This window comes from Euprymna scolopes, chromosome 30 (genome assembly GCF_053919585.1).
Source record: "Euprymna scolopes isolate OS-2025 chromosome 30, ASM5391958v1, whole genome shotgun sequence".
In the NCBI taxonomy this organism is placed as follows: Eukaryota; Metazoa; Mollusca; class Cephalopoda; order Sepiida; family Sepiolidae; genus Euprymna; species Euprymna scolopes.
The window spans coordinates 102,549,580-102,601,907 of NC_136511.1; the positions used below are offsets into that span (position 1 = coordinate 102,549,580).

A 52,328-nucleotide genomic window follows, 5' to 3' on the forward strand; every position below is an offset into this window, starting at 1 on the left:
CCCTCCTCCTCCCCTGACCTGAACCCATTGGACTACTTCGTTTGGTCATATGTCAAGAACATCATCAACATGACCTCCCACAACACCAAAGCTAGCCTGATTGCTGCCATTCATCAAGTATTTACCAAGCTCCCGCCAGTGCTTGTGGAAAAGGCATGCTCCCAGTTCCGGACCCGTATCAAGGTGGTGATTGAAGCTGAAGGTGGCTACATTGAATAGATGTCAGCTCTACTACATAATAAAGTTACCTGAATTGATTTTTTCAATGAAAGTTTTAAAATAAAGCTGTAGTGTTGTTTCCTTTAGAGTGACACCTTTATAGTTCCACCCACCTAGCGACCGACAAAAAAAAAAAAAAAAATCCTTTCATAAAGAAAAAGTAAAGACAACAAGGATTAGGATAAAACAGTTTTTATCAACAAAAAACAAAAAATTTATAAAACAATGCAAGAAAAAATGTCTTTTGAGAAAAAGAAATATCTCGGCTTGCTGTTGTAAAAATGTTAATAGTCAGTTAAATATTATTTAAATTGATGAAACAAACGTCCCCTTTTTTAAATGTATTTAATGAGAGGACAGAATTTGATTTTGGAACAATTAATTTTAAAATGGATAAAGTCGGAATTATTTTATGTGGAATTCATTATTGTAATGAGTATTATTTATATTAATTTATTTATTGCGGACTATTATTCTCATCTTTATTGGTTGTTGTTTCACAATGTTTCGGCCAACTATTCCTCTGGCTTTCGTCAGGTGGTAACTGCGACGGATAGGAACTTCGAATCTCCTAACTGCATTCTCAGCAATCACTGCCATCCGTAGTTGTTGTCGTCTCACCACATTTTTGGCGAAGTAAGCCTCTGGATGACTTTGGGTAGGATTGAAACCACTATCTTCAGACAATCTTCATCGGGGCCCGTGGCGCAGTTGATAGAGATGTTGAATCTCTACAGTTCCAGATGATGATTGTCTGAAAATAGTGGTTTCAACCCTACCCAAAGTCATCCAGAGACTTACTTAGCCAAAAACGTGGTGAGACGACAACAACTACGGATGGCAGTGATTGCTGAGAATGCAGTTAGGAGATTCGAAGTTCCTATCCGTCGCGATTACCACCTGACGAAGGCCAGAGGGATAGTTGGCTGAAACGTTGTGAAACAACAACTAATAAAGATGAGAATAATAGTCCACAATAAATAAATTAAAGTCAGAATTGTTTCCCTAAACGTCATGAGATTCATCACCAATCAACATCTTTGCTGATCAAACAATTTCTTTTTTTTTTAAATGTGCGTGAAAGATGATAATGTATGTACGAATATGAAATAACTTCATATTTAAATTAGCAGGAAATTCCATGCTTGATAATTTGTATAATTTACTCTTAATCATGACTTACATTTAAAAAGCCCAAAATGATTGCTTTTTTTTTTTTTTCAAGAAAAAAAAAACATTTACCTTTAAAGATATGAAAGAAGCTTTCAACTCGGTTGAGTCTTTTTCAATTGATTTTTTCTTAGTAATCATTTGTGTTTGCCTCATATCTTCAAAACTAAATAAATATTTATTTTAAGGAAAAACAAAGCATATATTGTTTTTGAATTTCTTAAATTTCAAATTTTAATATTCATTTAATAACAATATTTTGAAAAAAAAAATACCATCCTACTTCTTAATTATAATTATAATATTTCTCTTTGATATGTCCAGGAAAAGGATATAGTTATTTAAAAAGTAGCTGAGTAGTTTTGGCTACTGTAATCAAGTAATACAATCTAGTAAGTTACCTTAATGAACGACTATTCATAGTCATAATTAATAATAGGCTTTAGGTTTTCAGCATATCTTTCAACGTCTCTCCCTGTACCCGTCTGTATTTATGGCTTACACCAACCAATCATATTCTTGTGAGAAGGAACCCAGATGTATTCGTATGTATTACATCACTCTTGAAATAATAACATAATAATATAATGAACACAGTCTTTCATAAAAATTATTATCAGAGCAATATTTTAAAAATAAAAACCTTTTAACTTTTTATTAACATTTATTGTAACAATGTGAATATTGTTAAATAAATAATCTCTTTCTTCTTACTGTAGTTGTCAGATAATAAATAAATAAAACTTTCTTAACTCATTTATGACTTGCTCAATAAGCCTGGTTGTCACACAAACCTTGAGCATGTGGTTTAATGGGGTAAAAAGTGGTTGGTTACTTTTGTTGTATCCAAAACCAAGCTTTTATCTTTCCACAATAAAAGCTTGCATCCCTACTTGGCCCCAATTGATATGCATGGCTCTCATCTAAAAGAAGCTCCCTGTTTTGACCAACTTCTGGGTCTGACCTTTATTCCCAACCTGAAATGGAAGACGTACTCTAAATGAACCGCCCCCTTAAGTAAACACTTCATCAAATCTCCACACAAACGTAATGTACTTGCAATAACCCTTATCCCTGAGCAGCTTTCGGGCCTTGATAAGTGGTGACCACTGTGTAAAAAAAAAAAAAAAAAATCAAATATGTTGCCATAGTCATCAGAAAAATGATTGCGTCATTTTACCTTTCCAGAAGGTATCTAACTCCCAATGCAGCCATCTATTTGTATAAAAGCCAGGTATATCCTAAAATGGAGTACTATTGCCATATCTAGATGGGAGCTGCTCAGAGCACTTAATTCTGCCTTGACAAACTTCAAAACCGGCTTCGAAACCTAGTCGGTGATGACATTTTTTCTTCCTTGCACAGAACAAACCTTGCAAGCCTCTCTCTGCTCTATTGTTATTTTCATGGCAAGTGCTTGCCTGAGCTTCAATCTATGGTTTCCCCCTTGTTATCTTTCACAACTCCCCCCCCCCAAAAAACGCTCGTCTAACTAAAACCACTATCAACAGTTTCCCTCACTCTCTATCTGTGACTAAATCCAAACACAAATTCTATGAACAAAGCATATTTCTTAGAACTACGTGCCTGTGGAACTGTTCCGCCGGCCTGCTTTCCAGCTGACTACAATATGGTCATCTTCAAGTCCAATGTAAACAAGTTCTTGTTCAGTCCCCCCCCATAATTCATTTCGACCATTAACTATGAATATGCTGTTGTCTCAATGATTACAGAACACTCATTAACACTTATCCTCGAATGGCCTTTGAGCCTTGATAAGTGGTGATTCCCACATAAAAAAATATTGTGAATTAACTTGGATTTACAAACACCTCTTCATTGCCATTATTCATCGAAATGCTTTCAGTCTGCCAAGCCAGTTGGACTTCCACTTAAAGGTCTTGATATTTGCACATTGGTTTTTAAAAAGGACATTTGGTTCTTATCCAGAATTCTTCCTATATTAAAAAAAAAATCAAAAATAAAGAAAAATCTATATGATGTACGTACCCGTGATGAAATCAAAATATCATATTCTAAAAGTCACATAAATTGATCAAGTAGTTTTATTTTTATAAATAAAATAATTTTTAAGCAATTAATAGGAATTCATAAAGCATTACAAGAAAAATCTTGCAAGTTTTAATTATTCTTGAATTATCTCCTTTTGTTTCTTGAGATTGTTTTCAAAATGGCGATGTGAGACAGTCACTCCTCTGATACTCATAAAATTTAATTTTCTTTATAAAAATAAAACTACTAGACCAATTTATGTGATTTTTGAAATATATTTTTATTTCATCATTGATACATATTTTTCTTTATTTTTGTTTTTTTGGACAAGAACGGAACATTTTATTAACAAAATATTATTTATTGTTATTTACTGAATGAGTAAAAATTTTACTTTTTATGCAAAAATGTAATAATTACATGTTTATTAAAATTACATCAAAATAAAAAAAAAAAAAGAATGAAAGAGTAGGTTTTGGAGCAATTCATTCATTCATTTTCAACTGCGTCATTTTTCAGCGTGATAACATATGTACGAACATGGAATGCCTTAACGTATTATTATTATTATTATAGATATTAGAAATGGCATTAATCCATGAATATTATACCACATAAACGCAGTGTGAAAGGTGATAACGTATGTTCGAACATGAAATGTCTCAGGGTATTATCAGGTTGATGCAAAAGATTCTGCCAATTCTAAATTTGTTTTATTTTACTTCAATCAAAGTGCTCAGAAATCAAGAGCATCCTTCATGGGCTAACACTTAATCTATATATGCGATACATAGATATTCGTGGGCTAACACTTAATCTATATATGCGATACATAGATATTCATGGGCTAACACTTAATCTATATATGTGATACATAGATATTCGTGGGCTAACACTTAATCTATATATGCGATACATAGATATTCATGGTATAACACTTAATCTATATATGTGATACATAGATATTCATGGGCTAACACTTAATCTATATATGCGATACATAGATATTCGTGGGCTAACACTTAATCTATATATGCGATACATAGATATTCATGGGCTAACACTTAATCTATATATGTGATACATAGATATTCGTGGGCTAACACTTAATCTATATATGTGATGCATAGATATTCGTGGGCTAACAATCTATATATGTGATACATAGATATTCGTGGGCTAACACTTAATCTATATATGTGATACATAGATATTCGTGGGCTAACACTTAATCTATATATGTGATACATAGATATTCATGGGCTAACACTTAATCTATATATGCGATACATAGATATTCGTGGGCTAACACTTAATCTATATATGTGATACATAGATATTCGTGGGCTAACACTTAATCTATATATGTGATACATAGATATTCGTGGGCTAACACTTAATCTATATATGTGATACATAGATATTCGTGGGCTAACACTTAATCTATATATGTGATACATAGATATTCGTGGGCTAACACTTAATCTATATATGTGATACATAGATATTCGTGGGCTAACACTTAATCTATATATGTGATACATAGATATTCATGGGCTAACACTTAATCTATATATGCGATACATAGATATTCATGGGCTAACACTTAATCTATATATGTGATACATAGATATTCATGGGCTAACACTTAATCTATATATGCGATACATAGATATTCGTGGGCTAACACTTAATCTATATATGCGATACATAGATATTCATGGGCTAACACTTAATCTATATATGTGATACATAGATATTCGTGGGCTAACACTTAATCTATATATGTGATACATAGATATTCGTGGGCTAACACTTAATCTATATATGTGATACATAGATATTCATGGGCTAACACTTAATCTATATATGTGATACATAGATATTCATGGGCTAACACTTAATCTATACATGTGATACATAGATATTCGTGGGCTAACACTTAATCTATATATGTGATACATAGATATTCGTGGGCTAACACTTAATCTATATATGTGATACATAGATATTCGTGGGCTAACACTTAATCTATATATGTGATGCATAGATATTCGTGGGCTAACAATCTATATATGCGATACATAGATATTCATGGGCTAACACTTAATCTATATATGTGATGCATAGATATTCGGGTGTTCTGTCAATTTTCCTTTACATTTACAAATGTTGAGTTAGTAAAGAAGTTAAGAACATCAATTTTCCTCTCACTAATTGATAAGTTTAATTTGTTATAGTATATCTTTCGTGGTCTTTTACTCTTATCGGATTTTGATAAGAATCCATCTAGTCTGGTAGAGTATCCAGCTTAGTTTTGTTATCATAGGCAAACATAACTTGGAGAAGGTGCACCATTCCTCATATAAGCTAGTATGAGGTAGCCATACCAAGGGGATCTTATTTGGGTTGTGAATAGGAAATGTGAGTTTGAGTATTTAACTATTGTGAATACTATGTGATTTATAATATTTAATCATCTATAATATAAATCCCACCTGTCTATTTAAATGTATGTATGTATGTTTATATATCTGCCTAAAACTTTTAGCAGAGGCAACAAATTTTCACGAGATCAGTATTGTTTTGAAGCTCGACCCTTTGGACGACAAATATCGAAAAATTGGTTAAAAACAGTAACTCTTTCACCCTCAACTGGGCACTTTTCTACAGGGAAGGGTGGCTTTTTTCGCCGATATTTTCGAAAGTAATCTCCTCTTTTCAATTGACTAGCTTTAATTTAATGCTTCACCACTTCCGGTTTGGCGATGGACGCAATGGCAAAGACGTCACTTTTTTTTCATGTTCTTTTCATCCTTCACAGTACAGGTTTGAGCCTGCCTGCTACCATTTTTTTTTTTTTTTTTGCTCAACACATACTGCAAAACACCTGGGCAATGCCGAACACCCGGGCTAGTTGCGAATGCAATGTGATTTTGAATATTTAGTTATTCTGAATGCGATGTGATTTTGAATATTTAGTTATTCTGAATGCGATGTGATTTTGAATATTTAGTTATTCTGAATGCGATGTGATTTTGAATATTTAGTTATTCTGAATGCAATGTGATTTTGAATATTTAGTTATTCTGAATGCAATGTGATTTTGAATATTTAGTTATTCTGAATGCAATGTGATTTTGAATATTTAGTTATTCTGAATGCAATGTGATTTTGAATATTTAGTTATTCTGAATGCAATGTGATTTTGAATATTTAGTTATTCTGAATGCAATGTGATTTTGAATATTTAGTTATTCTGAATGCAATGTGATTTTGAATATTTAGTTATTCTGAATGCAATGTGATTTTGAATATTTAGTTATTCTGAATGCAATGTGATTTTGAATATTTAGTTATTCTGAATGCGATGTAATTTTGAATATTCAGTTATTCTGAATGCGATGTAATTTTGAATATTTAGTTATTCTGAATGCGATGTGGTTTTGAATATTTAGTTATTCTGAATGCAATGTGATTTTGAATATTTAGTTATTCTGAATGCAATGTGATTTTGAATATTTAGTTATTCTGAATGCAATGTGATTTTGAATATTTAGTTATTCTGAATGCAATGTGATTTTGAATATTTAGTTATTCTGAATGCGATGTAATTTTGAATATTCAGTTATTCTGAATGCGATGTAATTTTGAATATTTAGTTATTCTGAATGCGATGTGGTTTTGAATATTTAGTTATTCTGAATGCAATGTGATTTTGAATATTTAGTTATTCTGAATGCAATGTGATTTTGAATATTTAGTTATTCTGAATGCAATGTGATTTTGAATATTTAGTTATTCTGAATGCAATGTGATTTTGAATATTTAGTTATTCTGAATGCGATGTAATTTTGAATATTCAGTTATTCTGAATGCGATGTAATTTTGAATATTTAGTTATTCTGAATGCGATGTGGTTTTGAATATTTAGTTATTCTGAATGCAATGTGATTTTGAATATTTAGTTATTCTGAATGCAATGTGATTTTGAATATTTAGTTATTCTGAATGCAATGTGATTTTGAATATTTAGTTATTCTGAATGCGATGTAATTTTGAATATTCAGTTATTCTGAATGCGATGTAATTTTGAATATTTAGTTATTCTGAATGCGATGTGGTTTTGAATATTTAGTCAGAATTTACTTATAAGGAAAAGTATCCTCATGCCAGTTTGTACAGAGAAACTTTAGACACTCGAGGGCAGTGTCTAGTAGGCATTCAAATTCATCTTGATAATGAAAATTGTGGTTTTGGAAAATCTTTATTCGTAACAGTAACAACATTTGCTCTTGATTTCATGTGTCAATGCCTTGCTTGTAAAATTCTTTACGTTTTGGTGTGAAATATGAATCTAACTCATATTCAATTTCTTCTCGTGATATTGGTGTAACACTATCTAAATAGGTTTGTAATCCTTGAAATAAGTGATAATGCGAGGGAGTTAGGTTAGGTAAATAGTCAGGATGGGGTAAGATTTCCCAACCTAGATCTTTGGTCAGTAATGCTGTGTGAGAACGAACGTTATCGTGATGGAAGATGACTCCCTTTTTGTTGAGGAAAGAAAGTCGTTTTTGAGTCAACGTGCATGAGAATATTGCAAAAAATATGAACAATGCTTTAATAATGTGAAAAAGGAAAAGTTATAAATTAATCATGATGATATGTTTATGTAATAATAATATGCATAAAATAAATTACAATGGTTTGAAATGACATTTCTAGAAACCAGCAAAAACCTTTGCACTAACCTGATATTATATAGGTATAAGAATGACATTAACTCATGAACATAGCATTATTCAATATAAATGTAGTATGAAAGGTGATAACGTATGTACAGATGCGAAATGCCTTAGCATATCATAATATACATAGACTAGATGTAATACCAGTTCACGCGTACAAGCAGTACCCCCAGCCCTATATTTTTTTTAATTCTGTCGTTCTTTTTTCAAATTTTCAGCAGATTATTATCAAAAGGACACTAATCTACCAGATTATACAAAAATATGAAAAATAAAGTCAATATTTAAATATTGATAGGGTGTGCTCAGTTTCTAATACAACATTCTAGTAAATTGATCACCCATTTTATAACCACTTGATTTTTAGGAGTATTCAGATCTGCATTCTGTATTGTTTTCACTGGTTGCCGTGCATTCAATTTTTGCACATCAAGTGGTTCCAATATGGGGGATTGATTTATTATATTAGAAACCATACACACACTTAAGTATACCAAAGAGTTTATCCATCCCTAGACATGTTTAATAGGTGAAAGAAATTCAGACCACAAAATCCTTCAAAATATATCAATATGGTGCAAACTGTGCAAAAATAAAGATTGCACAACTGAAGTTATGGGTTTCGAAAAAAAAAAAAAAAAAAATTATTTCTGCCACATGTCAGTTTTCTATGACCAGCAGTTTGGGTGTCCATAGGCTTCAGAAAAACGCACCGCCAGATAATAATTTATTAAATAGATGAAAAATACCAGAAAAGGAAAGCGGACAATGCTTTACTTACAAAGTCACATTAACAGTTAAAACTGATGGTCTTGTCTAATTTTTCACATGCATTATGGCGTTATGATTAACCTAAAAAAGAAAAAAAAAAGATACATAGAAAGGAGATTGTTCCAACAGATGACAGCTTTCTATGTCCAGCAGTTTGGGTTTTTGAAACATGCAGACAGATAAAAATCAAGTTTATCAAATAGAAAATTGGGTTATTTTAAATAAAACAATTTTTTTTTTCAACTTCTTCCTTCTGTTTAGCAGAAAGCCTTGCCAGTGTATAACAAAAGAAAAATTCCTTCTTACGTAAATTCCAGTTTAATTTTTAAACTCTGCTTGCAAAGAACTAATCTTTATTTTAAAGTAATTCCATTACCGAATGGTTTTATTTTTAATATAATACTAGCAGGCTGCCCGGCGTTGCCTAGTCATAAAATATGCTTAAATATATTTTAATTCATGCAGATTACATATTTATTATTATAGACAATTCTCTATAGATTATTATATTGAACCTAATATATAGTAGTGAGATCAAAACTAAAAATATATATATAAGTTGGGTGCCATTAACTAGAATTGAAACCAAAACATACGACTTTCTACCCTAATTCCTTAGTCTCTGAGCTACGCCCATATATATATATATATATATATATATATATATATATATATATATATATATATATATTCACCTTTCATCCCTTTTTTAAAAAATGGAATCACTGATCAAAGAAAAGATTCAAGCAAGCACGGCTGGAAGGTCCACAGAGTTTTCTAATTATATAGATGTTATAATCAAAATATATTTCTTTTAGTTTTGACATTGAAAAACTTTTCTGAGGATGGTTTTATATATAAAAAATATTTCAAAGTAAAAACTATTTTTATGTCAACTTTAAAGATATATATCTTTTATAATATAAAACCATTCTGAAAAAAAAAAAAAAATGAAAGTAAAGACTGAAAAATATATTTTGATTATAACATATTTTATTAAAAATAAAACCATTCCAAAAAAAGAATCATTTCAAAGTAAATACTATTTTTTTTTAATGTAGAGTTTTAAAATTAAACTGGAATTATGTTAAGTATTAATTTGTGAACATAGCATTATTCGATATAAATGCAGTGTGAAAGCTGGTAATGTATGTACAAACGTGAAATGCCTTAACATGTAATATCCATTCGAAATATATTTGTGTTAATCGAAAGGAATGCGTTCTCGTTATACATTGGCAAAACTTTTATTTAAAATAACTGAAAATTGTAATAAAGTGATATAGTTTGCTTAAAGCATTGCGTATATGTATACAGAGAGATCATAGATGACTATTACAACGCAAAAAGTGGAAATATGCCAAAGCTGAGATGGAGCACAAAAATGAAGTGATACTATTTTAAATTTGCAGTTAGGAGATTCGGAATTCCTATTCCATCATGGTTACTACCTGACGAAGGTCAGAAGAATAGTTAGCCAAAACGTTGTGAAACAACAACTAAGAAAGATGAGGATAATAGTCCGCAATAAATAAATTAATAAATAATACTCATCTCAATAATGAATTCTAATTAAATAATATTATTTTTTAATAAATCATATTTGATTTAACCTCATCTGTTCGATGATATTTCTAGGTAAGACCTCTTTGTCAAATAATAAGCATTGAAAATATCCTTAAAATCATGTGATCATAAGCACAGACATAGTATTTTCCTTTTACATTACAGCAACTAATAGCATAGATATCCCCTCCGCAGTAAATTAGGTCACACACACATTACATCACTGCGTAGACGTTAAGACTAAATCATATAAGATTTTTAAAAAAAAAGAAGAAAATCATACTGTTGTTGTCCTCCTTCTCAACACTGACATATTTTCACTTCTTACGTGATAGCCTTCTATGATCTCTCTCTATATATAGAAAATTATGTTTGGAATATAAAATTGTAATAAGATAATGTTGTTTGCTAGAAGCATTGAATATAATGTGTATAGAAAGAGGTCATAGAAGGCAAGAAGTAAAAATACACTGGTGTTGAGATGGAGGATAAAAATTAAATGATATTTTTTTAAATAGAAAATCTTATTTGATATAGGATTAACTGCTCAATGATATTTCTAGGTAAAAACTCTTCATCAAATCTCTTTAAATCCATGTGATCATAAGCACTAGATATATTGTTTTCCATTACCACATTCAATGACACAGATATCTCCTCTCCTCCCCCACAGTAAATTATGTTACATAAATCACTGTATAGAAATTAATACTAAACCATATAAGATTTACTAAAAAAGAAAATCACATTGTTGTTGTCCTCCTTCTAAACTCCGATATATTTCAACTTCTTGCATTATAATAACCTGTATATAAAAAAAAATGTGTTTTGAATTTCTCAAAACTTTTTTTTTTTTTTGAACTAGTATAATAATTTTTAGTTTTTATCATTTGAATTATTGTTTCATTATCAATTGATGAATTGCTCAGTAATAAAAAACAGAAAAGACTTTTGTAGTCTGTAATGAAAAAAAAAAATAGATTGGGTTTTTAATTTTTGTTTGCTAAGAGCATTAATAATTTATGCAAATCAAGAATGTAAATGACCAATGTCAAAAAAAAGTTGAAACGAATTTTCCCATCTGGGAGCCATGCCATCCCCACCATGTGCATGAATATATGTAATGAAAGATGGGCAGTGGAAAAATCAAATTTCGTTTTCCTAAGCAACTCCAATCAGTTTCAACTAAGAGTCATTGAATGTGCATGTGGGAGGAAGGGAAGGAGACAGGAAGTCATTCTTCGACGATGCAAAAGTCACCTCTTATCTCATCATCTTTCGAAGCCTTAGCCTACATGGTAAAATTAACATTTTCAGTTTTCACCGAGAACTATCATGAGAGAGGAAAGAAGGGGGGAAAGATGAAAAGAAGAAGAGAAAAGAAATAGGACAAGAGAATGAAAGATAAAGCGAGATAGAGAGAAAGAAAGAGGAATAAAATCCAGCCAAATAGCAACAAAAAATAAGCATGTAAGACTCTAGTGATTTGGCAGAAATCACAGTTTTCCTTACTAACCTGACAAAATGAAAAGGAGAAGAGGAAGAGAAAAAAGCTAGAGAAAGAGAGATAAAGCAAAATAGAGAAAGACAAAAAAATAAGCAGTTAAGGCTAAGCAATCTGTCAGAAATCACTTTTCCTACTTAAAAAAAATTGGATTTCAACGAAAAAATAGAGAACTCGCATTCACAAGAAGTAGGGATTCAAGTGGACTTAAAAAAAGGTGGGATACAGTAAAAAAAAAAACAAAAAAAAAAACAAAAAAAAAAACAGGATGATCCAAAATGATTTCTCCAATTTATTATCACAATCATGAAAATTAAACCAACTTTTTATTTTCCGGGTGAAACTGAACAAGCAGCAAGATATTCCGTCCAGGAGAAGATCAAAGTAAACTTTGCGACAAAAGCATCTCTCCAAACTTGACAATTCTGGAGGAACTTTCTGGAAAAAAAAACCCCACTCCAACCAGACTCATAATAAATGACTTCCCAATTTATTCAGGTAGATGGGAAGTATGCAGGATAACATTGAAGATTGCAGTGATCCGCCACGATCAGTCTGGACACAAAATAACATTGTGACTGAGACAACTTTTGGAGGGTCATTACAAACTTCAATGTGTGAGTAACCATAGTGATTCAGCACCAAGGAGTTTGAATCGAGCACATTAGAAACTAGTGAGTTGTAATGCACAAAATGATGGTACATGATGGAGAACTTATGCGACACAAAATTTACTTATCCATAAGAAAAGTCTATGGAACCGAAATTCCAAGTTTTTTTTTTGTTTTTTTTAAAGAATAAACAATAAATGCTATCAGAAATTGTTACATCATTTTGGACCACACTGTAATTTAAACTCAATTGTGACGAACCAACTAAAAAATAAAGATAGAGTAAGAGAGAGAGTGGGGGGGGGGTTAAGAGTAAGAGAGAAAGGAGAAGAAGAGATAGAGATAGGAAGAAAGAGGAGGGAGAGGGAAAGAGAAAGATATGTTATAATATATATATAACAAATACTGACCTAACTAGTATGGTGATAAAATTTAAGGAGGTGGCTACCATCTCAGGCATGGCACACAAGACAAGTGCACATGAAAAAAATATTATCCTGTATAAGCTACTCTTTCGTTCTCCGTTCAGTTTCTTTTCATCTTAATCTTAACCACAACCCTAACCCAAAAATTATATAATAATATATTTCTTTTTGTCTGTTTTTCTGTCCATTTCACTTTTTCTCAGAAACTACTAGGCCAATCTGCTGAAATTTTGTATGGACCTTTGCTATGATAAAGTGCAGCAGACTAAGTATTATAGTATCCATTCGACGCAGAGATCAATACATTTAATCTTGAGGTTTTCTCATAAACTACTGTATCGATCTGCCTAAAATTATGTATGAATCTTTAATATAATAAGGTGCCCCAAACTAAGTATTATGGTATCCATCTGATGTACAGTTAGGAATTAATAGGGATTAGTATTTAATGCAAAAATGAATATAAATTTAATCATATACAACCATTAATTTGGCATAAAATGTTTATTATTAGTCAATGGGTTATTACTTTTGCCCGTTTTCATGGTCAAAAAGTCTAGGTTTATTTATATTGTTTGAAAACTTGCTGAAGAAGTAGTGGAAAGGAAAGAGAATGACTTATGCAAGCTCATATCTTTTTTCTATATTCACCTGTCTTACATGTCATGCTTATGGTGACAACATAAGTCTCAAAACAGGTTTGTTTGGTTAACTGTATACGTCAATGTAGTAACTTTGCAAATTTAGCATAAATTAAAACAATAAAATTATTAAATAAACCTGTAATAATCTTATATCAAACTAATATTTTTAGTAAAGAATGATCCATTCGCAGTGCAATGTTATGTAACAATTATGTGATATAAATTGAGAAAACGATTTGGTTAAGCCATTAAAAAACGATTTGCTTAAGCCATTAAAAAATATTTAAAAGTATTAAAAAACATTTTTTTTAAATATTAAAAAATATCAAAATCATTTCAAAGCCCCCTTCACCCCAAATTTTAAATTTGAGATTTAAGTGAAAAAACAAAAAAACAAGCAGATCATGTTTCAACTGAAAAACAACAAAAACAACAAGAACAAACAAAAAAAAAAAAAAGATATCTGTCATATCTCGCCCGGATGTCTGACTCCGATCCCAATGCTGCGTTGGAGGAACCGATAGATTTCCCAAAAATGTTTCCGCTTGTAATGTTTCACGAGCGAGTTGTTGTTGTAAGTGACGGGAAAGGCACACTGCTGTAGTAACATCCATAACTGTTCACGCAGCTTCAGAGGAGCCTTCTTCAGGAGACCCACAAAGAAATGCTTCCCGAGAAGGATGTGTTCACATATAACCTGAAATATGCAAATGGTAAAGATACATTTTCATTTTTTGTTTATGACGGGTGGGGATAGACATTTTCTTTTTCATAACGATTTTATTATTTTAATTATTCAGATTACCCTTCTCATCTGGGGTGTTATTCTTACACTTTCAGCTGATGTAACCTTATTCAGGAGCATCTTTCTGTCGAACTAAAAAATCTGCATGGCATTTTGTGTAACAATGTCCGAGGATCAACACACATTGTGTGCAGTTTCAGTCACAAAAGAGACCAAGACAAAGAATAGGAAATAACTCCAACTCGCTTGTTCCTTTTAACAACAACATTTATTTCCTTGTTATTACAGTCGTGATGTCACCTACGTGATTTCCTTCTCGAGCATCTTTCACGCCTCGCACATGAATGCGAACATTATCTACGTCTCTCATAAGATCTTAATTGTTATCTCAGCTCTCATAAGAGCTTTGTTTTTCTCTTTTTATTATAGTTCTCTCCCCAACCCCCACCGGTGATGCCACTTTTCATACATTTGTATACACGCATCCATTCCATGGTTCATTTGAACAGAACCCTTTGTTTAATCCACGGAGATAGCTTGCTCTCATTCCATCAAACATGACTACGTAGAAGTTACTTAAGTACTTCAAGTATTCATACTATCGCCTGCACTGAGGATTAAACCATTAACCTTCAGAATGTATTATTATTTAGCATTTATATCCATTATGCCACAGGTTCTGGCAGACAATTCTAGTATGAATTGTTGGAGCCTTAAACAACCTATATTTATTGGAAATGTTTAGTTTTACTACTTATTTTGTGTGTGTGTGTATATATATATATATATATATATATATATATCCTATCAATTTACTATCATATAAAAGAAACTTTGTGTGTGTGTGTGTGTGTGTGTGTGTGTTCATTCCATGAACTTGAAAATGGTTGGACAGATTTTTATGAAATTACACAGGAAGGTACTTTACGTGCCTGGCTGTGTTCTTAGATGGGTTTTGCATGGGAATGTCTTCGATACGTATCAATAATCGATAATTGAAAAAATCTGATGAAAGAAGGAACAGGCGATTTTGACCAAAGTTAACACCTTACACAGCCTAACATCACAAATGCATCCCCCTCATCCTCCAACATAGATCCCTACTACCATGTCTCCTTCTCCAACTTCAGGGGTCTACGTTCCAACCTTCCAGAGTTTGAAACCCAATTACAGGAGATGAAACCGGACATATTCTTCCTAAGCGAAACTGGCATAGGGCCGACCACTTTCCTAGACGAGTTCATAACTAAACTAAAGGATACTCTAAAATAACATCTAAATCTGACCACAAGATCGCCATGGGCATGGAATATGTGCCTACATTAAAGATGGCTTTCCGTGTGATAGGGATATCTCCAGAAAAGACCCTAAATTACCTTATATGTGCTTCCGGGTTGCACTTGCTTACACCACCGTAATTATATTTGCCCTCTATCGCCCCCACAACAGCGAAGTTACTATCTTTAAAAGTATATCTGAGAAAATTGACCACATCCTGTCTGCTCATCCTTCGACTAACATCCACATTTGCGGTGACTTCAATGTCCACAATGTAGAATGGCTGACTCACTCGAACAAGACAGAGGTTCTGTCATGATTTCACCATTACCTATGACCTCACCTAGATTGTTCACAAACCCACCCGTGTGCCCGATACTTCCGGTCAGTACGCAAGCCTTCTAGACCTTTTTCTCACAACTTCCCCTGAACTATGTTCATGTTCCGTTCTATCTCCTCTGGGATCTTCCGACCACTCAGTTGTATCACTTAAGATAAAAATGAAAAGTAATAAGTCTTTAGACGTACCTCTCCACCATACAGTATATCGATACTCTACGGCTGACTGGGATAGCTTCTGTACATTTATATCTGATCTACCCCTGCATTCTATGTTTAAAAAGGATGTGTCCTCTATAGTATCAGACTTGACCGAATGGTTAATTGTAGGCATAGACCGTTTCATACCATCCAAAAAATTCCAGCAAAAACCTAACAGCCAGCTATGATTTTCCCCAGCTGCCATCGCGCACAGAAATCACTTTTTCCATAGCTACCAACGTAACAGATGCACTGAGACTAAAGCTGCTTTCAGGACTGCCAGCAACTACTGTAAAAGAGTAATAAAAAATGCAAGGGAGCTATATGCGCAGTCTGTTAAATCCAAAGTAGCTGAGCAGCGGCTTGGTTCCCACCAGTTTTGGCAAATAGCAAACAGAATCCTGACCAGAAGCATATGTTCTATCCCAACCATTATCAATGAACTAGAGGTCATCTCGTCAGCATCCGACAAGGCCAAACTATTTGCCAAGAACTTTGCAGCTAATTCTACCCTATGCGACCAAGGCCATCAACTCCTGGTATTTCCTCTTATAACAGACAAGACGCTATACAATATACAAATATCTGTGCGTGAGGTTGCCAAGCTAATCAAGAACCTTGATTCCAGTAAAGCAACTGGCCCTGACGGCATTCCAATTATAGTGTTGAAAAAGCTTCAACCAGAACTTGCTCTCATACTTACAAAACTGTTTAAGCTTTGCCTTAAGAAGTGCTTCCCAACACCCTATAAAACCTCATCAGTTTGCCCTGTATTTAAGAATTCAGGTGATAAGTCATCTCCCTCTCAGTACAGACCAATAAGTCTTCTGTGTGTCATGAGTAAGTTGCTGGAATTCATATTAAATAGAGAAGTAGTCAACCACCTCAGCAGAAACAAGCTTCTTAGTGACATGCAATATGGTTTCAATTCTTCCAGATCTACAGCAGATGTGCTAACAGTTATATCTTATAGGATTAGTGAATCTCTTAACAAAGGCTTCCTTTCTAGGGCAATTGTTCTTGACATATCAAAGGTCTTCGATAAGGTATAGCATAAGGGACTACTTCATAAGATTTTCAGCTACGGTATAACTGGAAATATTTTCTCAATCATTAAATCATTTCTCTCTGATAGGCTCATAAGAGTAGTGGTTGATGGGCAAAAATCAGAGGCCCACAGTATTAATGCTGGAATCCCTCAGGGGTCCATCCTGGGCCCAACTCTCTTCCTGATCTGCATTAATGATCTCCCAAAACACATACTTAAATCATTCGTTGACATCTATGCTGATGACATGACCATCTATGGTAGCACATCTAAGGCTGTAAATGACAAAGTTCTCTCTGATTCTCTCTCCTCTTGAGCGCATGGTACAGTGGGGGAAGAGGTGGCTGGTTACTTTTAATGCATCTAAAACCAAGCTCCTATCTTTACATCATCAATGCTCTGATCCCCTTCTGGCATCAATTGAAATAGATGGCTCTTGTCTAGGGGAAGCTCCATGTTTTGATAAGCTTCTGCTTTACTGCTGATCTGAAATGGAACACATACATCAAGTCTGTTGCCAAGGTTGCTGGAAAAACGGTAGGATCCTTCTTCCGCTCCAGAAGATATCTCACTGCTGATGCAATTCTCTATCTATATAAAAGCCAAGTACATCCAAGGATGGAATACTGCTGCCACATCTGGTCAGGAGTTGCTAAAAACAGCCTATCCTGCCTTGACAGAGTACAAAATAGACTTTGTGGTTTAGTAGGGGATGCCCTTTTCTCTTCCCTGCAACCTCTCTCCCACAGAAGAAATGTTGCGAGCCTGTCTTTGTTTTATCGTTACTTCCATGGCAGGGCTCGTCTGAGCTCCAATCTCTGGTCCTCCCTTGCCAATCTTTCACGATAAACACCCGTCTAGCTGAAACCACTGTCAAAAATTTTCCCCACTCTTTATCTATGCCAAAACCAAAACATAGATTCCATGAACAAAGCTTCTTTCTTAGAAGTGCACGCCAGTGAAACTCTCTTCCGTCTGCCTGTTTCCCACCTGAGTACAACTTGGATGTCTTCAAGTCCAACATAAACAAATTCCTGATGAACCACGCCCTTAAGCAAGACACTTTATAAAATCTCCAATACTAACGATTACTACGATACTATCCCATTGATTACTGTACATGCAATAACCCTCATCCCCGAGTGGCTTCCAGGCCTTTATAAGTGGTTACTACCATGTAAAAAAAAAAATAAAATAAATGGAAGTATATAACAATTAAACGACCCGGATGTAAGCATGACACAGAAAATAACACACACACACACTCTCATATTAATATATAGATTTGCTGTTATCTTGTTGCTGTTTAGGGATATTTTTTACATTTTTTTTAAACTCTACATTATAAAATTATTTTTTTTAAAAGTGTTCACACACATTATGTTCATAAATTTTTGAGATGAGAATTGATAAGTTGCATTATTTGAATTATTTAGTTCTTATCTTAATGTTTTGGTCGCTATAACCTCCAACCCTCTTAAGATATATCTTGTTAAACTTAGAAATCTTTTGTGTTAAACTTGGGAATCGTCACAGACTTTCGAATGGAATCCCTTATTTAATACGGTCCTGGATATGACCTAAAACTATATCTGATGGTGAGGCCTTAGGGAGTGTGGAGCCACCCTTTAATTGCCATTGCTCCCAGGTCCACTCTGACCCGGAGTGGTAGTACCTGTTAGGGTCCCAACTATGGGTTAAATAGAATCTGACTTAAAAAAAAAATATACTCCATTAAAAATCGTTCCTCAAAATAACTAGATTCGGCATTAAATAACCTGAAAAAGGTTGATATGCCGTAAAACAAAAACAACCAACCAACCTTATTTAATGCTCTTGCTCCATTAGTCAATTGTATTCTTAGTATTGCCCACACTGAGGATTGAACCTTCAACCTCCAGAAGCGTGTCACTTACATCTAGCAATTGTGTTCTATAATTGATATTGATCAGTTAATTAGTTTTGGAGTGAATCTTATGCAAATACATATAACTTTATCTATATAATATAAAAGGCAAATGCAACACACACGTTTTTGTATGTCCAAGAAAAGCTTTTTTTCACCCGGTTTCGGGGGGGGGGGGGGACTATGTCTTAGAACTTTTTACATACCCCCTAGATTATGATATCTACAATTTGCAAACGTGCGTTGCGTCTAGATTTATTTACGTCGACTTTTATAAAATTCTTGCTATTTCGGCTTCGTTCGTTCAGCCTTTTCATATAAAAGCAAAACTGATCTGAAGCAAAGGTGCAGTCCCCGGCAATCGCGCTGGAACATCCAGAAAGCAATCAGCTTTTGATCACTGCAGGGGAAACCCCTTATATCAGACAATTGCTATTCAATTTGGACAATCCCCTTTTTATGGGGAGCTGCCCCCCCACACCCAACATCTTGGGAAACAAAATCAGCCAAAGTTGGGTAAACAAACCCAAAAAACTGCCTCGCGGTAAAAATTAACTGCGGTATTTTTATTTGACCTCATTAAAATTTTGCACCTGTCAATTCAATTCCGTTTTTAATACTTAAATGTTTCAGTTACTCTTCTTTGCTGGCCGAGCGGGTAACGTGCCAGGTTTTTTTCACACTTTATTTTTCACCTTCGCCTCAAGGCTTCGGGTTCGATCCTACCTACCTACCAAAACTTTTTTTACCCCCCCCCTCCAACACACACACCTACAAACACCCAGGCAATGATTTTTTAAGAAGTTTTAATGTTTTTTTTATATAATATTTAAGCAGGATTATTACTTCGCTTATTCTTTTGTTTTGATTTACCTTCCCCCCAACACACACCTCTACACCCAGGCAACGCCGGGTACCCCCGATAGTAAAGTGAAATTGTGTGTGTGTGTGTGTGTGTGTGTGTGTATCTTTCTCTCTCTCTCTGTACATTTCCCTACCAAACTATTATGACAAATTTTTAGTCTACAGACTCAAGATTTGACATAAGGGATATTGAGATTTGGGAAAATCTTTTTAATCGGTTTTCGGCCATTTTAGATGTAGATTACCTGGACACGAGTCAAACTTTTTATATATATATATATATATATATATATATATTACATATGCACATAAAGTTATGAACAGTACATAGGGTCCGAGCAAAGCCGGGCTGAACTGCTAGTATATAATAAAGATAGATGAAAGAATTTTAAAGAAACGTACCTGTAAGTTTGTGTTGATCCGTTCATTAGCACATTTTTTATTCTGCGTTCGACACCATCCTTTGCAATCAAAAAAAGTGCAGTCTCGATCCGTGCGACACGTTTTGTTGCGCAATTCCATTCTTATTGTACTATCCCGTAGCAAGCAGTCTGTATCAATCAGTTTTACGTGTTTATTGGTTGAACTCACTCCAAAATTCTCCGGCTTTACATCGCAAATATGTAATGGTTCGTGAAAATCAGAGTCAAGCGCTCGTACCACGTCCAGAATTCCAAGGGCTAATTTGGCCCTAGCACTCCACCCCCCTTCGATAACAGAGGAATAAAACAGCTTGGAAGGGGGTGCATACTCAACAGCATAAACATATCCACATGTTCCGTATAGTTTCGGCATGTACGGCAGGTGCTGGCTCAACCTTAAAAGAAGATATTCATCCTGCTGAATGAGAGGCCAGACGCTATCCATGAGGGTGACATATGCCCGCCTGGACCATTTTGTACTCTCGAGGAACGTCTGTGTGTCCATCGACCACACCTGTCCAATTTCATCCAACTCAGAAGTCAAATTAAAGCCAAGATTCAACAAAACAGAATCCCGGATTATTTGGCAGAAGGTGTCAAAATATGGATACCTTCGCTGGTTGCCAACTTTAAAGGAAATGCTGTCAAAATCTTTGAAAGTGTGTTTTGCTGATTTGAGAATCATCGGAAATGGTTTGTTGTCTGCATCGGCTATCATGACAACTTTGCCGTCTCGGTAGTTGGTGCATTTTCGGTAACGGATGGTATGGTTAACGCAAATGGAATGGCATAGATTGCCAGCCACCACTTCTTTCTTGTACAAAGAGCACTGGAAAATTAATAGGAAAAATAACCAATATTAAATTTTAAAACTTGTTTTTTTTATAAATCAATTAATGAGATGCCTATAAAAGGCCTGGCAATGGCTCATTACTAAGATCTACAATGGAAGGTAGGCACGTAACAATCTAAATTGCTATGAAATAAATACCAAGATCATCATTGTTAGTATGAGACTTGTCAGTAACTAGCAGGACTACCCGGTGTTGCCCGAATGCATGAAGAACAAAATAAAAAAATTAAAAAGTTTGGCTTACTTGGATTATTTCAAGGGTGTAGCCAGCCGTGGTTTTTTGAACCCCTTCTTAAAGAAGTCAACCAAAATTTTTTCTCTAATTTAAAGCACCAGTAGAGCAGTCAGAGATAGTTGTAAATAATTTGTTTGCTAATGGGGTAATTATTTATTGCTTATGAATTGATTTTGCCTGCCATTTCACAATAACTACTCACAGTTTATCTATCTATAGGAGAATTTCGCAGAGTTGGATTTGCTTCATTTTGTTCTGTTTTGTTAAAAATTTTTACTAATCTATTTTCATTTTTTTTGTATGCAATCGAAATGAAACTTTGTATCGTTTTATTTGTTTTTTGTTTTCCTTCATATATCTATAAGTAGCAATACACATGGCCGTTAAAACGCTTTGGATAATCACAGATTTCAAGGGGTTTCTGCTAAAATAGTCATATTTTAAAAACCAAAGCACTTTAAGTCTTTAAAATACCACTATTTTGTTCAGAAATGAATATACTTTCAAATGAATTAGTAAATAATAACATACATTATATATTTTTAGAGTTTTAAGCAAATAAAGTGATAAAAATGTGAACATCATAAAACGTCATTTTTGGTAAGATTTTGTAACGACCCTCCCGATTTCTAAACATTCGTACCATGTTTCTGTTAAGAATTTTTTAATGAAATTTGGAAATTAGCCAAAAGAGATGTCATTTTTAATAATTTCGAGTGTCCGAAATTCATTTGAACACTTGTTTTTTGTTGTGTTAAAGAAAAGATTTCAAAATGATGAGTATTGAAAGTTCTGAAAAAAATTTTCTTCGGACACTCACTAATAAATAAAACAATCTTTTTACTATGTTTATTCGCTAAAAAGATGATTGGACAGGGGTTTCTCTAGTGGTACGTAGCAATTTAAAAACATAATATCCGAAAAAATTGTTATGAATTTGAATCAAGACTTCTCTAGTAGTAGTGATAGTAGCAGCAGCAGCGATAACATGGCGTAAACAAACGTTTTGTTTTTGTTGTTTATTTTTTATTCCAAATCGATTTTTTTTTTAATTGAAAATCTGGTTATAAAAAAAATTCTTGCATGTTTAGTTAGAGCTATTTTGTTATCAACCATACAAATATTTTTAAAAATTGGGTAGTAGTAAATTTTAAAATATTTTAACAAGCGAAAATGTGAAATATGATGTTTTGGTTCACGTGTATGAACGGTACACACACTTCTAATTCTCGTTCCTTAAAAAATGTTTTCAGTGAATTATTATCGAATGGAAAGTAATCTATCCGATTATTTAAAAAAAAAAAATAAAATAAAAAAAAAAAATCAATATTTAAATATTTGTAGGAGGTGCTCAGTTAAAAAATAACAACGGTAGGAAAAGACATGAAATGTAATTAAAAATCAAAATAACATTAATTCAAATTTTTTAACAATTTGCCAGCTTTAGCAAAAACTTGTTTCTTTTTTTATATTTAAATAGAATTTAAATACTTGATGTTTTTCCAAGCATCATGTTTTCTGTTAGAGGGACGTCACTTTTTTAAATAACATTTATTTTTGTCTGTTTGTCATAATTCTTGTAAAGTTTCACAATGCGTATCAAACACCCTCTTAAAAAAAATCACTTATTTCTATGTCTAATCCTAGGTACGAGTGGCAAGCCTCCGCCTAAAACCTTTAACCTTAACAATAACGCTAAGTACAAGTGGCAGAGCTCCCCACTAAACAAACTTCCTCTGTGAGCTCATATAAACATAAAAAAAAGAAAAGCATTTAAAACGTTTAAAGAAAAGTGCACATGATTAACCCCCCCCCCCAAAAAAAAAAAAAAAATTGGTCAACTGTCCTAAAATGCTAGGATTGTCTTGAAATGGTGAATTATTTTACATTTCTGTGAAACCAACCCCCACTCTAATTTCTAAAATTGTTTTTGTTCTATTTCTATCAAGTCTTCAGGATGTTCACACATAATTTTCCTTAGCCCTATCATTAACCCAAAGTCAGAGTGGCAAGCTCCCTACCTTCTCATAATTGCACAAAGACCCTCTTAAAACCATGCATAATCGCGTTTTAGAAAACAAACAAGCAAAAAAACACCCAGGATTTATCTATCATAGGAAAAGGTGGGAGGGTAACTGCCCTAAAACGCTGGAATGATTCAAAATGAGAAATCATTTTACATTAAATTCTAAAATAATTTTTGTTTCTTTTATTAAAGTTTTTCAAGTTGTTCACATGCAATTGTCTATAAAGGTAGAATCACATATTTTGGAGAGGTGGTCAATGGGGAGGGGTAACAGAAGGTATTAATCTATAATAATACCAAAGAAATATTGCAATATATTCATTTTTAACCAATCCTGGATTTTGATTTCAGTTTTTGGCACATAAAATGCATTACAACTAAACTTTGAGTTCTCTAACTCCTTTTCTTTTAATGAATACATGGTATTTTTAAGCAATCGCAGCATATTTATGTGTATTTACTGCAGATTATTCGGAAACCATTCATTTCTGGAGATTTTCAATAGCATATTCAGATTCCTTGCATAAAAATACACTTATATGGCAAATTTCATTGCTTAGTCTTGTGTTAAAACAAAGACACAGCATAACAAAGATATAACATTTTTACTGAAAAAGTAATGCAAAAAATGTGACAAAATGCATATGGTCTTAAAAAGGGGAAAACATCTAAACACGCAGGGCATAAAAATAGTCATAACTTCCTTGATTTTAATTGGATTTTAAAAATTTAAAAAAATTCTTTCTTAGCTTATCAGGCTCTTTCTATATATACCAATATTGAAATATTTTAAGCCATTTAAATTTTTTCATGTGGTATTGCTACTATAAGTATTCAATTACAACCAGAATGTGGCAAAAGGTATCAAGGTTTAACTATGAAACATGAAAAGTTATAATCAGGGTAAACCAAAAATTGCATTTATTAATAAAGTTGAGTAATTTGACAAGAGTAATTATTTAAAAAAAAATAATAATAAGTTAATCAAAATATTTAAATTTCACATTATAAGAACATTCAATGAGCATTATTGCAATTGTAAGGTTGTCTTAATCATAAAAAATGAATGAAACGAAACAAAACTTTACTGAAACGAACACAACATTTTGTAAAACTTTTGCTACAAAAGTTTGGGTTCCTCCCCCTTGGTCCTTTCTGGTTATGCCCTTGGATTATTTAGACTACTATTCTCATCTCAGAGTTTAAGGTAAAACGCTCTTTATCCTTGGTAGGCAATCGTGTCTCAATAAAACCTCTGGTCCTCATCATCTCACTGGGTTTGACATCAAAACGTGCATTTAACCTATAAAAACCTTGCCCCAACTAAAAAAATGACTTCCAAAGCAAATCTGTTGTATTTCCGGTTATGTAGTTTAAATAACCTGGCAAGAGATAGGTTAGTTCAGAAGTCGGATTTCTAAGACTCGTTCAACACATGTTAGCATGTAAAATGAACATTAACTACAAGAAGATGAAGAAGAAGATAATGATGGAGATAAAGATGAATATTATTACTGTTGTTACTTTCATAGCATTTTGGCTGATGTAACTTCTGACCTTCTTCATGTGCATCTTATTAAACTCGGGAATCTTCATATCGAATGAATTATCTATATGGAATTTCAAACTGAACCCTTTATTTAATCTACAGGGATAGATTATTCTTATTCATTCAGTCATGATCAGGTAAAATTAGTAATTATTTTTTGTTATTCTTAATTATTATCATCTAACATTTGCAACCCCCACTTCAACTTTTTTGCAGAGTGCAGAGAAATGAGACACCAAATCAGTTTGATGGTAGGAAATTGTATCTGTGATATGATGAAAGAACATATGCTTGCTCATCAGATAAATAATAACTTAAAAAAAAAAAAAAAAATATTGAGCGATTGGATTTGAAATGGACTAAGAAAAGAAAAACAAAGAATACTGCCAGATTTATAAAGGAGAGAGACCAGGAAAGTAAGGCAAACGAACTATTATCCTCATCTTTTAGTTGTTATTTCACAATGTTTCGGCCAACTATTCCTCTGGCCTTCGTCAGGTGACGGAATAGGAATACTGAATCTCCTGACTGCATCTTCAGTAATTACTGCCTTCCATAGTTGTTGTCTCACCACGTTTTTGGCCAACTAAGCCTCTGGCCTGCTTTGAGTAGGATTGTAACTGCAATCTTCAGACAATATTCACCTGGAACATAGAGATTCAATGTCTCTATTCACTGTGCCACAGGCCCCGAAGTGGATAAATAATACAAATTTACTCACCTCAAAAAGAATTCCAATTAATTGAATAATAGAGTATGATGCTGTCTGATTTTTTCTCTCTGTCTTTCTAAATATCACTGGGCAGTCAATAGATGGAGGAGGTCGCAAGGCTTTGTTTACTGTGGTTGATTGCTTGGTTATTTAGTTTAATTTTTTTCATTTCTATTTGCCAGGGCTTGGCTTGACTTAACAAAATGGTAATAGGAAAAGGAGAAGGCAAGAGAGTGGTGGTAAGAGGAGGGAAGAGAAAAGGAAACATTTGAAAGCAATAGACATTTGGTTTTACATGCAATATTTTGGAGAGTTGGAGATTTTAGCATGATTGAAATGCTGTAGAAAAGAGATTGGAGAAAAATATGATATATAATTTAACAACAAACTTTAAAAAAAAAAAGAAAAGGATTTTGTGGACTATGATACCGTGATAAAAAAAAAAGATATGATCGAGTAAAAAATATATGGTGGCTTGTCGGTTGAAAAGATATATAAACTGATAAGTGAACTTTGAACTGTTGACAAATGTAAATATGTTTTAAATGTATCTCAGTACAAAACTGAATTTTACTTAATATTTTATCCGTTACACCATGGGTTTCGAAGTAATACTCTTCTAGACATTGAAGGTTAAATCTTCAGTGTGGCTGATACTAAGAATACAATTGTGAAATACTTAAAACATTTACTCATGGCTGACAGAACAAGAGCATGCTACTCCCATGAATTAAATGAAAAATTCAAAATTCTGTGCAGATTCAAGAGTTCAGGACTCACATATGCAAATGCATATGTCACCGGTAAAGAAAAAAAAGAGGACGATCACATTAGACATGTGAATAAGGTTTGAGATTACATTAGAGATGTGAAGAACGTTTGAGATCATGTGAAATGTGTGGATCACATTCAAGATGTGGGCGATATCACAGCCGTTACAATGAAGAAATAAATGTCATTGTTACAAAAAAAGAAAAGCGATTTGATGTCCTTTTCTATTCTTAGTCTTCTTTGCGACTGAGATTACAATTTGTTAGTTCTTGGACAATGTTACAACATCGGTCGAAATGTTGTAAGAATAATGCTCAAGATGAGAACAGTAGTCTAAATAATTCAATAGAAATTGAAAATCTTCATCTCAAAAATTTAAAATCATAAAAGAATTGTAAATTTATAAAGAGAAAATGTTTTTTGTTGCATAATAGAGGGTAGAAAAAGACGATGAAATAAACAATTGTGTATTTCTTACCAAATCTTGTAGAAACTTGCGACTGACGTCATTTGAACAGGTCGATGCTTGCCAAAGTGAGAAAATATTTAAAACAACATAAGAACAGAAGATGAAGGCACTAAACAAAGCAAGGATGTAAATCCTGTCTTTTTTCAACTTGATCGCACTCATGATTTCATCGTCGACATTGCCAGCTGTTTCCTGAAATATTGAACGAGAAGAGGAAAAATCATCATCATCATCATCATCTAATACATTTTATTAAAATTAAAAAGAAACGTAACATCACATGATGTACATCCAATGATAGACTGGATTTGATTCATACTATTGTTTTATTACTCTTTGCTCACTCCAAGCAAGATGTATTATCACTTGAAATGTAAAGATTTACTATTTTGGATCATGTCTAGAGGATATTCTGTGAAGAGATGAACACGATGTCCATATTACAGTTAAATTTCTGCATGTTAGTACAGTCAGGGAAGCAGGAAACGGAGAGTGGTAATTCCAAAGTCTAGCAGTTTGAAGGAAGAAATTATTAAAACGTTCCTGTAAAGACCTCTACAGTGAAGGGGTGGAATTTTGCTACTTGACAGTTTAGTCAAGGATATGTCACAAGGATAGGGCACAAGTGCAATGATTTCATCATAGCACATTCCATTAAAGTACTTGTAAAACAGACACAAAGAAGGAATATTGCGGCGATGCGACAGGGAAAAAATAATGCAAGTTTTCAGTTCTCTTTACTCATAACTCTACTCTCACTCAATCTAATATCATAATATTGTAATTTATATTGTTTTTACTTTATAACATTTCTTTTATAACATTATTTTTTTAATATTTAAAATTATTTTTTAATATTAACATTATTTTTTTAATATATAAAATTATTTTTTTAATATATAACATTATTTTTTTACTTTATAACATTATTTTTTTAATATTAACATTATTTTTTAATATACAGGGTGGGCCAAAATAAGGGTCCTATTTTTAAAAATTCATAACTTTTTTATTTATTGATTTTTTTTGTTGATTTTTTTCAGAATAAGTAAAGGACCCCTTCCGAAGCAAGCATGAGCTGTATTAGCCCTAAGGAACGTACCCTCATAATAGAGTGGTACTTTAAATCCAATGAGTCGATTTCGGAGACTCAACTCATCTATCGGCGTCATTACAACACCAGAAACTCTCCTTCGGCAAAAGCAATCCGAGGAATTATTGCTCGTTTTAGGGACCAACAAGGAATATCCGACATGGCGAGAAGTGGTAGGCCTCGTACTGTACGAACAGCTCAAAATTTCGAGGAACTGGAGAGAAGTTTGGAGGAGGATGCATCCACATCCACAAGGAGGAGATCAAAAGAACTTGGCATTTCTCGAACCTCACTTCGGAGAATGCTAAGAGAAAGAGGATATTTTCCATATAAAGTGCAGCTAGTTCAAGAACTTCAACCTTGAGATAATGAAAAAAGACTTGAGTACGCTATGCGACTCCAGGATTTGGCCAATGATGATCCCGATTTTCTCAAAAAACTAATAATGTCGGATGAAGCCCATTTTCATCTTGATGGGTTCATCAATAAACAAAATTGCCGAATATGGGGTACGGAGAACCCAAGGATAATTCAGCAGCACACATTACATCCACTCAAGTGCGCGGTGTGGTGTGGCGTTACTGCTGAAGAGATAATTGGCCCCTATTTCTTTGAAGACGATGCCGGAAATCAGGTAACAGTAACGGGTGACCGCTACCGAGAAATGCTGCAAAATTTCTTGCAACCATGGGTTGCCGCCAAACCTGACAGGATGTGGTTCCAACAGGATGCAGCCACAGCACACACTGCGAGAGATACCCTTACACTTTTACAGGGTATATTTGGAAATCAGATTAGCTCTCGCAGTTGCGAAATTCAATGGCCTCCACGATCATCCAACCTTACAGCTCCTGACTTCTTCTTATGGGGTTACCTCAAAGAAAAGGTTTATGCCAATAAACCAAACAATATTGAGGAACTGAAAGCAAATATTGAAGCAGAAATAAGAGCCATAAGTCCTCAGATGTTGCAAACTGTTATGGAAAATGTTTTAAAAAGAGCCGAAGAGTGTGAAGCCGCCAACGGCGCCCATTTAGAAAACATTATTTTTGCTTAAAAAACTCAAAACAGTGTAAAAAACAATACTTTAGTTTTTGTAAGTTTTAAGAAGTGTTTTTCGGCCAAAATTTGTTTTGTTTATTTCAAAAAATCTCTGAAGGGTCAGTCTACACACACATAAAGTTTAGTGAGTTTAACTTTTATATTGTGGAAGTTATTCAAATTTAAAGATAGGACCCTTATTTTGGCCCACCCTGTATCACATTATTTTTTTAATATTTAACATTATTTTTTTAATATATAACATTATTTTTTTAATATTTAACATTATTTTTTTAATATATAACATTATTTTTTTAATATTTAACATTATTTTTTTACTTTCTAAACTTCATTTTTTACTTATTGACATTCTTTTATTACTCTATACCATTATTTCTTTTTTTACTTGAAAACATTATTTATTTTTTACTTTAAAGTTTTAGCAAATAGGAAACAGGATCCTGAACAGAAGCCTACGCTCTATCCCAACTATCATCAATGGACCTGATGTCATCTCGTCAGCATTAGACAAAGCCAAACTTTTGCCAAGAACTTTGCAGCTAATTCTACCCTTTACGACCAAGGCCGCCAACCCCCAATATTTCCTCCTGTATCAGAAAACACACTATGTGATATACAAATATATGTACGTGATGTTGCCAAGCTAATCAAAAACCTTGAGCAACCTGCCCTGACGGTATTCCAATTATAGTACTCAAAAAACTTCAACCACAACTAGCACCCTTACTTACTGTTTAAACGTTGTCTTAAGGAGAACTGCTTCCCATTGCCCTGGAAAATCTCATCAGTATGCTCTGTGTGATCGCTAATCTCTCTCTCAGTACAGGCCAATAAGTCTCCTGTGCGTCATGAGTAAGTTGCTGGAATCTGTGTTAAATACAGAAGTAATCAACCATCTCAGCAAAAATAACTTTCTTAGTGACACACAATATGGCTTCCATTCTGCTAGATCTACAGCAGATGTGCTTACAGTTATATCTCATAGGATTAATGAATCTCTCAGCAAATAACCTTTCTAGGGCAATTGATCTTGACATACCAAAGGCCTTCTCCAGCTATGGTAGAGCTGGAAATATCTTCTCAATTATTAAATCATTTCTCTCTGATAGGTTCATAAGAATAGTAGTTGATGGGAAGAAATCAGAAGCTCACAGGGGTCCATCCTGGGCCCAACTCTCTTCCTGATCTACATTAATAATCTTCCAAATCACATCCTTACATCATTCATAGACATTTATGCTGATGACACTACCATCTATGGTAGCACATCTAAGACTGTAAATGACCAAGTTCTCTCCGATTCTCTCTTCTCTAATCTTGAGCATGTGGTAAAATGGGGAAAGGAGTGGCTGGTTACTTTTAATGCATCTAAAACCAAGTTTTTATCTTTACATAATCAACGCTCTGATCCCCATCTGGCATCAATTGAAATGAATGGCTCTCGTCTTGGGGAGGCCTCATGTTTTGACAAGCTTCAGGGATTGACCTTTACTCCTGATCTGAAATGGAACACGTACATCAAATCTGTTGCCAAGGCTGCTGGAAAAATGGTGGGATGCTTCTATTGATTCAGTAGATATCTCAGTGCTGATGCAATTCTCTATCTATATAAGAGCCAGGTATGTCCAAATATGGAGTACTGTTGCCACATCTGGGCAGGAGCTGCTAAAAAGGACTTGTCCTGCCTTGATATTCAAAATAGATTTCGTAGTCTAGTGGAAGATGTCCTTTTCTCTTCCCTGCTACCTCTTTCTCACAGAAAAGATGTTGCGAGTTTGTCTCTGCTTTATCATTATTTTCATGGCAAGTGCTTGACTGAGCTCTAATCTATGGTCCCCCCTCGCCAAACTTTCACAAGAAACACTCGTCTAGCTGAAAACACTATCAATAATTACCCCCACTCTTTATCTGTGCCTAAACCATGAACAAAGCTTCTTTCTTAGAAGTGCACGCCTGTGGAACTGTCTTCCATTTTCTTGCTTTCCAGCTGACTATAATCTGATTGTCTTCAAGTCCAACGTAAACAAGTTTTTGAAGAGTCGTTACATGTAAGTTAACAAATTTACCGAATTTCCATTACTAATGATTACTATATTGTCCAACTGACTACTGTACACTCTTAACCCTTATCCTCGAATGGTCTCTGGGCCTTGACAAGTTGTGATGCCTATGTAAAGAAAAACATTTATTTTTTATTTGAAAACATTATTTCTATTTTTACTTTAAAACATTTTTTTTTATTTTAAAAACATTTCTTTTTTTACTTTAAAACATCATTTTTTTTTACTTTAAAACATCATTTATATTTTTACTTTAAAACATCATTTATATTTTTACTTTAAAACATTTATTTTTTTTTTTACTTTAAAACATCATTTTTTTTTTTACTTTAAAACATCATTTATATTTTTACTTTAAAATATTTATTTTTTTTAAAACAATGTTTCTTTTTTACTTTAAAACATTATTTCTATTTTTACTTTAAAATATTTTTTTCTTTTTTTACTTCATAACATTACATCTATTTTTTCTTTTTTTGCTTTATAACATAATTTCTACATTCAAAATCTTTCAAATCTGGATGTAACTCATTTCTTGATTTTTTCCTTATTTTGTCTGTTTTTTTTTTTTTATAATTAATTATTATTCATAAATTAGCTTCCGCATTATTTAGTTATTTCTTCACCCCAAAACAAACTTATTTTCTCCATCTGTATGAATTATGTATTTGTCCAAACATCCATCAAAGTTCTTTTTGAAAATAAAATAAATTTAAAACACTTTCTTGTACTTAATATGCATTATTTTATGATCCATAGCATAAATGGATAAAATACTAAAAAAAAAAAAAAAAAAATAGTTTTCGGTGACATTCTTCTGCAGATTGAAAGTTCAATTTTGAGCATGAAGAATACTATGAATACAATTGCAAAAAATTACTCAAGACTTCTACCCAGTCATGAATGACAGAATGAATAATGCTAATTACGTGGATTAAATAAAGAGCGCTGTTTAAAATTCCAGGCAGATTTCCAAGTTCGACAGAAGATCCCAGAGTTCCACAAAACATACTTGAAGAAGGTCAGCCAAAACATGAGAATAACACTCAAAATAAGAATAGGAGTTTGAGTAATTCAATTTTCCCTTTTTTATACTTCCATAACTGAATATTTCTAGTTGATTTACAAAAATATATACATTTATTTGTAACTAAAAATATTCATTATATTAATACGATACAGTGTGTGTTATTTATTTATTTTCTGTGTCATGCTTACATCCGAGACGTTTAATTGTTATCGACTTTCATTTCTTGTAATAAATAATTTTACCAAAAATTCCTCATAAGGTTTGTTTTTGGTTTCGATTATAACTGATGGCACTCCAGTAATCTATTTTTTTTTTTTATTAATAATTTTATCAAGAATTCTTCATAAGTTTTGGTTTTGGTTTCGATTATGGCTGAAGGAACTCAAGTTATACACACACACACACACACATATATACTAGCAAAAATATCTGTCGTTGACTAGGTTCAAAAACAGCCTACAGAAAATGGACTCTGATTTATGAAAGTATGATACGTTATGAAAAGGAAGGGTTGTAAAGAGATAGCTTCGAATTTGGGGGTATCAAAACCAAAGCAAAATATGATGAAAGTAAAAATAAAATAGATAAACCCCATAATTTATTATATCATACCTATTCACACTGAAACACTTATCACAATATTCTGTGGATCTATATTAAAAAACCTTGTTAAAACATATTTCCATTCTATGGAGGCCAGGCGCGAACGAACACCCCATAATTTTATTATACCATATTTCTTCAAACTGAAACATAATTATCGAAGTATACTTACGCAGATAGATATGAAAAGTCTTTATTAAAGTTTGTGCCTATTTCCATTCTATGGAGGCCAGGCATGAACGCAGTCCCCACAATTTTATTATACCATCCCTATTTAAGTTAAAACATACTTATCAAAGTATTCTTATGTACATCTATATCAAAAACACTTGTAAACATATTTTTTAAATTTTTAAATTTTTTATTTCTATACTTTGTGGACCAGGCGCATACGCAGACCCCACAATTTTAATGAACCACCTTTCTGCCTGATCAAACATACCCATTCCTGTGTCTTGATACATCTTCTATCATTATATGTAATCATTTTTTAAAATAGTCAACCATATAGGAGCCTATTCATGACCAGACACACACACACACACACACACACAGCTTTATATTATACTAGCGGGGCTACCCGGCGTTGCCGAGGTGTTTGTAGGTGTGTGTGGTGTTAAATAAAAAAGAACCCAGCGGGGGGGGGGGGTAGGATCGAACCAGAAACCCTGAGGCGAAGTTTGAAAATAAAATCGGCCAGCCAGAATGAGTTAGTGAAAGATGTTTGAATTTATTTAAGTAAGAACCAAATTGACAGATGCGCATCTGGAAGTCGTCGAGCGTTACGACGACAACGTCAATGACCAGGTTTGTTTCTTATAAGTGAAGTAAAAAAAGAAAACAACGTTAAAACTTAAGCGAGAAAAAAACACAAAAAAACTAACGTAAAGCAAACGAATGATGAAAACAGAAAAACGAACACGTGAAAAATGGCTTAAATAAGCCAGTTTCGATATTAAAATTTAAAAAATTGGTGGGTGTTTTTGGGTGTGTGGTCGGGGGTGGATAAGCGAAGTAAAAAAAAAAACAGAAAATGAATGTTACGTTACGTTAAATAACACTGGCTCAATATTTAAATTTAAAAAAATTGAAAAAAAAAAAGACATCTCACACCACGATTCGAACCCAAAACGTTTAGATAATGAACCAACGCGCTAATCAACTGACCTAACACGACGTACATGAAATTTATCAGTTTTTCAACTATTTAAAGTAAATCAGGTCATGACGTCTCTGGCGCATGCGTAGAACCGCTCGTCGTCACGAGAAGACCTTTTGTGTTGACACCCCTCCTCCCCTGTCGAAAATTGTTGATTTCGGGGTGAAAAAATGATAGTCCATTTGATTTTGTAAAGTTTGTTATTTGAAATTTTCAATAATAATAGCAGGGAGATCCGACATTGCCCAGGATTGAATGATGATCAACAAATGTTTCACATTCCCATATTTTTATTGTCATATAAAAGAACATACTGTTGATTGTATATGTTGGGCCTTTCAGCTTGTGTGGTAATAAAACTTCTCAAATGCACTTGTGATGTTAGGCTGTGTAAGGTGTTAACTTGGGTCAAAATCGCCTGTTCCTTCTTTATCAGATTATCAATACTTATCAAAGACATTCTGATACAAAACCTATCTAAGATTACTGCCAGGCACATAAAGTACATTTGTGTGAAATTTCATAAAAATCGAATTATGAATCTATGAAGGAGGGGTATTGGCTTTAGTTGCTATATAATTAATGTGTCTTTTTATTTTAATTTTTGATAGAGGCCTATCTTTTTTAAGTATGAAAGTATGGTGTGTTTTTTTTTTTTGTTATTTTCAAATAGATCTTTAATATTTTTTTATTGAAGCTTATTTCTTGTTGTTACAAAATCAATGCAATCAGTTAAAAGGTGTTTAATTGTGGGTGGGATTTTTAACAGTATACAAATGGGATAGTTTTCTTTTCTCAAGAGAAATGACTGGGTTAAATGTGCATGGTCCATTTTTATTCTTCTTATGTATCTTTTAAATAAGATTTTAATGAAATAAAAAAAGAAGAAGAAATCAATTCACTTGAGCGATGAGGAGAGAATTTTTTGAACTAACAATACAGTTATTCAAAATGAAGTCAGTTTCCCTAAAGGCCAGAAAAGAACTTTTTAACACAAATGTGAAACGTTTAGTTTATGAAATCAAAACAATTATTGAATTTTAAAACAATTAAAATAAAATATGGTGTTATTAACAGGAGAGAGAAAGGAAAGGGAAGAGAAAGAAACAAACAAACAGTCTCTTTTCTTGCTTATGCTAATCAGTAAGAATTCTGGCAAGCGATCTTAGTCTAATTTTAAAAAAGGTTTTAGTGTAAACATTCACTGGGTTGCATGTTTTGGTGGTGCCTATGAATGGCAGACATTACAGTTGATAGATGCTTGACTTACAAGAAAAGGGGAAAAGGTTCAAAGAGTTGAAAATACGTCCGGATAGAATCTGAACACCAATTGTTTGAAATAAAATAAGTATCTCATTAAATAAATAAAAAATATATTAAACAGGGAATCATACCGAGACCGGCGTATTTGATAAAATGTAATGTTTCTAGATGGGCTCCAGATAAACCCCTTTGAATAGACACTGTCTAGCCGTTATTATCCAGTGAATATCTCAAATAGACATCTTCCAGGTGGTCAAATGGTGATCACTGAAAAGCCAGCATCCAGTCAGGGGTGAAGAAGATATGAGGAGGCAGTCAAAGCCAACTTTCCAAAGGTTAGGTAAAGGGATTTGGAATTGGGTTTTCTGAGAGCTTATGGGCAGTTGGACCAGTGTGCCTCTTTAGGTATGTTGGGGTTTTGCTTGGAAGGTGAATTCCTTTGGTCAGCATGGATGGAATTGAACAACAACTTTGGACCAGCACAACAAGTAGGATGGTTCACTTTAACTTATATGAGTCAGGAAATGACATGATTTTTTTTTTTTACATCATATAGTCATCACTCATCAAGGTCTGTAAACCACTCAAGGATAAGGGTTAATGGGTATCATAATGGAAATTTGATAATTAGAATGGCTTTTCAAGAAACTGTTCATGTTGGAATTGAAAACAACCATGTCATAGTCAGCTAAGAAGCAGCCCCATAGTATTGTGTTTCACAGACGAGCAGCTTCAGGAAAAAAACTCTGCTCATGGAATTTTCACTTAGATTTCAGCACAGATAAAGAGTAAGGGAAATTGCTGGTAGTTGTTGTAGCTAGTAGAGTGTTTAGCTGTGAAAGACTTACCGAGGAAACCATACAGTGAAGCTCAGTCGAGCAACTGCCATGAAAATAACAGTAGAGCAGAGAGAGGCTTGCAATATCTCTTCTATGACAGAGGCTGCAAACAGGAGAAAAGGACATCACCCACCGGATTTTGAAGTCGGTTTTGTATGTTGTCAAGGCAGGAAAGGATGCTCTGAGCATCACCTCTCCAGATGTGGCAACAGTACTCCATCTTAGGATGTACTTAGCTCTTATACAGGTAGATGATTGTATCGGCACTGAGATATCTATTGGAGAGGTAGAATGATCCGAACAATTTTTTCTGGCGATCTTGGCAACGTATTGGATGTATGTGTTCCATTTCAGATCAAGAGTGAAGGTCAATCCCAGAAGCTTGTCAAGCACATGGTATTTCCCAAAATGAGAGTCATTCATTTCAATTGGGACCAGGTGGAGGTCAAAACGTAGTGAGAGAAGCTTAGTTTTAAATGCATTAAAATTAGCCAGACACTTTTTCCCCCATTGCATCATGTGGTTAAAGTCAAAAGAGAGAGAATAAAAAAATCTCGATCATTGATGGCCTTTAATGTATTGCCGTAGATGGTGGTGCCATCTGCATAAATGTCTATAAATGATCTAAGAATGTGATTTCAGAGATGATTGATGAAGATAAGGAAGAGAGTTGGGCCAAGGATGGAACCGTTAGGTACGCTAGTGTTGATACTTCTAATTTTTGCCCATTGATAACTACTCATATAAACCTATCAGTGAGAAAGGAGTTAATAATTGTGGGGGCATTTTCAGCAATTCTGTAGCGGAAAATCTTGTGAAGTAGATCTTTATGCTATTATCACAATATTATATATATATATATATATATATATATATATATATATATATAATCGTTTTCTAGGGTGGCAGATCTGAAGGGGCTTGCCCCTCCCTGTCTCTAGTTTTATTTATTTATTTTCAATTTTTTCAGTGGATTATTATCAAATTGACAAACAAACAAAAAAGTCAATATTTAAATATTTGTGGAAGGGGTTCAGTTTCTACTGCAACGTTCAAGTAAATCGATCTCCCATTTTAGAACCACTCGATGTTTTTAAACCAAATTTCAGCCTTTTTTTTTCTAAGCAGTTTAACCATTTTTTGAATTTTGCTTTTAAAATAATCTCCAGAAAAAAGACTAATCTGCTTAAAAAGGCTAAATTCGCGAAATTTGGCCTAAAAACGTCGAGTGGTTCTAAAATGGGTGATCGATTTATTAGAACGTTGCAGTAGAAACTGAGCACCCCACCCCCTACAAATATTTAAATATCGACCTTTTTTTTTCCAATTTAAATTTTTTTTTTTTTTTTTTTTTTTGATAATCTGGTAGACTAGTGTCCATTCAATAATAATCCGCTGAAACAAATTTGAAAAAGAGACGAAAATTAAAAAAAAAAAAAAAAAAAAAAAACACACACACACACACACACACAGAGAGAGAGAGGGGGGGGTGCAAGCTTCTTGAAGGCTGCCTAATCTGAAAAGAAAGAGAGAGCCAGTTTCCTCCGTTTGCCTATAGGTGGCGTTACTGCCTGTCCACCCAGTTACGGAAGCACAAAATGTATATAATAAATAATGAAATAAAAATAAATGTTTTTGTTATATGTTTTATTTTTGTTTTTGTTTTTTTTGGAAACATATTTAAGTTTGTTTTTTTTTCAAACATATTTACGTTTTTTTTTTTGTTTTTGCAAACGTATTTAAGTTTTATTTTTCCAAACATTTACATGTTTTTTTGTTTTTACGTTTCTAAGAGAACATCCTTTAAGAAATACTCAAGAAAACACGCCACTTAGAGGTAAAATGTTACCAACAATTGCATCCATTATGTGATTTGGCAAGGGTTAATTGGCGGCAAAGATCGTAATAGATTGCGCATGTTTACAAAATAAAAAAAAAATAAAAAAACTATATTTGAAAAAAAAAATATGTTTGCAAAAAAGAAAAAACGTAAATGTGTTTGGAAAAACAAAAAAGAAACGTAAATGTTTCCAAAACAAACAACAAAAAAATAAATAAGTATGAAAAAAGAAAAAAAACGTAAATGTTTGAAAATAAACAAGCAACAAAACGTAAATATGTTTGAAAAAATAAAACTTAAATATGTTTGCAAAACCAAAAAAAAAAAAAAAAAACGTAAATATGTTTGCAAAAAACAAAACAAAATTGTTTAAAATTAAAATATAACAAAAACATTTATTTTTATTTCAAGGGTGCCATTATATACATTTTGTGCTTCCATAACTGGGTGGACAGACAGTAACGCCACCTATAGTTAAACGGAGGAAACAGGCTCTCTCTTTCTCCCAGATTACCCCTTATTTTATTTATTTTTTAGTCACGCAGACATTTTATTTGTTTTTGTACATTGTTTCATTTCAAACGGACAATTTTTTTTATACAGCCTTCGGGCCTTAGTCGATAATATTCAAGGAATCTTTTTTTTATTTTTGGTTTTGAAAGATATAATGGAGATGAAGGGATTCCACGTCAAAACAAAAACAAATAAATTGTCCGTATGAAATAGAATAATTTACACACACACAAAAAAAAAAAATGTTCCGTCCAACTGAATAATAATTAATTACAAATTAATTAAAAAAAAAATACCTTTAATTTTTTTTTTTTTACCCTTACTCTAACTGTAACTTAAGTTTTAGGTTCAGTTTGGTGTTGCTACGAGATTTTACCGATCAAATATTGACAGCCATGGGGTTTAATCTATACAAGCACAGTTTTTTTTTTTTTTTCTACGAAACCACTAAAAATAGATTTTTGTGACACAAGGATTTAAAATAAATAAAACGTGTATGATGTGATACTTTACCGGTAACAGGAAATCTGTGACTAAAACATGAATTATTAAAAATAAACAAATACGGGCAAATAATTCCACACAAAAATGGTTTTCGGAATTTAAAATAAATACACTAAATTTATAGCGCGTTGAGTTATCTCCCTTGGATTTTACCGGTGACGATATAAAATACGCACTCTAAAAATAATGACAAAGAAAAAAGGTTGGTTGCGGCAGTGAGTGCACATTTTAGGAGGAGATGAACTTCCTCACATTAAAAACGATCTTGTGCCTGACTGTACTCTCGTGGGGAGGTAAGTAAATAGGAACAAGAGTCAAATCAACAGAAGCAAATTGCTACTTATTCACATCCATCTCTCCAAAGTCGGATTAATAAAAAATTAAAAATTGCCATAATCTATCACTACGATAAAGTAAGTATCAGAACAGATACTACATTTTAACGTGAATTCTATTTTGAAAAGTAAAATACATAAAAATAAAGATAAACCGAAAAGAATTGTAAAACGGGCTAATGTTCGGAGCAGACATAAATATAAACATCGGTCTCTATTTTTTTTTTTTTTTTTTTTAAATATTCAAAGCAGACGATTTTTTATTCAGTTCCGACTGGTTTCCATTGATTGGTTAATTTTTTCATGTGTAGGGGGAAAGAAGTTTAAGTGAAATTAAATCTCTTTGCCCCAAACAAAATAATAATGAAAAAAGAATAAAACAAAATGACATCTCCTTCTGGTTTAAAATGCACCGCATTTATTTTTCAACAAAAACAAGATGAATAAGCAAAGGTCTGAGCGATGAAAGTTCTTGCGAAGTCATTATGATTAGAATGTTAGATGAAAGTCCTTCGTGGAATTAATAAGATTAGAAGGTAAAAGTCTTGTGTGAAAATAATGTGCTTATTTTAAGGTTGGTTTTTTAACTGGCGAAGTTCGCCTTATTTAAAAGTCCCACGAGGAAAGTAATTTGTGAGGAAAGTAATTCGTTGTTATTAATTATGTGCAGAATGGGTGCGTGTGTGCATAAGTGTGATTTTTTAGTGCCCACGTGGCGTGTGTAGTTATCTTTTTAACGGTGTGGGAGCCTTTTCTAGTCTCACACAAAAACACACGTTCATATCTCAAGCTATATTACTTGTCATATACATACGAGCACACAAACATACGTGCGCACGTCCACACACGTACATATATTCACGTTCGCGTATATACACTCACATTCACGTGTATACACACACACGCTAACGTACACACATGTACTCACACACGCGCACACGTACGCACACAAGGACAACGTAACTTCCCCTTTCTAAGGAAATCCACACATGCGCAAAAGACCATAGGAAACAAGTATAAAAGCAAGAGCAATAAGCAGCATCTTCCTTTTTCGGATCAGCTTCCGAGGTGAGTGGTCGGTGCACCAGCCACTGCTGTTTCGGCAGGCGTGCGCACGCGCGTGCCTCACGCCACTTGCTACCATGTGGGGCAAAAAGCGAACAAACGATAGCGACCGTATGTACACCTTACACGTTTTCTATCTCGATGGCCTGGATTGACTTTTTCTAATTCTCTCTCTATACTACAATAGACTTTCCTCCTCACCAGCTAACAGCGAGAGATGCACACCAAACTGGATTGACTTTCTCTCTTTCTCTTTCTACGACAATAGACTTTCCTTCTCACCAGTAAACAGTGAGAGACGAACGCGGACATGAACACGTGTAGTACCCTTTTCTTTCACTTGTTTCTCCACGAAATAAATCCTAGTTCATTTAATTCAATTTAACACGTAGTTTGTCTCTTTCTCAATTCAATACATTAGTCCTAATTTGCACCACCACAAATTGGTGACACCCGAACGCGAGAGGAACACACATTTCCTTCTACCCTAGATCCTAGACCGCTACAACGGCTTTGACAGTGATGCTGTTATGAAAACGAGAGGCATGTTCTCGTGTGACGTTGAAGTGAGAAGAAGGGAAAAAGAAAGGAAGAAAGAATGTTTAATGCGTTTTTATACATTTTGGACCAGCTCCAAAACAATATTGCTACTACTGATATTTTGGTTTTTGGAAAAGCGTCAAAGAGACAATCTTCTAAATTTTCTCATTGGTCGCTTGCGTGATACTGTCATCAACTATGTCCGCCAGAAATATGTTCATTTTACTTTTGTTGTTTTGGGAAAAAGTATGTGGGCGTATTTGAAATAATGCCGTCGCTAGAAGAACTTATTTTTGTGCAAAATGCGCGGGGAGGGGGGAATTGAAATGATTAAACGTTCGTTTATTTGCGCGTGAGCATATGGACAAAAACCGTCTATTTTCTTTAGTGATATATATATATATTTCGGGATTTCCTTGGATTTTACTTGTACAAATCGAAATTCTTTTAACTTTCTTGAAGTTTTACATTTGAATTTTACCGTCACTGGATTTTTTATCTTCTACCAGACTATCCATTCGTGTTTAATCACATTTTTCTTTACCATATTCCCTCTGCTTCACTTTTTTTGTTTTCAAGTAAGATTTTTTACTTACTTGTTGTTTCATCAAATACTTCTGCATGCAAAATCCGATCCCGCATTTTGCTAATTCCTACCCTCTGATGAGAAGGAAAGTATTTCTTCAAAACTCCGCGGATTAAGTACTATCAATTTATCTAGTGTTTCCTTTTCAAATTAAATATGTTTTTAACTCATTTCAAAGTGTTTTTTAACATGTTTGCTCATATATATTGTTATGATTTAATTTGTTGTTAAGAGTTATCCCCCTTGGGATTGACATTCATAATAAAAGCGCCCTCTGTTTCATTTTCCCGCTCGATCCTTTCAAGAGCGTACGTGTATTTTACAGTTAATAAAACCTTTCTAAAAGGCAATTCTTTACTTACTGATACTACTCACTTCAATTTTATTAACTGTAAAAAAAAAAAAAAAAAAATAATAATAATGGATCGAATCTTACGTCCCGACAGATTCGAGGTGGAACCTACATGCCCTAATTCCGAAAAATCCTATAGGCATTGGAAATTAACCCTCCAGAATTATATCCGCTCACATAATAACGGATTAATCGAAAACACTTCAGATAATTTCTTTGCCTTGATCAATTGTATTTCAGCCTCTGTTTTCGATTTAATTTGATAAAACCGACTACGATAGTGCATTAAGAACATTGGACGCCGCTTATTTAAAACCTGAAAATATTGTTTATAATAGATATCGATTGATGACGACGAAGCAACAAACAACACAAAATATAGATGCCTTCATACTACAATTGGAAATGCTTGCCAAAACATGTAACTTCGAAGCGGTTTCTGCTGAAGAAAACAAAAATCAATACATTCGAGAAGCTTTCATCGGTGGAATTTCTTCTTCGTCTATCCGACAACGACTGTTAGAAAAACCCATCCTGACTTTACAAGACACATATGCCACGGCCAGATCTCTTGAACAAGCAGAAAAGCATTCGATAAGCTACGCAAATAACTTTACTGTAGCAGCTACAAATAATCCTTCGGGCTACAATCGTATAGCTGTGACTAAAGAAAATATGCATCCAAAAGGGGTTTGTTTTTTCTGTGGAAAATCACGTCATCCTCGATATTTATGTCCTGCACGAAACGCCGAATGTAAAAAATGCAAAAAAAATGGTCATTGGGCTAAAGTGTGTAAATCTTCTATTTCTAACACTCATACTGCTGTTCTTTATGACGACTCTGACTACCCCTCACCTTCTCTATCCTGACTAGGAACTAACTCCAAAGATGTCACATTCACTCAATGCCAAATTAACGGGCACTTCGTGAACGCTATGGTGGACTCCGGCAGTGTAAAAACATTCATTAATGAAAATACTGCTAAAAAACTTAAACTCTTCACAATACCTAAAAACAAAACTATAGCTCTGGCTGCTTCCGATCAACATGCTAAAATAACTGGCGAAGCTGTCGTGGATTTAATACTGAAAGATAAAACCCATTCTGGAATAACAATTGAAATCATTGAAAACCTTTTCATTGATTTAATAATCGGAAAAGATATTTTAAAAAAATATAAAAAAGTAACACTTAAATTCGACGGTCCTAGAGACAAACTTGTAATTGGAGCTATAAACACGAATAATTTTTTTCCTACCATAAACGTTCCACCCCCTCCTCTCTTTTCTAATCTTTCTCCTCATACTACTCCTATTGCGACAAAATCCCGACGTTACACTTTTGCCGCCAACAAATTCATAAAAGAAGAGACTGCTAGAATGTTGAAAGAAGGCATAATTGAACCTTCGATATCTCCGTGGCGAGCGCAAGTTCTTGTAACTTCGAATGAGAATCATAAGAAAAGAATGGTAGTCGACTACAGCGATACCATTAATAGATTCACGGAACTAGACGCTTACCCAATGCCTAATATCAATAAGATGGTAGACGACATCGCTCAATATAACATCTTCTCTACTCTCGACCTAAAATCTGCTTATCACCAAATACCTATAAATCATGCTGATCGTAAATTCACTGCGTTTGAAGTAAGTGGCAAACTTTTTCAATTTACTCGTCTTCCTTTTGGCGTCACCAATGGAGTAAGTGCTTTCCAGAGGAGCATAGACTATATTATAGAAAAAGAAAATCTAACCGATACCTTTGTGTATGTTGATAACGTAACTATATGCGGAAAAATCAAGAAGAACACGATTACAATCTTCAAAAATTCTACAAAATTGCTAAACAATATAACATCACTTTAAATGAAAATAAAAGCATAATTTCTTCTAGTTCTATTACTCTACTCGGCTACACCATAGAAAATAATCAAATAGCTCCCGATTATCAAAGACTAAAACCATTACTCGAAATGCCACCTCCGCTGAATCTTAAATCTCAAAAAAGAATAGTTGGAATGTTTTCCTATTACTGCAAATTCATTAAAAAATTTTCTGATAAAATTTTATTACTAAATCAAAACAAAGAATTTCCACTACCTCCATCTGTATTAAAATCTTTTCAAACATTGAAAAATGATCTAAAAGACGCCACTTTAATAACGGTAGATCCAAATAAAGAATTTGAAGTAGAAACGGACGCTAGTAACTATTGCATTGCTGCAACACTAAATCAAGAAGGTCGTCCTATTGCATTTTTTTCAAGAACTCTCAATACTAACGAAATTAAGCACCATGCAGTAGAAAAAGAGGCAGCCGCTATTGTAGAAGCTCTCCGTAAGTGGCGACATTTTCTACTCGGCAGGCACTTTAAAGTCATCACAGATCAGAAGAGCATCAGCTTCATATTCGACAATAAAAGAAAATCAAAAATTAAGAATGACAAAATATGTCGTTGGCGTATAGAATTATCCCAATACAATTTCACTATAGTTTATCGACCTGGACCTGAAAATATTGCTGCTGACACATTCTCTCGCATCTCTGCTCTTACTTACAATCTACAAGATCTTCGTGATTTACATAAACAATTATGTCATCCTGGTGTTTCAAGACTAAGCCATTTTATAAGAACGAGGAACCTCCCTTTTACTTTGGATCAAATTAAGAATATTACTGACTCTTGCTCATCCTGTCAATTACTGAAACCCAAATTCGCCAATACCAATGGAGGGACTCTCATTCAAGCCATATTACCTTTTCAACGATTAAATCTTGATTTTAAAGGCCCTCTACCTACTTCTATACATGGCAACAAATATCTACTTACTCTAATTGATGAGTATTCCCGTTTTCCTTTCGCTTTTCCTTGCAGAGATATGACAAGCAAAACCATTATCCACTGTCTAAACAAACTCTTTTCAATTTTTGGCTTGCCTGACATGATACATACTGACCGTGCTTCTGATTTCTTAGCAAGAGAAATAAAGGATTTTTTACACAAAAAAGGAATTGCTACTTCTAAAACAAGTAGATATCATCCTGAAGGTAATGGACAGATTGAAAAACTCAACGGTACCTTATGGAAGGCCATTCAAACAACATTACATTCTAATCAAATGAAACTACCTTATTGGGAAGACATACTACCGGATGCACTTCATTCAATTAGATCATTACTTTGTACTGCCACTAATATGACTCCCCATGATAGACTATTTAAATATAGTCGTAAATCTGCTTCCGGAATTTCAATTCCTTCTTGGGTTAAACCAGGCCCAATATATATTAGAAACCACACTAAAACAAGTAAACATGACCCTCCTGTAACGCCTGCCACCCTAATAGATGTCAACCCCCACTACGCTTATGTTCAACTACCTTCTGGTACTGAAACCACTGTCAACGTTCGAGACATAGCTCCAAACTCATCAAATGAAGAAAACTCTAATAATAATCCTACTACTTCAGAGACTTTATTTGAACCTTCTACTAATGAAAACATTGGTCATGAGGAAGACAAAAACCAATCGTCTGATCTTGAAGAAAATCAGATTTCACTAAAAAATAATACTGAAAATCAGCATTCCTGCCAATCTGTGCGGAGGTCGTCCCGAGTTCGACAATTCCCTAGTAAATATAAGGATTTTGTGACTAAATACTGAAAAAACTGCAGTTTGGGTTCATATGTTATTTGTAAATAAAATGATTCTTATGTGATTGTAAAAAAAAAAAAAAAAAAAAAATTTGTCTATAATTAATTACCCCTTACTTGAATACTTTAGGACGGGGAAAATGTTATGATTTAATTTGTTGTTAAGAGTTATCCCCCTTGGGATTGACATTCATAATAAAAGCGCCCTCTGTTTCATTTTCCCGCTCGATCCTTTCAAGAGCGTACGTGTATTTTACAGTTAATAAAACCTTTCTAAAAGGCAATTCTTTACTTACTGATACTACTCACTTCATATATATATATATATATACTAGAAAAAGTACCCGTCATTGAATGGGTTAAAAAAACGCCTACAGAAAATGAACTCTTATTTATGAAAGTATGATAGGTTATGAAAAGGAAGGGTTGTAAAGAGATAGCTTCGAATTTGGGGGAATCAAAACCAAAGCAAAATATGATGAAAGTAAAAATAAAATAGATAAACCCCATAATTAATTATACCATACCTGTTCACACTGAAACACTTATCACAATATTCTGTGGATCTATATTAAAAAACCTTGTTAAACTTTGTGACATATTTCCATTCTATGGAGGTCAGGCACCAACGAACCCCATAATTTTATTATACCACATTTCTTCAAACTGAACCATAATTATTAAAGTATACTTACGCAGGTAGATATGAAAAGTCTTTATTAAAGTTTGTGCCTATTTCCATTCTATGGAGGCCAGGCGCGAACGCAGACCCCACAATTTTATTATACCATCCCTATTTAAGTTAAAACATACTTATCAAAGTATTATTATGTACATCTATATCAAAAACACTTGTAAACGTTTTTTTTTTTTCCATAATTTGTGGACCAGGCATGTATGCAGACACAATTTTAATGAATTATCCTTATGCCAAATCAAACATACCCATTCCTGTGTCTCGATACATCTTCTATCATTATATGTGATCAGTTTTCTATAATAGTCAAACATATAGGAGCCTATTCATGACCAGACACACACACAGAGAAGTTAAGATTTATATATATATATATATATATATATATATATATATATATATTGTATTGAAAGTTAAACTTTTCTTCTCTATGAAGATGGAGGAAGTTCAAGTCAGGAGAAACATTTGGGTCATGATCACGGGTCCTGGCAGTGCTTTGCAACAATACTGCCTCAGTTTCACAACCTCGACATTAATGTTAATGGCCAAGTATATTTAGTTTACCTCTTCTACAGAAGGTTAGGCATAGAGTCCGGTGACTGTTGAAAAGCCAATGCACTAGAGGAAGTGCATTCTAGCCTACAACAAATGCCTGAGTAGTTCCTTCTCAGAAAAATGAAACCTGAGAAAAGAAAAAAAACTTAATAAAACTCAGAGTTAAAATAAAGAAATATTTATTTTAGCATAAAACAAAACATAAAAATAATATTTTCAGTATTTATGAGTAAATACATTTTCTTAATACTACTGTTTGCTAGCTTTGAAAGCGATTATAAGTATTAATTATATGGTATATGGGAGATAAGAACTACAAAATTCAAATCAAATGTTTGATGTATGGGTTAAATCTAGTAAGAATATTAAAATATAGTTCTTTGGTTAGTGAGAAAATATACAGAAATCTTTGTATTTACCAAAATTCCAGTTTCCTCAAATGATGCGGTTGTTGGCTTTTAAAGAGTTTCTTTTGGATGGGTTTTAATCCAAGAAATATCAAAGTTAAGAGCAAGTCAGCAACTTAACAATTTAATAACTAATGCGGCTGCTAGTACAGCTTCCTTATGTAGGTTTCTGCATGGAATTTTTTTGATTATCCCAGATTTTTTCGAAAACGTTGTAAACAGAATATTTTTATATTCTATTAATTTTTATAAAGAAAACGGAATGTCGTAACACTTCTTATAAGGAAAATTCCCTCTCATAACAGGATGAACAGCACCTATTCCAGTTGTGCCAGATAACATAAAGCATATTACTAGCTGAGACGCCACCATTGTTTGCAACGTTCGTTTCTCTAACAATTAGGGTTAATGTCATAACAATATTTACCTCCCTTCCACTACAGGAAGATGCGACACAAGGTCAGAACGTGGTATTTGATGTGTAGAAGACTAGGATATAAATACCCTAACTCGCTACAAGAAAAAATAATGAAATGAATTGAATGAAGGAAACAAAGAACTCAAATGCTGGAATAAAATAAACATGTGGTTTATTTTCTGTTGAGAAATGAAAGTCTTGGGTGTACACGTGTTCATTCAGCCGTTGACGACTACGCGCGTGGAAGGAAAAGGGAATGCAATAGAAAAACGCGAAGTGGCAAGCCGGCTTGTAGAAAGAGAGGGTTAAGCTCAGTAGAGAGTCGCGCCCATGCCTGTTTTGATGGACCAAAACTAAGGGAAGATAGAGTGAAAATGTCAATCCAGGTTATGGAGATAGAAAGCGTATAAAGTGTACGTACTGTTTGTTGGCTTTTTGTCTCACATAGTAGCAAGTGGTGTGAGGTACGCACGTGCATGCCGAAAAGGCACGCTGTCGGTCCGTAGACCATACAGCTCGAAAGCTGGTCCTAAAAGGGAGAAGCTGCTTATTGCTCTTGCTTTTATAGGTATTTCCGCTGGTCTTTTGCGCATGTGTGGATTTCCTTTGAAAGGGGAAGTGACGTTGTCCATGCGTGCGTGTATGTGCGTACATGTGAGTACGTTAGCGTGTGTGTATATACACGTGAATATGAGTGTATGTACGCGAACGTGAATATATGTACGTGTGTGGACGTGGGCGCGTATGTTTGTATGCGCGTATATATATGACAAGTAATATGGCTTGAAATGTGAACGCGTTTTTGCGTGAGACTAGGAAAGGCTCGCGCAATACTCCCCTTCCTAGGAAAAAATATATGCAGCGTATATATATTTATATATATATATATATATATTTTTTTTTTTGTAAGTAATGTTTTCGGCAATTGACTTTTCATCCTGTTTTTTTGCTGTTGGTGTGGTTGTTTAAAACAAAACGTCAAAAACGGAGTGTGTTCGTAAAAAAAAAGTATTTACTTCCACGTGGAAAAGCCTTTACTCTTTTTTTTAGGGTGATATTTGTTTGGTTGTTTTTTTGTGTGCTGACATGTGCAACGAGTTGCTTGGACAGTGAAATGAATTATTCGTTTGGAAGGAAAATTTTTGTTTCGTGTTGACGGTGTCTTCGCATGTGAGTCTGCGGTAATGTGTGCATTATTTGGATGGGTGCTAGTTGCACATTCGTTCTTGTTGAACGAGGTGTGGTTGCCGGCTGTCAACGAAACTTTCAAGTTGTGAGTTTATCAGCGTGCGTGGTGCATCTCAACTCGTATTGTTGATTCAACTTCTTCCTATGTGTTGATAAGGATGTCCTGTAATTGTTTCTTTGTTGTTGCGTCTTCCATGCGGGAGGGAATGTGTATAGGCCTATGAGATTTTGCTCCTCGCGTTTGTTGCAGGGTAATGTCAGGAAACCGTGAAAAATGTTTGTTGAGCTCAAATTTTTTTTAAAATTCGCTATGAAGTCGACAGCTCCGTGTTTATTTTTCTGCTGAGTCTGACGAGGGGTTTTGTCATTGTTGTTTGTAGTAATCATTCCTGTCAGTAGTGGTTCGCTTGTTTTTCTTTGTTGAAAAGTTCGTTTTTTTCTTGTATCAAATAAAACGCGCATCTCGTTCAAAACAATTAATTTAAAAAAAGGTAGAGTTGCCATGCTTGTTCGTTTCGCGTCAGTTTGTTGTGGTGGTGAAAATTAGGACTAATGTATTGAATTGAGAAAGAGACGAAGTACGTGTTAAATTGAATTAAACAAACTAGGATTTATTTCGTGAAGAAACAAGTGAAAGAAAAGAGTACTACACGTGTTTAGTTTGGTGTGCGTCTCTCACTGTTACCTGGTGAAGAGGAAGGTCTAAAGTATGGCGTGCTTCTGTCGTTGTTAGCTGGTGAGAGGGAAAGTTTATTGTTGTAGAGAGAGAGTGAGTCTGAGTGTGTATGAGTGTTTCGTTCAAACTCATTCCATTTGCGCGTGGCAAGAAAAGGAAATGGAGTAGAGGAACAAAAAATGAAATGCTGGAATAAAATAAACATGTCGTTTATTTTCTGTTGAGAAATGAAAGTCTTGGGTGTACACGTGTTCATTCAGCCGTTGACGACTATGCGCATCGAAGGAAAAGGGAATGCAATAGAGAAACGCGAAGTGGCAAGCCGGCCTGTAGAAAGAGAGGGTTAAGCTCAGTAGAGAGTCGCACACATGTCTGTTTTGATGGACCAAAACGAAGGGGAGATAGAGTGAGAAAGTCAATCCAGGTTATGGAGATAGAAAGCGTATAAAGTGTACGTACTGTTTGTTGGCTTTTTGTCCCACATAGTAGCAAGTGGTGTGAGGTACGCGCGTGCAAGCGACTGCCGAAAAGGCACGCTGTCAGTCTGTAGATCGAACAGCTTGAAAGCTGGTCTGAAAAGGGAGAAGTCGCTTATTGCTCTTGCTTTTATAGGTATTTCCGCTGGTCTTTTGTGCATGTGTGGATTTCCTTTGAAAGGGGAAGTGACGTTGTCTATGCGTGCGTGTATATGCGTACATGTGAGTACATGTGTGTACGTTAGTATAATATAACCCTCTCTCGTCCGAGGGCCGGGCCGCATCCGTCGCTATCCTGGTTCACGGGAGCATACTTGTGATATACTTCTGGCCGTGTTTGTCGCTCCCAGCTCACAGGACCATAGATGCAACCCAGCAGGGCTACATTCTTACTTGTCTAGTGATGGACCCCTCAAGGGTGACCAGACTCTCACTGGTCACTGGAAAATATCCTTCTGCTGCTCATAGCACGCGGAATGGGCATGACCCTAAGTCCGTGTGGCAACATTGTCGATTTCGGCCGTCACCCTGGCTTTGTGCTGGATCCAGTCTATTTCTTTCATCATCTGGCGTCAGGACATACCTGAAATAAACTGCATCTTCATGCAGGCTGGCAAATCGAGAAACAAGGAAAAACTCTGGGGCATTTTTATATAACGAAACAAATTAATTATTCATAAATCGTTTTACACTTGTTTAGTCGAGTTCTTTGATTCAAGCTTCATGATGCAGGTTGTATACTTAAGTTTCTCTAATTAATTTCCCAGCCAAGAACAAGAGCTTTCAACTTAGCTCTTATGAGAGTTTCGCCCCCCCCCCCCAGGCGGGGTGAGAGCGATGTAGACGCCCCGAATGCCAGTCAGTAAAAAAGGACCAAGGACTCTAACTCCAAAAAGTCAATCGTTTTTATCAAATCAGAAATTTCTCCTTCCACCTTTTTGGAGTTATTCTTTCTTTTTTCCATTCTCTTATTCTTTTTCTTCTCTCGTGAACTCATTATTATATTCTTTTCATTTTCTCTTTCTTTTCTCTCTTCTTCGTCTTTCATGACCATATCTCTCCCTAGGTTCAATAGCTATTACGTTACGCATGCATATTCGTAATGCTGTTGTTCGAACTTTACCTGGCAAATGCCATTTTTTTCATTTTAACACTTTTGCACCAATTGTCCCCGACTGAAACCCAAATATAAAGTTTTGCATGGGTTTGAATACCCTATATATTAAGTTTCATGTCTGTAGCCCTAACACTGACAGAAGAGTTTGGTAGGCAAAATTTTTTAAACAAATATATATATGCATACATAAATATATATATAGAAAGAGGTTTGTGTTTAGTACAATCTTTTTATGTAAGTATAAATCATGTAGAATATCTGCATGAATATAATTACACATAATAGTCTACTAAAGATGATCATCCTTTAAGAAAACTAAAAAAACTAATAAGGAATTAATTAAAATGAGTCTTTAAAAGAATATGCAAATTAGTTAGATCTTTTGCAGATGAATGCAATTCCACGACCCAGAAAGTTGTATTTACTTTTTAAATAAATAGAAAAAAAAGGGTTTTAATATGAATATCAATACACAAAAAAAAAATTTAATTTATAGGAGTACAGAAGAAGATAGATTTGTTAAGTGACAGTACAGAATAGTTAACATAGCCCCCTCATCCATGTTAAGAACAGTGTTCTAAATAATAACATTATTAGTTTATCACAGATAGTTAACAAAACATTATTTATTAGGCCATTCTTAACATAGATATTTTAACCTAACAATTGTCAAACTACAACTGTAGTTGGGAATAATACTGTTACGTACCATGATCATTATTACAGGGCGACCCCCCCCCCAAAAAAAAAATAAAAGAGGACATTCAATTGTTTTTTGTGAGTATTTTACAGTCAATGGAGAAAAAAAGGCCAAAGACCCTAGTGTTTTGATGTGATGTTTTGAATATAATAAACTAGTTATGAACAAAGTTTCATTTCATTCAGACAAAACACTAAGAAACGGGGCCTAATTAGAGTTGGGGCCCGTTTTTTTTGGGGGGGGGGTTCACCCTATATTATTGTTGTCGTCGTTGTTGTTGTTCATATAACCTGAATCTGGTGCCTGACTTCACTCAGAGTTCATCTCTTTTCTCAACCATTCCAGTTTCTTTTTATAATTCCTATCTAGATTGTGAAAGGTTACTGGATCTAAGAATCTTCCTCTGCATTCAGCATAGAACTGTGAGTCACCTGTAACCAAACAACTGACGATAGGGTCAAATTTTTCTGTTATGTCAATTACTTACCAAGTTAGACATC

General features: G+C 33.9%; 1 protein-coding gene and 1 long non-coding RNA gene across 3 annotated transcripts in view; one reads left to right on the forward strand and one right to left on the reverse strand.

Annotated features, from left to right (window-relative positions):
- LOC145254920 (uncharacterized) overlaps positions 1–825 on the forward strand; it is a 79,309-nt gene extending 78,484 nt beyond the window's left edge. Inside the window, exon 2 of one of the 2 annotated variants that reach the window (XR_013863841.1) lies at positions 1–825. This exon is cut by the window's left edge and continues 251 nt beyond it. This is a non-coding gene — a long non-coding RNA (uncharacterized LOC145254920). The other variant, XR_013863840.1, reaches the window with a different exon arrangement.
- Positions 826–9,619: 8,794 nt separating this feature from the next.
- On the reverse strand, positions 9,620–39,270 carry LOC145254918 (divergent protein kinase domain 1C-like). Its single transcript, XM_080113884.1, has 4 exons — positions 39,068–39,270; positions 27,102–27,284; positions 20,458–21,306; positions 9,620–14,371 (listed from the first exon to the last, which is right to left on the reverse strand). The coding sequence occupies exons 2-4, from the start codon at positions 27,252–27,254 to the stop codon at positions 14,141–14,143; spliced, it is 1,233 nt and encodes a 410-aa protein (XP_079970010.1). The 5' UTR covers positions 27,255–27,284; positions 39,068–39,270; the 3' UTR covers positions 9,620–14,140.
- Between the last annotated feature and the right edge of the window lie 13,058 nt (positions 39,271–52,328).

Coding starts and splice junctions, on each gene's coding strand:
- LOC145254918 (XM_080113884.1), bottom strand. CDS start 27,254: ATGAGTGCGATCAAGTTGAAAAAAGACAGGATTTACATCCTTGCTTTG. Junction 21,307..27,101: donor GCAAGTTTCTACAAGATTTG/GTAAGAAATACA, acceptor TTAATTTTCCAG/TGCTCTTTGTACAAGAAAGA. Junction 14,372..20,457: donor GGATCAACACAAACTTACAG/GTACGTTTCTTT, acceptor TGCATATTTCAG/GTTATATGTGAACACATCCT.